This window comes from Ctenocephalides felis, unplaced genomic scaffold (genome assembly GCF_003426905.1).
Source record: "Ctenocephalides felis isolate EL2017-DRISC unplaced genomic scaffold, ASM342690v1 CF-g0.4_SCAFFOLD_03572, whole genome shotgun sequence".
NCBI lineage: Eukaryota > Metazoa > Arthropoda > Insecta > Siphonaptera > Pulicidae > Ctenocephalides > Ctenocephalides felis.
Genome location: NW_020539726.1, coordinates 5,749,020 through 5,821,108, shown reverse-complemented (window position 1 = coordinate 5,821,108; position 72,089 = coordinate 5,749,020). Strand labels below are relative to the sequence as shown.

Here is a 72,089-nt window from a genome sequence, read left to right as displayed (position 1 = left end):
ACACATTGCTCAAATCACTTGTCTGTATCAGAAAATAAATGTTTTGTGAATTTTCCTTATATAGACAAAGATTTACACCTTTTATCTAAAAGGCTTTTTAATAAACATAATATTAACATATCCATGTCACCCTTACTACAACTGCAAGACATATACACAAACATTAAAGACAATACACCTACTTAAAAAAGAAAAGATGTGGTGTACAAGATAAACTGTTTGAACTGTGAGTCATCTTATATTGGGCAAACATGTCAAAATTTAGAAAAAAGATTAAGACAGCACGAATTACAAAGCAAACAAAGTAAGAATAATAACATACAACAAAAAAGTACACTTGTAGACCACGCTATCTCTAACAGCCATAGTTTCGATTTCAATAATCCGCACATTTTATATTATGAACAAGATTTATTTAAAAAATGTATTGCAGAATCTATGTTAATAGCTACAAGTAACACAGTAAATTTACGGACAGATACCAATATATTACATGATACATATCTGAATCTCATTCATACTTTGTAGCTTATATATAGATGTACATACACTTTTAATTATAACAATGTATAACAAATCTTATAAACAAACCATCTCATCATAGAACATTTTTTCTCCTAACGACATCTATTTTTCAACTGGACCCTAATCCTTTCTTTCCTATCTGATTGAGTGACTTTACAATTTCAAGTGGTTTTCAAGTAGGAGAGAATACGAATACCGAAGACGTTTGGTATTAAAAGAGCAGCGTGCAGTGAACGACTTGTAATGAAAAACACAACATGCTAATTTAGATTTCCATATTTTAAAATTTTTTAATTATAACACACTGATGATGAGACAAACCTAGTCTCGAAACGTTTGTGAAAATTATTATTTAATAAATGAGTGCAAGAAGAGTGTTGTTTGTTCATATTTCCAAATTAATATATATATATATATATATATATATATATATATTCGAAACCATATATTTTCGATTTTATACGACTACTTATCCTTGAAGATAAAATTGTTTATTCCAAAATATGATTTGAATTTTCAAATACAAGTGTTAATCATTAACACATTTGAATGTAAAAAAACAAATTCATTTAAAAAATAGATACTATTAACAGAAAAATGAAAAAAATATTCACTTAATTGTTTTGTGAGTGCCAATAAAAAATAACATCGAATGATAAAAAAGTAAATAGGTTGAAAATATATACATGTCCAGATTGACAGAAGTAAACGTAAAAAATTTTAAATTAAAATTGAATTGTTAATAAAAAACAATGCTTGAAATATAAAATACTCCAAAATAAATAATTATTGTAAATATTTATGATTCAGACATTAAACAAATGGTAAAATAAATAATGCGTTAATGGTTTGAATAAAGTTTATGCAAGCACTCGAAGAAAACATTTTAGAGTTTTCTCCCATTTCTTAATCATTTTCATTATATATTTTTTTATTTTCAAAACAGTTAAATCTAAGTATCGGCGTTGCGTTTCAAATACTCCTAGTAAATTGTTCAATAAATTATAATTAATTAGGTAATTCTATAAAATGACGATATATTAAATGTTTTAGGGTTCAAGTTTCTTCTCAAGCAACAACTTCTTTTTGATAATATAAAATGTTAATTATGAAAATTAAAACTGTAATAAAAGTTGGTTTGGTATTTAGCTTGAGGCAAGTTACATGAACTTTCCGATATGTGTGAATAATCGACTTAATCAATAAAAAATAAATTAATTTATGAATGATTAAAAGTATTCCGAATGGATTTATTATTCATAATTGAACATGAACGAACACTTTGACTCGGAGTATTTTCTAAAAGCAAATTTTTAAAAGTCAACAATAATTATAATTGAACCAGTTTTCATAGGACTAATTGCTCAGTATGTTCATTAAAACCAAGAAATCTATCGTTATACCAAGTAAGTCTAATTTTTATTCGTCTAATCGTTATACCAAGTAATTAATTTTAACAAACGTCGAAAAAAATACTCATTTTCTTAAAATTTTGTGAATTTTTAAAATTAAACTACTTGTCGTAAGGGTATAATATTTCAATAAATTGTATAAGATATTGATATATCGCCAAAAAAAGTTCCATAAAAATCGGCTTTATTTTGGTTTCAACAGTTAATTACAAGAAAACGGCTCGGTAGATTTTCAACTTAAACTAATCAGTATTATTCCCAACTAATATCTTTCGAACAGTTTTTGATTTTTTTACGACTACTTATCCTTGAAGATAAAATTGTTTATTCCAAAATATGATTTGAATTTTCAAATACAAGTGTTAATCATTAACACATTTGAATGTAAAAAAACAAATTCATTTAAAAATAGATACTATTAACAGAAAAATGAAAAAAATATTCACTTAATTGTTTTGTGAGTGCCAATAAAAATAACATCGAATGATAAAAAAGTAAATAGGTTGAAAATATATACATGTCCAGATTGACAGCAGTAAACGTAAAAAATTTTAAATTAAAATTGAATTGTTAATAAAAAACAATGCTTGAAATATAAAATACTCCAAAATAAATAATTATTGTAAATATTTATGATTCAGACATTAAACAAATGGTAAAATAAATAATGCGTTAATGGTTTGAATAAAGTTTATGCAAGCACTCGAAGAAAACATTTTAGAGTTTTCTCCCTTTTCTTAATCATTTTCATTATATATTTTTTTTTTTCAAAACAGTTAAATCTAAGTATCGGCGTTTCAAATTTACTCCTAGTAAATTGTTCAATAAATTATAATTAATTAGGTAATTCTATAAAATGACGATATATTAAATTGTTTTAGGGTTCAAGTTTCTTCTCAAGCAACAACTTCTTTTTGATAATATAAAATGTTAATTATGAAAATTAAAACTGTAATTAACTAGTTGGTTTGGTATTTAGCCTTGAGGCAAGTTACATGAACTTTCCGATATGTGTGAATAATCGACTTAATCAATAAAAAATAAATTAATTTATGAAAGTCAACAATTATTATAATTGAACCAGTTTTCATAGGACTAATTGCTCAGTATGTTCATTAAAACCAAGAAATCTATCGTTATACCAAGTAAGTCTAATTTTTATTCGTCTAATCGTTATACCAAGTAATTAATTTTAACAAACGTCAAAAAAAATACTCATTTTCTTAAAATTTTGTGAATTTTTAAAATTAAACTACTTGTCGTAAGGGTATAATATTTCAATAAATTGTATAAGATATTGATATATATCGCCAAAAAAAGTTCCATAAAAATCGGCTTTAATTTTGGTTTCAACAGTTAATTACAAGAAAACGGCTCGGTAGATTTTCAACTTAAACTAATCAGTATTATTCCCAACTAATATCTTTCGAACAGTTTTTGATTTTTTAAAATCGATTCGGTAGAATAAGCTTAAATTGGACGAAAAGTTTAACACTTTCTTTCAAATTAATTTATTTTTTGAAATTGAAATTATTTGAAATTGAAGTTATTTGAATTAATGTGGTATAGTATCGTTTAAAACATTTAACAAAAATGACTCGGTAATAAATTTATAAAGAAACTGAAATCAAACGTCTGAAATGTAATCATATATAAATATACAAAAATTTACTATAATTTATTCAAGAAATAGACTTGAAATAACACAACATGAGACTTGTGTTTAAAGCTCAATAAGTTAGAATCTAATATAAAATCTTTGTGCAGCATCTACCAAACTTAAGTATCGCTTTAAATAATTTTCGAAAAAACAGTTATAAGATTTTACTTATTTAAATTTTACTTATTATGTTTAATAACAATTTAATAGTGTTTTCATCTTAAAAGTTATCATTCACATTTTTCAAGAACAAAAATAATTGTATGGGGAATTTTTTAGAAACCTCAAGGTGAGGCGGAACTCCTAAAAGGTTGGAAATTACTTATCTAGAAATATACCATATAAAGATCGCGCACGTTTAGAAGTTAGGCGTTTTGATCCGCGATCATGTATTCCAACCGGTACCTTATTTATGGCAAAAAAAGTCTCGAAATTGCCAGCTTAAATGGATTCAAAAACAAATATGTCAAAGAAAATTATTGCAGCAGGTGTTATCGATCCCAATTTCGTAAATGATCTAGTAAATTATAGATTTTTAAAAAATATCAGATTGTTGCAGCATTTTGGAAAGTTAAGAAAGAAAAACTATTGGCTACAATTCGGCAGTTGGGTCGGCCTACTTTGTTTCTAACTTTATCTGCTGCTGAGTCACAATGGCCTGAATTATTGAGAATATTAATGAAATATAGCGAATACAATAAAAAATACATTTTTTTGTTTTTTTTTTTTAATTTTGTTATTTACATGAATTTTAAGAAAACGTTGATCAATAGTGTTGATCTATCAGATTCAAATTTCAATCCTTTTTCAAATAATATGAATCACTGCAAAGTGGCAAAATAATTTTGATGAAAATATTTTTGATAGAAAAACTTTTCCCGGGTCAAGTAGTATATATATATATAAACCTCGTGTCACGATGTTGGTTCGCGATGGACGCCCAAACCACTGAACCGATTTTAAATTTTATTGGCTCATCGTGTATATATATCCAACTTAGGTTATAGAAAATATAAATATATAATTTTTATATCCAACATTTATATCAAAATTGGATTAAATGCTATATTCAAAATCACTGTTTATAGTTTTAAATCTAATTGTTAGAATGTTTATAAATTCAAATAAATGTTGACAATTTAATGTCATTTGTTAATATTTATGAAAATAATTAGATAAATAGATTACAATTTATATTTATTTGATTTGCTTACCGAATTAGTTCGGATACCAAAACTTTATCAAAAAATTGTAGATCACAATAAAAAAGCGACATATTGAATTTAAAATTAATCATAAAAAAAATTTACAGTTCAAAAAAATGAATTTTTAACGACTTCAAAAAGAAACATATAAATTAATTTTTCCAAGTTATGTTATAGGCAATATTGCCAATCAAATTATTGATACCAAACATTATTGTAAAATAAATTATATCATATTATATTATGATATATAGCAGCGTGTGTCTTTAAGCAAAACTTTAAATCGTTAATTGACTTCATTGTTAAATATTCTGTTTTTAGTATCACGCGTTGTTGGTTATATTCAATTGAGTGGCAAAAGCGTAGATTGCCTCATGCCCACGTCTTATTTGGCTTAAAGATAAAATACGCCCAGAGAATATTGATCAAATAATATCTGCATAAATCCCGGATCAAACAACTGATCAACAATTATTTGATATTGTCACAAAACACATGATTCACGAACCGTTTGAAAATTTCAACATGAGGTAGCCATGCATGGAAAATGTAAAATGCAAGAAAAAATTTCCAAAGGTATATAATAATGACACAATCACGGACATTGACGGTTATCCAATGTACAGACGCAGAAATAAAGACCATGGTGGACAAACATTCACAATAAGACTGCGTGGTGATTCAAATAATATACTCGTAACTAGAAGTTGATAATCGTTGGGTTGTGGCATACTCGCCGTTACATTCAAAAACTTATGAGGCTCATATTAATGTAGAGCTTTGTGGTTCGGTCAAATCGATGAAGTGCATATGTAAATATGTAAATAAAGAAAATGTTCTGGTTATATTTGAACTACAAAACATAAATGAAAATGACGAAATTATACAATATCAAATGATTAGATACATTAGTAGCAACGAGGCAATTTGGCATATTTTTAGTTTCTCAATTCACGAAAGGAACCTTCCTGTCCACCATCTGGCAGTTCATCTTGAGAACGGACAACGTGTGTCCTTCAATGAAAAAAATGTTATACAAAGAGCAATTAAGCCACCGAGAACAACGTTAATATAATTGTTTAAACTGTGCAACAAAAACTGTGTTATTTAAAAACTGTATTTTTTAAACTGTGCAAAAAACGACATATACGGTCAATTCGCAAAAACATTGTTATATACTGATATCACGCGTTATTTTACATGGAACAAAATAAGCAAAAAATGGGAGAGAAGAAAACAAGGAAAACCACATCAAGACATCATAGTCATATTCGAAGCAAAAACATTGGGAAGACTATATACTGTGCATCCAAAACAAAGTAAATGTTTTTATTTAAGATTGCTGCTGGTGAACGTTCGAGGGCCTACATTTTTCCAATATTTGCGAACAGTAAACGAACAATTATTAAATAAGTATAAAGAGGCATCAATGGAACTTGACTCTTGCTGATGCTTCCTTGACATTGACGCCAAATAACATTCGACAATTATTTGCCATCATATTAACAACCTGTTATCCATCGCACGCGTAAAATTCATGAAAAAATATGAAAATTATATGTCAGAAGTTGTTTTATATACGTTTAGGAGAACATATCAAAGCCATAACGTAGATTATACACCGAAAATTTATAATGAAGCATTAGTGTTAGTACAAGATTTGTGTCTTAAAATTCCGAACTTAAAACTTGATCATTATGGATTGCAATCACCTAATCGCCCACTATCAGATTTTCTCAATATACATTTTAAAAAGTGAACAAAATTATGATTGTGAAAATTTAGCAAGAATTATAGAAAATAGTGAGCAATTACTTACAGAAGAACAGAAAATTATTTATGATTGGGTTATGCTGACCGATGAAACAGAACAAGGGCGTGTCTTTGTCTTGGGCGCACCAGGAGAAAAAGGTAAGACGTTTGTTATATCATTGATTCTTGCGAAAGAAAGATCACAAAAGAAAATAGCGTTGGTAGTGGCATCGTCGGGTATTGTGGCTACTTTGCTAGATAGAGGACGAACAACACAATCCACTTTCGAGCTACCATTAGACATATATAATAAAATGCGATATGTAATATAAAAAAGAATAGTGGAATTGCAACAAAATTGCAATAAATCGCAAAAAAGTTCAATTTTAATTTGGGATGAATGCACAATGGCACATAAATACTCCTTGAAAGCATTACATAGATCTATGCAAGATCTGAACGGCAACGATAAAATTTTCGGGGTTGCTTTCTTACTTTTGTCAGGTGATTTCAGGCAGACTTTACCAGTCATGCCTCGATCAACTTACGCGGATGAGATAAATACATGCTTGAAATAATCATTTTTGTGGCAAAGTGTTGAAATCTTAAGATGACCACAAACATGTGTGTGCAATTGAGGAAGATTCATTAGCACAAATGTTTGCGGTAGAATTAATTGATATAGGAAATGGCTAAATAAAACAGGTAACAAATACTAATTTATTAAAACTTAAAAAAAATCGTTACATTAAAATATATGTTGTCCAGTGCTTGTATAAAGCTTTATATAAAATCGAAAACATTTTAATTATTTAAAATAAAAAAATAATTCAATATAGCTTTCAATTATAATAATTAAAACTTATCTATAATACAAAAAAATTAGGAAAAATCAGAGAAGTGTTCTTTCGTCAACAAATAAATTTTATTTTTTTGATAAAAAAAATTTTTTTTTTGAATCTATGCTCTTTTTTATGGTTATTTTGTTATTAGACATACTATTTTTATTTTCCATCATATAAACTGTTATTATATATTTTACATAAATTTATTAATTGATGATAACAAACAGACATTTGGGGCAAAATGAGTGCATGACAATGAAGAGAAATAGTGAGTGCAAATACGAGGAAACAAAAAGAGAATATAACAGGAATGGCATTGAGAAATTAAGATAGGATGCACGTCACAGGAGAAAACTCCACGAGGAAAAAACGAGGAGAAAATATGATACGCAAGCAACGAATAAGTCAGTTACGAATTAATTTAATTCGCAGCAGTAGTAATTATACAGGTAATGAGAGTGTAAAAAATATCATGAGAAATTTAAAATTAAGACGGAATTTTATACAGAGAAACGAGGCTGCAAAAAATATTTAAAGAAATTAAAATTGAAGACGGGTTTTCAAATACCGGACAAACGAGGCTGCAAACTGTATTTTAAGAAATCAGAATTCAAGACAAAATATCAAATACAGGACAGACGAGGCAAATAATATTTTAAGAAATCAAATTTCAAGACGAAATATCTAATAAAGGACAAACGAAGCTGCAAACAATATTTTAAGAAATCAAAACATGAGACGAAATATCAAATGATGATACATACAAATTTCAAGAACGCCATGAAAATATTCGCCAAACGCAAAACATTCAAAATCCTAATATCTATGCACAAAACGAAAGAATAGAAAATAAATGTAGAATGAAGCAAAATAGGAATGATACAACAAAATACGAGAAATAATTGAAAATAATGCAGAAAGCCAAAATAAGAGCAGAGATATAGACGTACTGATTTTTAGAAATAAATTTTTAGCACCTTACTTCAGGAGTCTAAGCGAAGTACATTGGCTAAAAATAACCATTCATAAGGTTTTTGGAAGAAACGCGTTCGCAGATATGTTGTTTTGCGAAAGGCTATTTTTTAATAATTCGTTATCAAAATTTTGCAAAGATATTGTTATGAAAAAATACATTTTCTAATTTAAAAAAAATCTATAACTAATGATGCTATAGAATTAAAATAATTTTTGCCGCGTATTGTTAATTTGAACTTTCAACTCTGATTAACAGAGTGATTAAAACGTCCTTGTACAAAAAGTATAACATAAAGATGATATTTTAATAATTATAAAAATTTAAGTAACAAAAAGTTGATTTCATAGTCGATAATAGCGATGGAGTTGAAGATACTGTTTCTCTCTCAAAAGAAGAATATATCAATGAAAATTACTAGATTGTGCCAAATATAAATGTCGATAATACACAGGCAGTCTTCGAGTTGAATCAAATCAATAATGATTTACTGAAATAATGACTATTTTGTTAGATAATAATGATATAACTGTAAAAGAACAATCTGAAAAGTTAGGTAGCCTTACGTTCCGGTTTGGCCGCGACAGTCCGGCATTTCCATCTTGTGTCCCGAATATTTTTAAAAGCAATATGTGTCCAGAATTTAGATTTTTTGTCCTGGATTGTCTTGTTTTTTTGAAAATGAATACGTAAATTAACAAAAATAATGAAAAAAAGCAAATGCTAATTTTGTCGTGAGGTTGTGGACAGCTATGAGCGAGTTGAATTTTAAGAACGTGGGAGTAAGCATATACGTCTGTGGCTACAATATGCACCGGAATATCAATCGGATTCTAATAAAAATTTATCAAAAATGTTTCTTTATCAAAATTATTGATGAATTCCTAAAATGTAAATATGATCCTGAAGACCATTACGTTAAATTGCAAATGCATAAAAATTGTCACGCATGCTATAAACGAAAGACGAAAACGAAAAATTGCAGATTTAATAAACAGCCTCCTATAATAAGGAGCACTATGCTATTGAAGCCGCTGCCAGATTGGACATCGAAAATAATTGAAAATTTTGAATTAATTACTGTATTACACGAGATGAATGCTGTTGGGAATGTAAACTAAGAACATGAAATAACTAAGAATATGACGATTGGGTACGAAGGACCGTATAAAATATTCCATGATATGTTCCATTGGCATTTTAAAATAATAACAACTAGTGTTGGAAATTGTTTCTACAATGCCATATCTAGAAACATCCACGGCTATTCAAAAACGATAAAGAAATGCGCCTTTTCTATTTGGTTAGAGCGCTTCAACGTGACATTGTCATAATTAGCAATGTTGGTGGGTGATGCAAACGATCTTGGCCAAAACAGCAAAAAGTTTCACGTCGGCACATTTAGACATTCCGCCGAGGAGTACTATAATGCACATGCTCAATGCGAACCACTACTTTTGTTCAATTTGAATAATTTGCATTATTCAGCTATATTGTCATTGCATGGAATCAAGTTCAGTAATAATTCAGTAAAAAAAAAACAAATAATATTAAGGATATGACACATCAAAGCATTTGATATGAACAATCGATTATAAAACGATTTAATTAATTCCATATTTGGAAAATAATAAATAACAGTTTTTCGTTTTGTATTGACGTCTCTATTTAAGAGAAGAGGTTGACATTGAAATCTCTTCATATATCCTTGTAAGAAAAGTTATAATATTGCGTTATATTTATTCTATTTGAAAATGTTACAATTCATTTTAGATTAAAATTCTTACTAATCAATGTTGTGTTTAACAATATAGTGATGAAAATAGTTATTTTAGGTATAAAGTCATATTTAGGTATACATTTCTGCAAAAAATCAAATGTTGAAGCCGCTGCCTCAAAAATTTATTTCGTTTCATAAATCGTTGTAAATTGAGACTGAAAATCTATGATAAGTCGTCGTAAAATAAAAAAGAATATTTATAATAAATCGTCGTGAATGAAAAAAAGAAGTTATATTATATCTTATATCTAATACAGTTATATTTATCATCGGACGCATTTGTTGTCATCGAATCAGGAAATGTTTTTGCAAAAAATCGAATGTTGAAGCCATTGCCTCCAAAATCTATTTCGTTTCGTAAATCGTTGTGAATTGAATAATAAGAATATTATATAATAATTATAATAAATCGTCAAAAATTAAAAAAGAAAATCTATAATAAATTGTCGTAGATTAACAAAGGAAATCTCTAATTAAGTTATATTTATCATCAAAAGCATTTGTTACTGAATGAGGAAATATTTATGCAAATAACTAAATGTTTTAACCACTGTCTTAAAAGCGTATTTCATTATTAGCTTCCCTTAGAATAAGTTATTGTAATCGTCCAAAAATCGAAGTTGAAAATTTTTACATTTCGCGACGTTTTGAAGGTTTCTAAAAGTTTTGGCATACCTCAGAAAAAATGGATGTGTGTGTGTATTTTCGGGTGCACGGATCAACCGATTGGAATGGTTCAAAAAACATTCGATTTCTATTGATAGGGAGATGTGCTGATTAGCTTTTGACAAGGGCAGGTCCAGCCGTTTAGAAGATAGGGAGCAAAGAGTGCAGAAAATATAAATCGAGTTTTTGAGAGAACGCAGTGTCTGATTTCAATAATCAAAAAAACATTCATTTTGTAATGATTGGGAGAAGAGGTAATTAGTTTTTAGCAAATGCTTTTTTTGTATTAGAAAATAATTCTGATTTTAATTGTAATTTTGACCTAAGTTCTAATATACTTTGAACAAATATTTTCAATCAACTTTGCAATTCAGTTTATATATTTCTTATAAATATTAGATGAGATGATCGGCCGAGCCGTTTCTTTGTAATTCGGAAAAAAAGTTTTAAACTTTTCGTCCACATTTAAGCTCATACTGCCGAATCAATTTTAAAAAATTAAAAACTGTTGGAATGATACTGATTAGTTTTAGGTTAAAATCTACCGAGCCGTTTTCTTGTGATTCGTTGTTGAAAAAAAAAATTGAGCAGATTTTTATGAAACTTTTGTTGATGATATATATCATGGTCTTATACAAGTTATTGAAATATTACGGCCTTACGACAAGTAGTTTAATTTTAAAAATTCATCAAAATGAGTAGTTTTTTTTGACGTTTCTTAAAATTAAAATAAGGCGATTTACTTGGTATATCGATGTAGTACTTGGCCTTAATAAACATACTAAACCATTAAAGTCTTACGGGAACTGGTTCAATTATAAAAATTATTGTTTTATAACAATTTGCTTTTAAAAAATGCTCAGAGTTAACGTGTTCTTCCGCTTTTAATTATGTGTAATAAATGCACTCGGAATACTTTAAATCTTTCATAAATTAATTTAATTTTTATTGATTATGTCGATTAATCACTCATATCGTGAAATTCATGTAACGTGCCTCAAGGCAAAATACCAATACCTACTAGTTTATAAAGTGAGATCGAGATTAAAATTTATAATTAGTAAAATATTTATTCAAGGTACCACTTCATATTCCAGATTTTTAGAAAACCACTATTAATAAAAAAAAAGTTTATCCATATTTAAATTTTCATTGATAATATTTTATTCAGAAGGAGAATTTACACTTATTGATAGAATATTTTAAAAAATATTAATTCTGTTGAATAAGTTTTTAAAGAACTTTTTTTATCTGCCAATTTTAGAAGATTGTGTAATATTTTTCAATAAAAAATAAAAATTAGAAAAATTAAAATCAATAATATATCCAACAATGTATCATAATTTTAATTAGTATAGTACAAATATGAGCTGAAAAAAATATAACGAAATCTCTATAAAACAGAAATATAGTTGAATATAAAAAAAATTCTGAACAGCAATCAGAACCTATAAGCTATAGTCCTATAAGCTGTTGTGCTAATTTGACTTAATAGTAGTCTGTTTGACAGATGGCAATCCAGCCAGTTGTCACATCTCTGTGTGATACATTATTATTACAATTTCTGTAATAGGGCGAGTATTTTTATTGGTGCAGCAATGCCGGGTGAAAGCTATTCTCACTTGGAAACATAATACTATCTATATTTCCAATAAAGAAAAACTGGATGACAGAATGTGTGTGACGTAATAAATTTTGCAAATTTATTATTTGAATTGAAAGTTCCCATTTTTCACAATAACAATTTATTTTATTTTTGATTTACAATAATGTCCACATGTAGTGGTACAGAATGTTATCTTCTTCTGAAACTCTTAAAAACAAATTTGTTTATACATTCATACAAATTCTCAAATATTTAAAAGTGCAAGAAATCAATTTTACTATCGAAATTCTATATTTTAATAATTAGAAAACTGATTAAATAGTATATAAACATATTAAAAATGTTTGAAAAGTACGAGTAGAACTTTATTAAAAAAAAGTTCTTAAAAGATATCAATGTTTTCCAAAGGTAGATATAAATATAATTAAAAACTTAAACAGTTTAGTGAAAAATGGATATAGAAAAAAAGGATTTTATTAATTAAAAATGAAATCATATATAATATTAGCTATTCAGAAAAATTTAAATTATAGGAGAGCTATGGGCTATCTGTAGCAGGCGTTTTTCAATACCGATATTAATTTTGTCTCGTTCCACACACCTGCTTAGTTAACAGAATTGTGCAGGCGCGTCAAAATTTGCATTACTGTATAAATGTGTATTTTTTAATTGTAGTTTAATAATAATATTGTTTTGTGCGATATCTACCATTTTACTTATCTGTCTTTATTTCAGCTGCTTGCGTTATGATTGTGATTCAAGTTTTAATTTTGTTAGTTGAATATACCGAACATGTTTAAATATCCTAAAAGAGCGTCTAATTAGTAAGTATATACTGCTAACAATAAGTATGCCGTATTATGATTATTTAAATATAGTTGCATAGTTCGCAAAATATCTTAGAGAATAGAAGAACTTTATCTATTTTGGTATGAAACTATTCATAACGCAAGAAGTTTTGTAATTAAAACAGGTGCGTAGCGCTTAAGAAAATCCATAAGAATTATAATCTGTGCAATTATAAATTTAATTTTTGACGTTGTAAATTTTCCTTAGCAGTTAGTAGTACTTTTTTATCTTAAAAGAATTAGAATCCTTACAAAATTATGACAGTAATAGTGATTACCCTATGTTATTATTTCAGGCCAATTTTGAGAAAAATGGCTGAAAGTTTTAAAATTACTTCGAGAACTGATGATAGAATACATTTTCTATAATGATTCTATTGTATCTTGACATATTAAATGATTGTGGATTTTTTTATCAATTATAAGAAATTGAGACAGTTTTCTATGGGGTAGCCTGGTTACGTTTGTGTCACTTTCTTTTCTGCCAGTAAGCTGCGATAAAAGTAAAGAAAATGTTAATTTTAACATTTGTCTACATAGAAATACTGAACTACTGTCCTTAAATACAATGGATTAGACATAAAATCAAATTGTACAAAAAAAAAAACGAGTGTCACAACATAAAAATTGGTTGAAGAACAATAGATATAAACAGCCAGAATGGTTTATAACGACCCTTATTGTCAAAAATATTTTGTATTTTTTTTCTTGTTTTGTATTTACTTTTTTCTCTCTGTCTCTTTCGAATTTTGTATTAGTTAGGTTCAATCTTAATACTAAGACCTACAACGACATGTCACTGCCATACCCGATGCACACTTTTCATAACAAAACAGCAATAATCTGAATATGTTTTACCAAATATACTACATTTTTCTCTATATATACCTAGTAGACAACGCCGCTGGGTGTTGCTACTATCTTCTTGTTTATAACATATGATAATTATTGTTAGCAATCTCTGCTTAATCTTAATGAACATGTAAACCAGATTGCAGAATTAAATTAATAAAAAAATCTCTATGGGACCATAAGCCAAAATCAGTATAGTTCAGCTCTCATGGCAACTGTCTCTACCGTTGTTCTCCGGCGCAACCGTATCTAGTTTTCCCTTAAATATATTCAATAACATGCTATTTATGTATTTTAATGATTTAGTAAATAGATTGGACAACAACAAACCAATAATACAGCCGAAAATAAAAGAATATTTATATTCATTCAATAAGGACAAATTGATGAACAAAGCATTCATAAAATTCAGTATTTTCCCTGAGTATTTTTAGTCACGATGTAGCCAGGAACCATTCTCATTGTCAGTAAGTTTTATAAATTATGTAAAAAAAATAATATAATGTAGGGCAACAATTACTAAAATAGATAAAAGCACTTGAACTATTCAAAACGTCGATCGATAATCGATAATCGTTTTATTCAGCTACTTAGATAAAGCTTAAGTAATAAGGGTTCATGCCTTTAAATATAATTAGAGAAAAATAAATACGCCTGATTTTTTGTTAGAAAAATTTCGAGTTTATTTATATATTATTAATAAGCTCGTGAATAATCAGAATGTCGAAGCGAAAAGGACCCATATATATAAAAAAATTACATATTCCAGTCATTATTTAGAACTGTGGTTTGCTATAATAGAAAACGCATTATTCCAAGATTTAATGTATGTATATAATTCAACCACTTCCCGTAAGCCTATAATGTTTTAGTAATGTTTGTTTGGACTAGTGATGTACATCAAGTTACGTTTAATTAAAATCGGCAAGTAAATAGTTTTAACATTTTATTGCAAAATAAACATAATTGGCCGATCGTTGCACAAAGTTAGATGATCGAAGTATTAAGTCTTTATCGAATTACATCAAATGGTCTCTAAATATGTAAAATCGTCGCACCTGTTTCTGAGAAAACGCGGATAAAAGGTAAAAAAGGCCTCATGACCATACTCACACATCCATACTTTTAGCAATTTTAATATCAGACGATTCAGAATGACATAAATCGGATTTACCGGCGAAAACAATCTTCTCTTTCGAGAAGTTAAACAACAAAAATTATTTAAGTGATAAAACATATCATACCAAGGATAATAAAAATATTATAACAACAATTATAGTTGCAAAAATTGACTTGTAAAAGGCTTGGATTTGTATAATCCTCACCCACTCAAGCGGCTTAAAAAGCAATCTTGCCACGGTAGGACAAGGTAATATATTTTATTTATATTAAATTGTAAGGAACTGCCAATGGTCAGTTGTTATCCTTTTTATGTCAATAGATATTTGTCAAAAGTATTAACTTTTAATTATAGAATGCTAAAATAAATACAAAAAAGCTTTCGAAACTTTTTTGCAAAACAAAACAACAGAATATATATATTGTCCTTAATGGTTCTTGAATTGATCCTCAAAGGGTTTCTTCATAACCGTCAAGATCTCTGATAACACAACAAAGTATTTCTGATAACAAGACAAAAACTAGTGGGGCGCATGGCATTGTGCCAAAAATTATTATTTTTTTAAAAACGATTAACATTTTTGATTTTTGATGAAAAAATATTACATGTTTTCAAATACATTATTATAAATAATGTTACGTTGTCCAATATTCATTTATAAGAATTATATAGAATTATATAAACTGATTTGAAAAGTTGAAATTATTTATTTAAAGTATATTAGAACTTTAGTCAGAATTAAATTAAATTCTGAATTATTTTCAAAGATTTTTTTACACATTACACAGATAGTTTCTAAATTAAAACAAATTAATAGTGTCGACGAATTTACTTTATTGATAGTGATATATTAGCAAAATAGGAGTATGAAATGATAATTGTGCCTGGTCAAAATAAAGTTCCTTTACCATGATACAAAATTCAGTGAATTATTATATCCCTAGAATTTTAACTGTACACATTATTTCTTTATTATTGTACAAAGATCGTATAAAAACTAATATAAAACCGACAGGATATATGGAATAATATTCATAGCTAAAACGTTTATGAAAATTTCGGTTGGTCAATCTTAACATGTTTCTAAGGTGTAATTTTTTTTTTAAATTTTTAACTAGCAGGTATGTTGCAAAATATATAAAATTACAAATGTATAAACATAACTTCCATATATGACAAAGAGCAAAAAGCAAAAGATGCAGATTCAATATACCGTGTTACACGATATTATGAGGAGCACTCATAATATTACACTCAACATCTAATGTACCTTACGAGGAAATCGAACATTTGATGAATGCTTTTTATAATGATCTTTGTAACGATTGTGTAAAAAGATATATTGCATAAAATTAACAATTTTTTTAAATTCACAACTTGAAGCGAAGAAAGCATTCTATGCTGTTCCCTTATCAGTTTCAAAGTCAAGTAAAAAACTATATTTATAAATACAAGACTTTTAATAGAACGAGTTCATACGCAGAAATGAAATAATAATTTAAAGAAATTAAATAAAGAATTTTCTGAAATATTCATGTAATATATTTGACAGATTTGGAAAATTGAGAAATAAGGTATATATATGTTTTAAAGAATTTGCACCAAGTTCTGAAATACAAAACCGATATAAGATAATCTGGATATAGTTATTGATTGTAATTATAATATTGACAATGAAAAATAAAGCAAAAGAGATAATTAGACATGGCTCAAAAATAACTGTCAATTATTATAGAGAAAAGATTCCGTGAAGCCCGGTGCACACGACGCCAGTATTTCTAGAAACATAATTTCTGTCAATTTTTCTGTTAAGATGAGCAAGTATTTTGCGCTTGATTTTCATGCTTTTACATGTATGTCTAAATTATTGCATTCGCTATAACCTCGAATGTCAAAATGTCTAACAACGATTGTGTCGAAAGGTCTGTAGTTCTTGTCAGTTCTTTAGTAATTAAAAAAAATTGAGAATGGAAGACGCAAACGTCTGCGGCATGACGAGCAAACTACTTCTTTAAATATGGTTTTTAATGAACTTTTAATATTCCACAAAATGTTCATTAGATCGCTTAGTTTGATTAGTTGATAATAAACTCCATGATAATCGTGATAATTTTACTGTAGATCCGTACTGTACTGTAGAATATTACAGAAATGCGGTGTCAAATAAGATAATAAAAGTAAACCAAAAACGAAATATTTAATATAAGTGAAAAAATCTGATAAAAACCTGACAATCATTATGGAGAGAAGATTTTGTTACTCAAACCTTGGATAAACGTATATTTGAAAGTCGATTTTTTGTTCCATTATATTTGCTACATCCGGAATAATAAAAATTATCACTGTCAAACGGATTTTTTTGACCAATCAATAATAAAATATTTATCTTAGAAGCTATTTTGAATAACTCCCATTCTGTATTCTATGTATATTTTCCGGTAGGTATGGAAGAATTATGAATAAAAGAATTATGAATAAAAATTTAGTAATCATTATGAAACATTAGTAACCATATGATTCTTTAAAAATAAATAAAAAAGATTAATTGGTTGGAAAACATACAAGTCAAGAGAAAATAAAATCAGAAAAAACCTGATATAGAAGTTTTAAAAATGAAGATTTTTAACTACGTTAAATAGAATTAAAATAAAACATTTTCCAATTTCAATTTTCCAAGTCTTTGACATAAAATTAGTAATAAAATTGAAAGACAAAATTATAGAATATTTTATACTGAAATGCAGCAGATTTATAAAACAAAGAGAAGAAACGCTATACGCAAAATGAAAGTGCTATAACAAGAGTATATATAATAAAAACAATTTGATGGAATAGCATAATTAAAAATGAATTTAAGTATAAAATATTATATGAAAAAAATCAAAAAGAATTATATAATTTATTTCAAGTGAAAAAATCAAATGTATTTATTTTTATTGTTCATATGTATATTTATAATGTTTACATATAACCAAGCGTTGGTATAACGAAGTCAAATAACAATAAAAATACTCATAAATAACAATACATTTTATAAAATATTTAATTAAAGTAGACTTAAAAATTATATTAAGGTCTAGTAAACTAAACACTAGTGTGTCACAACCTAAAAAACTAACACTATTGAAAAATTCTTAACTTTATTTGTTTGATATATCGGTATTGTACCTTTTTATTCGTGGACTTTATATCTCGCTCTATCTTGCCCATTATAGTTTTGTGATATATGAATATTTTTTAGAGATTAACACATAATTTTTATTTTTAAGTGAAAACAGTCATTATTTGATAAAATTATATTTCTGCTGCCGGTTCCTAAAAAGATATCAATATAATCATACAACTACCTGTAGGGCACCGTAGGGTAAGTTATAGTAATCGTTCATTTCGTAATGATAAATAGAAGTAAGTGGTGTTTAGTTTTTTACAAAACCAGGTCGAGCTGTTTCGTGCAAAAATGAGAAAATAATTCGCAGAGAAAAAAACATCCGATCTGAATGATTCAAAAAATCTTTTACTTGTATAAACAAAACGAATGTTTTTGGGGAAAGCAAAAACAGAATTTATTTAACTTATTTTTAATTTGCAAAAAAAATTTTTTTTTCGATGACTCGGATTTTAATTTAAAAAATCTTACTAAAATTCTAAACCTCAACTAAATACTTGAAATAAATAATTTTAACTTTGCAATTCAGTTTATATAATTCTTAGAACTATATGATACAAAATTCTTCATTTTACCAACCATTCATTAAGTTCTGTTAGAAGAATTTTGTGCTGCTGGCATTGTTCACCAAAGAACAAATCCGTATACACCTGAACAAAATGGGACGCTTATGGCTAAATCAGTCGGTTCAAAAAGCAAAGTGTCTAATTTGATGAACAAGGAGACGAGAAGTTATGAGCAGTTAATAATGCAGTGTATTTAAGAAACAGAAATGTTACAAAAACTTTAAAATCAATCTAATCATTATAATCTATCCAAAACACCTTACAAGTTATGATAGAAGAAAAAACCTGATGTTGGTCATATTAAGTTCTTTGGAAGTGCTGTGATGGATTATGTTCCGAATCAAAATAGGCCAAAATGGAACTGTTGAAAAGATTTTGGTCGGATATGCAAACAACGTCAAGGGTTACAGATTATTTAATCCAATAACAAATAAAATTTAAATTAGTAGTAATGTAGTGATTATGGAAAATATTGAAAATAATGTGTCTACCAAGAACTTGTTAAAACGTATAGAAAACAGTATTTTAGATAATAAAATAATTGTGAGAAAAAATGCTTTGCAAATACAAAAATCTGAAAGAACGGATATCACGGATGGAGATGTACAACCGAACTCTATGATAAGCCCCAGAAAAACCAATTGAATATTCCATCAGATGAATCGATCAAAAATAGTTCTAAAAAATACTTCCATTTGTATTTAATGCTGATGATGCTTTTGCTCTGAGAACCATTGAGAATGATGAAACCATTCCGTCAGTCAGATCTATTTTCAAGAGATAAAAAGATTTATAACTATCATGTTTGTAAGAGCAAGACGCATCATGGAAAAGCTTGTGGTATACTGTCTTCTAAATTTAGAATATTTAAAACCCAAATGAATGTCCGGCCAAATAATATTTATCGTATAGTACCGCAAACACAATTATTTAATATCTAATTCTACAAACTCATATACTTATGCAGAAAGTTTTGACCGAGAAAATATGGAACATGGATATATTACACCGGCGTTAAATTCTAATGATTCAAACATGAAACATTTAAATCCGTAAGGGAACAATATGTGCATTATTTCAACAATGAGGGAAGCGTTTCTTGGCAAGATAGTCAGTCTATCTTCAAAAGATAAAAAGATTTATAACTATCATGTTTGTAGAGCAAGACGCATTATGAAAAAAGCTTTTGGTATATTGGCTTCTAGATTTAGAATATTTAAAACACAAATAAATGCCCGGCCAAATAATATTGATCGAATTGTACCGAAAGTTGTGCTTAACACAATTATTTAATGTCTCATTCTACAAACTCATATACTTATGCAGAAAGTTTTGACCGAGAAAATATGAAACATGGATATATTATATGGATTCAAACATGAAACATTTAAATTTGTAAGGAAACAATATGTACATTATTTCAACAATGAGGGAAGCGTGCCTTGGCAAAATAATTTTAATCATTGAGAAATTCTAATATAAAATCAAATGTAAACTTATTTTTAGTTTATGCAAGTTATAATAATGAGAAAAAAATATTTTGATTAGAACTACCCTTGTTCAAAAGTAATAAGTAATAATGTTGAATAATAACATAAGATAAATGAAAAATATAAATATGATGAATACAATGTGGAATATATTAGTTAAAATAATAATAGCATTCAAATGAAAATAATTCAGAGAACTTTGGCGCTTCTTCTAACTTACATTTAGTCTGAAACAGGCCGAATATTTTATTAAAAATAATAAATTGTTAATACACAAAAAAATATAAAAATATGATCGACCAGAGCAAACAGACAGTACCATCAAACGCGCAAATTTTAATTTCAGGACGCTTAAAAAGATTTACATTCACACAAAATTTATACAGCTGTTACGCTCCATCTCGTCTAGCTATACATATATGACTTTGCTATTTTCTTAGATCGACTAGTAAGGGTTATACAGCAAATACATTTTTATAGTTTGTTACTACCAACTCATGCAAAATACAATTTTCTTTAGTTCCATGGATAGATAATTAATTCTACTTATTAAAGACCATAATCATCAAATGTCTTCACAAACAATAACTTCATCTATTAAATCAAATCCAAATATTATTATCGGGCTAACCAAACAATCCTACTCCGATAGAATCAGACCACATACATATAGCTCTCTCACCTGGAAAAGCGTGGAAAACAAACAAACTAACGAAATCCTATCTAAGCATATCCTACCCACTTTTTATTATTGTTTAGGTATGATAATTTAACAAGAGCCCCTACACAGAGAGAAAGACATACATAACAATAAAGAATCCTGCAAGGGCGTGTGCGATAGTGAGGCAGCTGGTTTACATTACACGTAATATATCGCAATGAATTATATGGTGTGCTTTCTATTTAAAATCATTTTTTATTCAGTAGAAAAATTCGCCAATAAATTATATTTTAAATTCAATACAGCATTTTATATTAGTGAGTGATTTATATAAATGCAATGCCATCATACACACATTTGATTATTGCTCGCATATTCAGTGTTGAAATTAATAAATGTGTTTTTGCTGCAATTATTTGTAATTTATTTTACTTCATTTACAACTATCAAAATATCGGAATGTTCAAATCCATCAGTTACGCATCACTTCACTTCTAACAAAATAATCTATGTTTAAAACCTTGCCGTTGCCTTAAGGCAAGTTACGCAAACATTTCGATACGTTTACATTGTGGGAATCAAAAGAAGCCACGAGTTTTTGATAAAAACATTTATTGATGTCCTGACATTTTTTACATAATTCTATACTGGTGACCTACGACTTCTACAATGAAGATTGAACATGGATAAAAGAATTGAAAATAGGAAATATTGATTTTGGTGCAACGCCCTAATCACTGATCTTCCGTTGACTGCTTAAAAGGTACGCTCAGTCCTCGGTTCATCTCGGTTTAAGTCATTTACTCTAGTCATGACACTGTACTTCCGTTGGTATACTCATTCTGTATGTCCAGACCTCGGGGTATCGCTGACACCAAAAAGTTCACTGGAATCGCAATTCAATCTTTCCTTTAACTCATCAGAACGTCTTTTGATGCTTAAGACTTTGGAACTGGATCCGGATTGTACGTTGTTTTTAAAACTCGATTTAGATTCTTTATCTAAGTTGTCCTCATCGACTCCAGTCAATCAAACAGTATGCTCTTATGAAGATTCAGGCAATTCAATCCGGCACCATTGAATCAACTGCCCTCATCGACCCAACTGTTCAAGCTACTCCATCGACAAGTTTGTAATATGTTTTACTAACTTCGATGATTATGCCAGAGGACTCTCACCCAGTTGTGGTGGACTACGATTGGTTCATACCTTCATGAATGTGAGAGAAAGATTTTATGTCCGGAAAGATGTTAAATTCAAACCTCTGCTACAATCTGCCTTCCCTCCAAATAAATATAACGTATTGACGTGCATATTTAAACTGGTTTGAGGTCAACACTGGGCAGGGAGTATATGTGGGAATTAAAACAGGCCATGAGTTTTTGATAGAAACAAAAATTTCATGTCATGACAATTTTATATAGTTTTGAAATCATAATTTTTAATAAAACTTAGAAATACATTTTTACTTATTTACATATTTCTATAAAATAATTAATTTTATCAACAAAAATTAGAATTAACTATTTAGATAAAATGTTCAACTGTTTTTTCCAGAATTAATGATTTCGCTTTAAGTAAAAACGATTTTCAATTGATATCTTCGAAATATAGTATCTCTCTGATTGTATAAATCATATCAATTTAACACATTACATTGCATTATTTTCGGGTTCTGAAAATAAATTTAATTTGATCGTGGACGTATAATCAATAGAAACTACCATCGAAAGAGCACAGAACATGCTGATGCCTGGGCATATTATGTCCGAAGCCTAATATTCATGTAGATATAGATATCAAATTTCAACTTCTCAATTACAAATAGCATATATTAAAAATATTATTTGATGCATTATATATATTATTAACAATTTAAATTATATGAATTAATTAGTTAGATGTAAAATTACTATTGAGAAGTTTAGTAGTTATTTAAATCATGGTAAGTTAAGTAATAAAATAATCGAGAAAAAAAATGCTTTATAAGAATGCTTATCGCTAATAAAATAACAGAATGAAACCTTTTTGATAAATTTTATTAACATGTTAATGACATGTTAGACGTATAAAAGCAGAAATCTATGTGTTCATGTTTTGATCATCAACAGATCGTTTCAGAGATTCCGATATCGACGCTGTTTGAGTCAAAGTCTTATCCTCTATTTTTAAAACCTGTTGTTAATTTTTTTTTTAACTTGACTTGATTTTATGATATCCTTGATGTACCTTCTTACCAGCAAACAGTAGAACTCCAATTATCCGAATTAATGGAGACCGGGACCGATTCGGATAATCAAATATTCGGAGTTTTTTTTTTAAATTGCCATTGGAGAGAAAAAAAGTTACGTTTTGATATTGCACTATTTTTTTATTGAATTAAATGAAAGAAACATGATATTTTCACATGTTTTAAATATAAATAAAATGTACTTATGTACAAGTTTAGAAATAAAAATCATTGTTTTTTAAACATCTCCGTCAAATCAAAACAAACAATGTGTCTACACTGGCTTCGCTGGTGGAAGAATAATAGCGCACTAAGACTTTTTCTGGACAATTTTTTTTTCTGAAAGTGATTCGGATAATCGGCGATTCGGATATTCGGAGTTCGGATAATTGGAGTTCGGATGATTGGAGTTCGGATAATTGGAGTTCTACTGTAGCTGAACTTTTATAGCTAATGATAGGGCTATAGTTTTTCTAAAGTTTCTGCCTTTATGAACAATAGTGACGCCTGACTGAAGTCCTATTTGCATAAAAATAAATCAAACATATAATCTCAAAATATATTCAGACAAAAAGATTGTATATTTGTTTTGCGCATTACATACGTTAAAGAATATCACAATATGGAAATGTAAAACGACAACACAGCTAGCCATTACAAGTCGCCCTCAAGTGGCATTTTTTATTTCAAGTTTTTAGATCAGAAGGGAGTGTCCGTTTCCAACGTCCATCGGGGCGAACACAACGCTGCTGGCAGCGTGTATGTAGTGCTCGCCGAGATATATAAGATTCTTTTGTTGTCGGACAATACTTATATCAGATTATCCCCGGAGTCGATCAATCCCACGCGCGTTCGCGTTTCTCAAAATGCCGCGCCGCGGGTCGCGTGATTTATGGCACGCGCTAGATTAATGGTACGGAAGGAAATTATGATGGCTCCAGAAGTTAATAAAAAAATTGTATGTACGCCTCTTGTTCGTATTACCGCCGACCATTTCGTTCGCTTTTTTTTAATAATGCTCGAGTGGCATCCCTCCCGTTAACGCGAGATCTGAGGTGCGAACTGCCGTACTACGTGATTGTGTCAAAACGTAACGCATCGATGTGCTCGATTGAAATATCGTTTGAAAAATCAGAAAAATAAGTTAATTTTTGTAATTTATTTAACATCTAGCTGATTAACTGATTAGTTGCTTCAAATAATACGTCTTACACACAAAAGGTTTTCTTTTTAATTTTTTAATAGGCCTCCGAGAACGCCAGACCTGCCATTTTTCAATACAAATAAAATGTTTTTTGAACCACTTCAAATTGGACGCTTCGTTCTCTCAAAAATTGAATTACCATTTTTGCACCTTTTGTCCCGCATCTTTGAAACGGCCGGACTTGCCTTTGTCAAAAACTAATCAACAGGTCTCCTTATCAATAGAAATCGAATGTTTTTTGAATCATTCAAATTGGTCGATTCGCGTTCTTGAAATTGTCGACGAAAAATTGTATTCATACACATAGACATATGTATATCAATTTTTTCTAAGGTATGCCAAAATGTTCAGAAACCTTTGAAAAGTAAAGATATATCAATTGCCCCAAGCCTCAATGCAAGTTTCTGTAACTTCCCGTATTGTAATTGAAACTTTTAAGAGCATCAAACTTGTTTAATAATTAAAGGAAACAGATTGTGAAAGTTTAGATTTCTTTGAAAATTCCTATTAGTTTTAACATTATTGAAAATTTTGAATTTTTTGAATAAATCGATTTTTTTGTATTTTTGTAAATTGTGAATACATAGAGTGTAAAAATTTGTAAAGATTATTATTATTATTGACAGATTGGAGATTATATATTATTTATAATTTATAAACGTTAACAACATTATTAATTAGATTAGTTAATTAAGTATAATAGTAAATTACAACGTCAATAAAAGAATAAAATAAAGATTCGGCCAATCTATACTGTGATATTTGAACGTCATAAAAATTGGTACGAAACCCACGAAAATGTACTTATGTATTATAAACAGTTGTACTTATTATTGAAATCTCTATAAAATATCTGATAACTTTTCAATGGCGTCTTTGCCTAAGTAAAAAATTATGTCTTTTAAAAAAAAATATTTTAGATATTTTTGCGAAAACTATCAACCCAAATGAAAGTTTTTCAATACAAATGTTTATTATTAAACATCTTTTGTATATAAGTAATAAAACAAATTGATTATAAAATTTGTAATAAAACAAATTTATTATAAAAATGGAGGCTTTATTTATTTGAGAGAGGAAATTCATACTATTAGCGAAATGTATTACTGTGTGCATATTTATCAAGTACAATATTGTATTCTAGTAGTTAGCTATTATAATATTAACTAATTTTGTAATAGCTAGAGTATGTCATGAGTTTATGACTTAATCATTTATATGAAACATTAGAATGTTTTATCGAAGATAAAATGTGTGATTTTGTTGTTTGAGATCAAAATACAATTATATTTTGTTCTCAATATTTAGCTAATAGTTAGGTAATAATATCGAATCTTAAAAAAATGAGTTAAAAATATCTACTATTTTCACTTCAAAACCATATATTTTAGATTTTATACGACTACTTATCCTTCGAGAAGTTAAAATTGTTTATTCCAAAATATGATTTGAATTTTCAAATACAAATGTTAATCATTAACACATTTGAATGTAAAAAAACTAATTTATTTAAATAATAGATAATATTAACAGAAAAATAAAAAATTATTCACTTCAGTTTTTGCGAGTGACAATAAAAAATAACATCGAATGATAAACTAGTGGGGCGCATGGCATCGTGCCTTAAGGCAAATTGCTGGAACTTCCCGCACCAGAAATTATTTCTCTTAAAAAAGATTAACATTTTTGAAAAAAAAATACTCTGAAAAAATTATATTTTTGAGAAACTATAATTTTGACAAAAATTTACTTCTTTTTGAAATAAAAAGACTTTTTGAAGAAAAAATTATTTTGAACTATTTTGGATATTCTGAACTTTTTTCAAAGCAATCGTACTGCTTTAACTGCATAGAGACGAAATATCGAAGGGCGTAAGCTCCGCGTTGCCGTTTAACGGATAAACATTGGTACGGAACCCATAGGAATGTAAACAAAATTTATACTCATACTTAAAATCTCTATAAAATATCTGATAATTTGATGTGCATATGTCTAATGGTCATTTTTGACCGCCAAATGGCATTTTTTTACTTTTTTTACTAGATCTCCGAAACCGCTAGACCTGCCTTTCTTCATATCTTGTTAATGTTACAAGTAAAATGGTTTTTGAATTATTCAAATCGGACGCTCCGTTCTCTTAAAAACTGAGTTACCGTTTTTGGCACTTTTTGCTTCTCTTCGGAAGGGCTAGATCTGCCTTCGCCAAAAACTAATCAGCACGTCTCCTTATCAATACAAATCGAATGTTTTTTGAGTTATTCAAATTGCTTCATCCGTGTTCCCGAAATCGTCGACGAAAATTTGTATCCGCACAAACACACATACACGCACACACACAAACACATACATGCATTTTTTCTAAGATATGCCAAAAAGTTCAGAAGGTTTCGAAACGTAAAGATATATAAAAAATTTCATTTTCGATATTTTGCGATTACTTTGCTTGCCCCATGGGAAGTTAATTAAAATATTGTACTGAATTATAAAAATTATAGGCAATATTATTGAAGCAATTATTTTGGGCAGAAAATTCCCAGGTGATATTGTACCTTCACCGCGAATGCTAATATAAAGCATTCTTTCTGAATTGGTTATACCTTTTAAAAGAGTTTTTATGCCATTACCATAAATACATCACAAAGGCAGACGGTGATTTTTTTGTTAAGAAATTTGGAAAATCAATGTTTTAGTCATAAATAATCAAAAAATCATTAATTTATACATCCACATCTACATGTATGACTAAAAATATTGTACAACACTAGGCTTCAAAATAAATTGAGCTATTGGAAATAAATTTGTTCTATGAATTGCAGTGTATAACTAGCTGTAAGTGGAATTCTGTCTTAAGGCAATTAAGGCATCGTGCCTTAAGGCAAATTGCTGGAACTTCCCGTACCAAAAATTATTGTTTTTTTAAAAACGATTCACATTTTTGAAAAAAATTTACTTAGAAAAAATAAGATTTTTGAGAAACTATAAATTGGACAAAAAATTACTTTTTTTGAAAAAAAAATTAAAAAAAAAAAAAATTCTTTTTTAATTTTTTTTTTCTTTATTTTGACATATTGTGGAAGATCTGAACTTTCTTTTCAAAGCAATCGTACTGCTTTAACTGCATAAGGACAAAATATTAGGTTGTCAAATATCTCCCTTCTGCTTTTTTGCTATTGGTTTATAATACAAAAAGGCGGAAGGGAGATATTTGACAACCTTATATAAAGCGCGTAAGCCACGCGTCAATGTCTAACGCATAAGCATTGCTACGGAACCCATAGAAATGTTAACAAAATGTATATTTATTGTTAAAATCTCTATAAAATATCTGATAATTTGATGTGCATATGTCTAATGATCATTTTTGACCCCCAAATGGCTCATTTTTTTACTTTTTCCTCCATATCTCCGAAACCGCTAGACCTAACTTCATGAAAATTTTGTCAATACAAGTGAAATGTTTTTTGAATTATTTAAATCGGACGCTCCGTTCTCTTAAAAACTGAGTTACTGTTTTCGGTACTTTTTGCCCCGTATCTCCGGAACGACTAGACCTGCCTTCGCCAAAAACTAATCAGCACGTCTCCTTATCAATACGAATTGAATGTTTTTTGAATTATTCAAATCGGTTGATCCGTGTTCCCGAAATCGTCGACGAAAATTTGTATCCGCACATACATACACACACATACATACATACATACATACATACATACATACATACATACATACATACACACACACACACACATACATCCATTTTTTCTAAGGTATGCCAAAATGTTCAAAAACCTCTGAAACGTAAAGATATATAAAAATTTTCATTTTTGATTTTTTTGCGATTACTATAACTTGCCCTACGGGAAGTTAATTATATTGAACATATTTTAATATTTGTTAAAAGGATACAGGACAACGTCTATCGGGTAATCTAGTTTGTGATAAAAATATCTTATTACTTGCAATTGTATCCATTGAATAAGATAAAAAAAAGAAAGCATGAATCAAGTTTTGTTTGTATATAGAACTGTTGATAAATGTATCTTATCATAACTATATTCATAATAGAATCTCATCTCACGATCTTAAATAAATTGTATTTTTCTATTTTTTAAAAATAAGGTTAGCATGTCTGATAAGAAATTAAAAGATTGCTTTATGAAATAGCAAAAAAATGATACATTAGCATTAGATTTGTGAGTGGATTTAATAATTCAAAATTATTGTTGTTCAAAATAATTATTGAAAAATACCTATGAAAATCTATTTCATTAATATAATCATTATGCAAGTCTTTACTTTAATGAAATCTCTTTGATTTATACTTTCAGATGATTTTTTTCAGAGATAGAGTGGTCATCGCAAAACTAGTTTTTCGAAAGGTGCTTTCGGAAATCTGCTATAATTTTTTTTAAATGAATATGATTGATTACAATTATTTGCAAAATATAACTGAAATGTCTTTATATGTGAATATATTTTTGTATCGATAGGTTGATTAGTGTTCTCAGAAAAAAATATCAAAAGTTTATTTTTTTTGGTCTTCTAACTGTAGATAACTCTTTAAACTAACCAAATGCTACTAATGAAATTAATGAAAATAAGTTATATTAGTCTTCAATAATAAAATCATGACTATCTGAGATAATATTGAATGACTTAATCAAAATAAACAATTCACTATGTCAGTGGTCGGGGAACCGGGGTAAATTACCCCAAATGGGGTAAAAGTGAAAATTTTGGGGGTAAAAAGTATATATTTGCAAAGCACTAAATCAGCTTCGGTAAAACCTACTACCGAAATGAATCTCTGCATTAGCAAAAAATGTGAAGTTTTTGCAATAAAACAAACTAAATATTTTGCTATTCAGCTTGAGACAACGGATTTCAGTAGTAATTCACAACTGGTATATGTTTGCAGATAATTTTGAAAAGAAATTGCTGTTTTGTTTTCTTCTCGAGTTCAGATGTCGTGAAATTGATATTTATAACTAGCTGTAAGTGGAATTCTGTCTTGAGGCAATTATGGCATCGTGCCTTAAGACAAATTGCTGGAACTTCCCGTACCGTAACGAAATGTTCGAGGAATACTGAATGTTTTCAAATAGATTATTATAAATATTGTAACATTGTCTAATATTTATAAGAATTATATAAACTGAATTGCAGAGTTAAAATTATTTGTAAAGAATATTAGAACTATAGTCAAAATTAAAAATAAAATCTGAAATATTTTCGATATACACAAAACTAAAAAAAAAAAAAAAAAAAAAAAAAAACAAAATCAATTATTTTGTTAAGACAAGCAGAAAGTTCTTTGAATCATTTAAATCGGACGCTTAGTTCTCTCAACAACTGCCATTTTTTACATATTTAGCTCCGTATCTTCAAAATGGCTGGGCCTGCCTTTGCCAAAAACTAATAAACACTTCTCCCAATCATTACTAATTGAATGTTTTTTAGATCATTCAAATCGGCTACTCCGTTCTCTCAAAAATTCGATTTCTATTTTTTGCACTCTTTGCTCCGTATCTCCGAAACGGCTGGACCGGCCTTTGCCAAAAACTAATCAGCTCTTTTCCCTATCAATAGGAATCGAATGTTTTTTGAACCATTCAAATCGGTTGATCCGTGCGCCCGAAAACGTGGGCGAAAATTTGTATCCATACATACATACACACACACACACACACATCCATTTTTTCTGAAGTATGCCAAAATGTTCAGAAACCTTCAAAACGTCGAGAAATGTAAAAATTTTTAATTCCGATTTTCGGCCCATTATAATAACTTACCCTACGGGAAGTTAATAAAGTAAACGAATACTTCAAAGCGCAAAGATTAAAATGGGGAAATTGCAGTTTGGTGTCTTTGGATTCCATCTATGATGGGTCATATTTATGGTTTTTCAGCTTTTGTAAGGGAAAATAACCCACACTCATCATGTTATCAAGATTATAAATTTTATCAAGGGACATGCACTAAATACGCGGCTATTTTGTGAATTATGTCAGGATGGTGAAGCTGAGACTTACCTTCTTTATTATACAGAAGTAAGGTGGCTCTATCGCGGAAATATTTTAAATTGAGTATGGACTCTTAAAAATGAAGCTGAAATCTCTATGGTTTCTCAAAAAAATATTCTTGCAGAAAATTTTAAAAACTCTTCCTGAGTTGCATATCTCGCATATTTAGCAGACATGAAATTTTGAAGAAATTGTGCAACGCCAATTTGCAATGCCATACCTAAGAAAAAATGGATGTGTTTGTGTGTGTTTTGTGTGTCCGCATTTTTTCGTTCACGTTTTCGAGCGCACGGATGAACCGATTTGAATGGTTCATTCAACATTCGGTTCCTGTGGATAAGGAGATATGCTGACTAGTATTTGGCAAAGGCAGGTCCAGCCGTTACGGAGATACGGAGTAAAGAGTGCAGAAAACAGAAATCGAATTTTTAAGAGAACGGAGTATCCCATATGAATTATCCAAAAAACATTCAATTTGTAATGATTGGGAGAAGTAGTGATTAGGTTTTGACAAAGGCATGTCCAGCCATTTCGAAGATACAGAGCTAAATGTACAAAAATGGCAGTTTTTGAGAGATTTAAGCATCCGATTTGAATGATTAAAAAAACTTGCTGTTTGTGTTGACAAAAGAATTACTTTTGGGAAAGAAAAATATTTCAATTTTTTTTTCAAAAAATTTTTCTTTGTATATCGAAAATAATTCAGATTTTAATTTTAATTCTGGCTAAAGTTCTAAAGCTCACTTATATTTTTCGAATAAATATTTTTTTTTAAATTTTGTAATTCAGCTTATATATATCTTATGAATATTATGCAGTGTTACAGTATTTAGAATAATCTAATTGGAAACATTTAAAATTCTTCGAAAATTTCGTCACGGTGCGGATTAGTAGGATTTTCATGAAAAATATATTTATTCATAATGAATATAGTTTTTACTTATTGTTTCCTTCAAACCATTTATTTCAGCCTTTTTCGTAGTTTAGAAGTAGCAAACAATGTTATGGCAGGTTATACAGAAATATGTTGCAAACAGATTCCAATTATAGGCTCTTTTAGTTAATTTTTTTGTGGGGTAATGAGAAGTTGCACAAAAACATTTTGGGGTAACGGTTCCAAAAGTTCCCCGACCACTGCACTATGTCATTAAAATCAATTTGTATTGACAATAATGCGTAGAGGAAATATATCAATTCAAATGTTTCCAGAAGTCTTTGTAATTGTCCATGTGCAAAGTTATATTAAACTATGTCAAAGCAATAAAATAATCCCGATCAATAATAATTTCCCATATTAATTTACTTGTTTCTAAAGCCAATAAAAAAGCTACGAAAAATTTAAAGTTGGGATAAAACTATCACCTTAATTGGAGCCATTGCAAGAAGGATTTTTATGAGTCTTTTCAATAAGGTGCAATAACAAAAAATCGTAAAAACCGTGCTCTTATTTGCTTTTTTATATTATCAAATTTTATATTAACAAAATTTGAAGAATGGTTGCTGCTAATACAGTAAATGAAAAAATGACTCATGCAAAAAAACAATTTTAGTATGAGCTATAGCTAAAATATTATATTAGTTTATAAAGTTTTACTCAAGATGACGCAATATTTATCAATAAATTACAGAACATTTTATTAATATAACTGTATCAACAGCTATTACACTTTGTTTTATTAATAGTTTACACTTCAATCCCATCGAAAGCTCTATTCTTTGTTGGTGTACTATAGAGCAGCAACACACATTTTCATGTCTCCACTTGGTACATTTAATTGTAATTTGATATACATAAATTTGATGACACACCGATTCATGGAATTCAAATTCTATTAAAATAGTTTCAAATTATTTTTTTTTATTACCTAATACGTTTAAACAAAGATTTGATATTTAATTAAAGTCAAATTTAAATGCTAATGTCTCATATGTCTCAATTAATTGATTAAACGGCTACCAGGCCCATTGTCATACGATATGATACGTTTAACATTTCAAACAAACTCACATGAGTGCATTGTTAGCGAACAATAGAAATATGATATGCAAATACTGAAATATATGTAATTATTCAAATCAATTTCTAAAGCTCATTCAATCTGTTTCACGATAAATTACGGATTATTTATTTATAATTTGGCATTAACGTATTGCACTAGATACATTATCTGAACAAAACTTTAACCCCTATAGTAAAACACAATAATAATTCGACTACTTAAATAGTTCAAAATACTAATTTATGATATTGATGGTGCCAGAAAAATAAGTGTCCATAATAAAGGTCACTATTAAAACTTTTTAGTTTGTTCTCCCATGCAAAAATAACAACATAATATGTACCTAGAATTATTTTATTCGATAAGTTCTTAGATTGTATACTGTGTGACATAAACCAACTATATATATTATTGAACCAACAAAATGATGAACTATTGATATAAGCAAAATATTGTTGTATATTTTAAAAGAGGGCTCGCCCGTAGGTAAGCGGTTAAGAGCGACGGGACTTGTTTCAGAGGTCCCGGGTTTTTTTTTTTATTATTATTTTATTGGCTTTATAAACTGGTACATTAGCCATATACTAACTTACATAATATCTACACTATCTCTTACATATATATCATTGTTTTATGTATATTGCATTTATAATTTTATATTATTTGATTTGATGTAAATATAAAGAGCTCCATATAATCTTGTATCTGTCAGCACTGTTATAAAATTAATTGTCAGTGAGATTTTTTGTTTGATTATTTCCTCCCATAGTTTAGGTCCCGGGTTCGATGCCCACTTTGAGCAGCCTGTTGTCAGGCAACATTGACAACGATTTTTACTTGGAAATATAGATAGCAGTATGTTTCCAAGTGAAAATAGCCCTCACCCGGCATTGTTGCACCATACTTGCCCTATTACAGAGATTGTAATAAAAATTTATCATACAGAGATGTAGTATGCGTATTATGCGTAAAAATTATGCACAGACAACAAAATAGTTAACTGTTTATAAAGATTTTTAATCCTAGTCAACCATTAATTTTTTGATCTATAAAATTGCATTGAAAACCCTATTATCAATAAAATTAAATAGTAAATAATTTCAGTCAAAAATTACTTTTAATCACTCAAAATATTCTGTTAGAACTCGTTGGTCGAGCGAATAGTTTTTATATAAAAACGCGAAACTCGTGACAATTATGGATAAAAAATGCCGTCTGTCAAGGAATCATTAACACTTAAAAAAATTAAGAAAGACAAATGCTGCCCAATGTACTAGATGAAATGTACAAAACACTGCTGCAAATCGATAGCCGCTATTCGCTTCCCCATTAAAATAAATTTTACATCGTTATTTGCAGAAGTTACGCACAAACAACAAATAATTAACATTTCATATTGTTTTTTATTCTCGGTCAACTGATATTTCTTGATCTACTAAATGAGCAAATGGTTCACATATAAAAGCTTGAAGGCAAAAATATTATCTAAAAACCGGCTATCCAGAATGTCAGTTTTTGTATAAACCTAGCTAAAAAGGCGGTGAAATAAAAAACAACCCAATTTTAAAGGGCATGTTATGATCACAAATTATCTTTTCAACGCGAGTAAATAAGTGCTTCTAGTAATTCTCAGCTATATTCCGAGACTAATTTGTTACGCGATTAGATGTATTTTTGCCGTTTGACTTAATTTTCATATGAATTATAAGATAATCCACCCAAACATGTCACGCAACCAAATGTCAGAGACGTAAGTCACCTGGCATGCTATTAAAACGGCGAAGTTATTAAAACAAATTTTCGATTTTCAGAACATGTTCGTATGTATATGACATGTTTGTAGAATTTCAGAAATAGAGCAATTATAATGCAGTTATTATAGAGTTGCTAATAATTAGCAAATCCTATCTTTGCGTGGGTTATGCATTCGAGGCAGAGATTAGCTGCTATCAGGATTAACATTACAAGGTGAACTTGGAGATCGGGACCGGTAACGTCATAATGGGGTTACGTAATTAGCGCCACACTAAAGACTGTTATTACCTATGAGGGATTACAAGACGTAAATCTTTATTACTGATTACTAAATTGTTTAATCCGTATTGAAGCAAGGTAATAGTTTTGTTTGTGCGAAAAGTTACACGGCGAAAACTTGACTTAATTACTAGCATCAACGACATGTCACAACTTGATATGCCAACACTATTGACATTTCCGAATAAACATATACCAAAATGAGATTTTGAATATTTCCTACTTATATACATACAACCTACGTTGAATATTTATATATATATATATATATATATATATAATATATATATATATATATTATATATATATATATATATATATATATACATGGTAAGCTAATAAAATCTAAAATCGGTTTAGTAGTTCAGGCGTTACGTATTGAAAATTTTACAATTTTATGGGAAGTGCTCCTAAAAAAGTAAACGATACTTCGTCACAAGTTACATTAAACAGCTGATATCATTCAAAACAATTTCTTCTTCACATATAAATTTATCCTGGAAGAATTTGATGCAGCTGTACATTTGGTGCGTTTGATTTTAAAGCTCATTTTCATTCCTACGATTTCTATTGTAGTTTTTTTGGGATGGATTTAATAATGACTGTATAATGAAAAATAGAATTCATGACACTAGAATGCGGTTTATAAAATTATACGTTCATTTTGAAAAATATTATACATTTAACTATCTCTCGTTATTAAATATGTTTTCCTATATTTTCCGCAATTACCTCAAGATAAATTTCGTGAAATCTAAACAACATCCAAAAATATGTATAAAATTTTAAATATGCATAAGAAATATATAAGAAAAAATGAATATTTTTTAAACCAAAAATATTCAATAATAAAAAAAGCTGCAAAAATTTAACTGTTTACATCAAATAAAATATGTGACAATTGGTTGAATTATATAAAATAATTAGGATTTGGAATAATAGGCTGCAGTTCTATTACATACAATTACGTGTCTGTGCACTTTAATTAATATAGTTACAGACTTAAATATGTTAGAGAGATATGAATTGAAAATTGCAATGTTCAGATTGAATTTAAAGGAAAAACTTTACTTAGGAAATAAACAGTTGAAAATTTTATTTAAATATCTGAATCTCAATTTCGGTTGAAGTCAATTATTCGGAAAGTTCTTGCAACTTGCCTTAGGGCAAAAAGCCACTTTCAACTAGTTTAAAATGTATTGAAAATTTAAGACTTAATATCTTGAAAATATGTGATCGTTTTATATTCATAATAATCATATATTTCTTGAATAATTGAAAAGATTCCGATAACAAATTTTCGTAACGCAAAATCAAGTATATACTTTATAATGTCCCAAAGTCAGAAAACTGCTTTATATACCAAAAAATCTACATTTTTCATTTTGCACCACGTATTATAATATGCATTTCATATTGTTTTTAAAAGTTTAAATTGCCGTTTAATTAATATATTTAACACCATGGACTAGAAATCTTTATACCAAAAAATTTATAGAAAGTAAAATATTTAAGAAAGATTGATGGATATGACATATATTCACATAAATTTAGTATAGGATTAACTGCTTTATTAAATTTATTGAAAATAATATTCAAACGTACTAAACTACGTTTTAATTACTAAACGTAATTACAATGAAGATATTGTATGCAATTTGGATAAAAATAAACTTAATTTTTACATTCATAAAAAATTATTAACGTTTGAAAAGTCTAAAGAATCTTATATTACATATTTATTGTATCCAAATTGAGCTTGACAGAATTCTGATATCAATAATAGTGAATAAAATTATGCTCATATATACTAGTTTATTCATAAGAATACAATATATAGCTACAATATACTATATATTCGTATTTAGAATAAATTTCCAAACATTACTCTGATTTGAACAGCAACTTAGAGAAAAGTCATTAGAATAAAAATTGTTTTCAAGATTATCTGTACGCTTGCAAATCATTTTTGGTATATTACTGCTTCTTTTGAGGTTCAGTTAATTATTCAAGAATTAAAAAATACTCAAAGTTCATTGTTGGCCAAAGTGCAAGTTGGTCTACTAGCATTGCATCTCGAAAAATGAATCAAGCATCAGAGTTCGTAATATAGTAATTATTAGCAAATAAAAATCATAATGCACACATGTAATTATATTAAGAGTAGCTTTTAAAATCAATAAGGCATTAGCACCCATTAAACTCTTCTCCATGTTGCTATCTGTTTTCCGCATAATTAACAAAATCAACAAAAAAAAATCATATGTTAATTTTTTGTTTTTCAAGTGTCTTTATCAGTCGAATAAAAAGCAATTAAAGGTTTATTTTATACGTATAATACAAATAATCGAATTGCTGCTATTCATTTTATCTTAAACACAGTCAATCAATTTAATCTATGCATTAACATGATTGCTATGAAATTGCATTGCTGGAAAATAAATTCACACAGGAAAACAATTATTATTCGAAATGGAACATGATCTCCTCCATCTCAATATAAACAAAGCATAGTAATTGAATATTTGCCGCATGAATAGAATATACCTCATCCTATCCGTCGCGCGGAGCTCGGCAGCAAAAACCATGAACATATTTTACTAGATTTTTTATTCGTCGACGAGTGAATTAATTCTATAAAAGACTATATTGCACTATCACGATTTAAAAAGATTTTTTTTTAAATACAACATATTTGAGCAAACATTTTATCGAAACGTAAATACTGACATCTATATTCACCAAATGTTTTTGTTTTCTTTTTTATATTACATACTAAATTTAGTTGTCATCACAATTTCAACCCTATGAAAAATATAGACAAAATACAAACAATAGTTAAATAAATACAAAATGAAAAATTTACCGTAATCATATTTTTACGATTACAATAAAAATAGAAATGTAATTAATGTTTAAAAAAAAACTGTGACAATACTATAATAAAATTACAAATCCTCTTATATATCAAGCATTTTATTAATAATTATCATATTTTATTCATCTATCATTTTTATATTTTTGTTTTAAAATTTTAGAAAATTATTTTATTTTATATAAAGCAAGTAAAATATTTTAATATCGTATTATACAAAAACCATAACCAGTTTAAAGGAAAAAATGAAACAAAATTCGATAAATTTTAGATTAGAGCGGAACCTAAAGGTTCGCGGGTAAAAGGTCCACGACCGATATTTCAAAAAACAAGCAAAGAAAATAATTTTTTTTAACTATAATATGAAAGTGAAGTGTAAAATATGTATAACCGGCCTTGATTCTTACGACATTGCTAGCGGGAGATAAACGGCAACGTTCGAAAATTTATAACAAAAGTATTTTTTTTTCGTTGGTAGTTTTTTTGGTTGTGAGCACAGTTCTTCAGTTTACCAGATCTTAATATAAGTTTTAAGTGCGGTATTTAATTGTGTTATAAGATGAAAAAGACATTTGATGATTCAACAGGAAGTTTTACTGAGCAAGATTCAGCAGGAAGTTCTACTAACATTAAAGCTCGATGCACACGACCACAGTATTTCTTGTAACAGAATTTTTATCAAGTTTTCTGGTTAGCAAGACAAAAATTTTGCGCCAGAATTTCACTTATTATATGATTAATAAAATTTTTGTGAATTTTGAAATAAATTATTATGTATATATACTGTGAATTTCACAATTAATATTTTATAGGTCTAAAATGCACTAATGCTTAGTGCATACAAACAGTGCATTGTATATAATGTAAACAATAATAAACATATACGTATCGTATCCGATTTTGATAAATCCATAAGATGATTTAATCTCATATTTCTGAAAATTAAATGAAATAATAACTAGTGGGGCGCATGGCAACGTGCCTTAAGGCAAATTGCTGGAACTTACCGTACCGTAATTAAACATTCGAAGAATAAAAATAATCTGTCAACGAAAATGACTATGAATAAATATTATAGTACAAATTACAAAAAAATGTAAAAACTTATCAGATTAGTCGACGTGTTTGAATCAAATATATAAACAAAATTTAAATAATATTATAAAAATAATAAACCCCATTAGTTTGTCTATATTTTGTCAATACAATCAAACTGAAAGTATAATCCAACCCAAGTTTTTTTGGTCTTTCGACTTATTGATTATTTATCTTACGTTTCAAGTTTTTCAGATTCATTTTGGATTCTGGATGTTGTGTATAATTATAAATAATACTACTGAGCTTATAAAAAAATTCAAATTTCTGCGAGAAAAGATAGAAAATGAATTAAGTACTTCATCTGTGACCTGCTTTTTGAAAAGTTTCAAGTAACATTCAATGAATTAAAGTAAATTTAATAAAAAGTATATGTAGAGCAGGGCGAGGCACAAAGGTCCAATTTGACTTTGAGCAAATATAAATTATATTATAAAATCAAACCGATCATATCACAACAAATTACACATTTCAAACGAACAATTATCTGACTACGTTCAATATAACTGCCAGCTACTTCATCGTTGTAAAAATGTGCTTTTTTGCTATCTTTCAAAAATTTGTTATCTTGACCTTTATTGCAACGGCTAGGTGGCAAACAGGTTTAATGTCTTATATTAATTTTAAAGGTATTTCACAAAATAATTACATTTTTAACTAATGCTAAAAAACTACCAACGGAAGAAAATATGGATTTTCAAAAATTACTGTTTATCTCTCGACAGCAAAGTCATAAGAATCAAGGTTATAGCTGGTTACACATATTTTTCCCTCTACTTTCAAATATTGCTGTTAAACAATGCTTAACTTCACTGGTTTTAGACATATCGATGATGGACCTTTTTAACCCCGGACCATGATGTATTACTATCTATTTTTCGATAAATTCTGGAAAATTATAACAGAAAATGTTTCATAAAGACTAATGAGTATATAATTATACAAATGACATCTTCCAGAGCACCGTGTTTGAGAAAAATATGATTTGCAAAAAAGAGTGCTACAATGCCAAAAAATGCATTTTCATATTGAGTAATAATATTTTCATAATTAAATAATATTCACGTAAAACATCCTATTAAAAGGAATTGAACATCATCTGTCAAAAACGTTGGACATTTCACGTATTAGCCACCGACCATTGTTTTATTTAAATTACGCTTCTGCAAAAAGTTTTAAATAAAAAATGTAAAGTTTCTACGCGATTTTGAAATAATATCTCACCTTTCGGACAACCTACTAATTAGCACAATTTTTTCATGACTAAGACCGGCCAAATCGGTTTAGCCGTTTTCGAGCTTTAGCGGATAATTTAATCGAGAGCTCCATTTTTATATATAAGAAGATATATATATATATATATATATATATATATACTAGTGATGTGCCAAGTCGAATCAAGTGATTCGAATCATTCGAATCAAGCCTTTAACGACTTGATTCGAATCAGATTTTACTTGATTCGAATCAACTCGTATCAAGCCGCAAAATATTTACTGTGATAAAATATGTATGAACACAAATTTTCATAAATATGAAAAAAATATTTTAATTTAATTTAATATTATAATGATATAAAAAATAATAATAAATAACATAAATGACATAAATATAAAAAATAATCATGAATTAAACATGCGAGCCAACCGACTGTAATACGCTTAAATGTACGCCGACTCCAATCGTTTTTGTATGACTTCAACTGCATTCATTAACATCCGAGTTCCTATGACTCAAACCGACTTATTTCGACTTCAAGTCGCTATGAATTCATACGAGTTTATATGACTCAAACCGAATCATCCCGAGTTCATGCGGCTTGAACGATATGAGTTCGAAACATGTGTCTGTGTCTTAGCGTATCGACTTATCGACTTGCGTGTTTGTTTATTTTTGACTAAGCGCTGAGAGCCAATTTGTTCATGAAATACAAAAAACTCATTTAGATAATAAGTACGCGTTTTAGATTTTAAATATTATAACATTTTATCAACTACACAACGACATTATCAACTACAAAATTATCATATTTTAATTTTGTAAGTAATGGCAAATTCACACAAATGAAATATTATCAATCTTTACAGTAGTGGATTGATTTTTAAGTCATTCATAAGACGTTAGATTCAGCCCTCTGTTTAGATTAGATCTAAACAATCAATAATATAAACATGCATTCGTTCAACGTAAGATTAAGAATATTGTTTTATATGCTTTAGTGAAAGAGAAGTGTTTGGTTATATTTTACTGTAAATTCATTTAAAAATTTATTTGACCGTCTATTAAATATTATTTAATAATTTTTGTAATATATTTTAATCGATAGTAATTTGTGTTTACAATCGTTACTTTGAGTCAGTGTGTGTTTGCTTTTCCCGATTTTCACATAGATTTTGTTTTTACTGGCTAATTATAATTATTAAAAATGCCTCCCACTAAATCAAGCGTCGCTTGGCAGTTTTTCACAATTAATGCTGATAATAATAAACTGGTGTGTAAATTGTGCTCATTAAGCTATTGTAAATCTGGAAGTACAACCACTCTCGTTAATCATTTAAAAAACAAACATATTATTGAATATAGTGAAGCTGTAGCAGCTAATCAGCTAATAATAATAAGTGACATTTCAAAATGTGAGATCTGCTGTGAATGTGGTTAATCTTATAACGCAACCTGTAGTGCCAAATGTCTCACAACCAATTTTGAGTACTGAGGCTCCTGCAAAACGTTTGAAACAAATGCGGCTTACTATTCCTGGTAAAATTAATCAAAAAGCTGGCGATGATGCTTTAATGAACATGATTATTTTAGATATGCAACCGATATAGATAGTGGAAAATGATGGATTTAAAAAGTATTCGCAAATTCTAAATTCAGATTATGTATTACCTTCCAGAAAAGTACTCACGCGTATGTTAGAGGAAAAATATGAAATGCATAGTGCGGAAGCAAAGGCAAAACTTACATTTGTCGAAAACATTGCAATTACGACTGATATATGGAGTAGCGATAGCCAGAAAAGTTTTCTTAGCGCAACTGCTCATTTTATTAAAGATAGCAAATTAAATTCATTAGTCATAGCAACAATAGAACTCAGAGAAAATCACACGTCACAAAATATTTCTAATGGTTTGAAATCTGTGTTAATTGAATGGCAAATCTTTGATAAAGTTGATACTGTTGTGACTGATAATGCGCCGAATATGAAGAAAGCTATTACTTTATTTTTTTAAATTTAGTTGTTAAAAATTGTTTAGATAAAGACAAAGAAAATTGTGAACTTCTTATCGCAAGCGATTGTAGCACATTTTAAACATAGTGTGAAATCGTCAGGTATTCTGCAAGGATTACAAAAGCAAATGAACTTAGATGTTATTACTTTATCACAAGATATACCAACTAGATGGAATTCTACTTTTTATATGTTCGAAAAGTTATTGAGGGTTAAAGTTGCACTATGTGCAGCTTTGCCTTTAATAGATTCTCCTCCACCAAACCTGAGTTTTGCTGAGTGGGCTATTTTAGAAGATTGTGTGAAAATTCTACAGCCACTGGAAATTGTAACCAAAACATTGTCAGGTGAATTTTATCCCACCTTATCCAGTGTAATACCTATAATTCAAGGGGTAAAAAATTCTATAAATAAAAGAACGCCAACAACTAATGCTGGGAAGAATTTGCAACAAATCTTGTTGAGAAATATAAGTCAAAGATTTGGTTATTTAGAAAATGATGAAATTACAGCAAAAGCAACAATTCTTGACCCCAGATATAAGAAAAAAGCCTTTGGATTAGAGAGTTGTGCGGATAAAGCAATGGCTTTGGTTTTAGATGAAGTAAAAGAAATGACTACGGCAGAACATATTGAAGAGGCCGAAAATAATGAACCATTATCAGTACCGTCAAACCATAATATAGATGATGAAATCTGGGAAAATTTTGATATGCGTGTGGTTCAGACAATAGAACAAACTTCAATCTCTCTTCCAGAAAGATTATTGCAAGAATATATAAATTTGCCATATTTGAATAGAAAGCAAGATCCTGTTCAGTTTTGGGAGGAAAGAAAAAACATATATCCTGCTTTATATAAAATGGCAAAAAAATATTTATGTATACCGGCAACATCCGTTCCGTCAGAGCGCTTATTTTCCAAGGCTGGAATGTTGACTAATCAACGACGGAATAGGTTACAACCAAATAAATTAAATCAACTATTATTCCTTAATTCTTATTATTCAGAAAAATATTTGTAGTCATTAGTTATATTTGTAGCAAGTTTATTATTATATATATTGATATAAATGTATTAATCTCTGCACTTTTTGGAATTAATTGCTTACTAAATTAATAAATTCACTTATAAAATTATTAAAGTGATATTATTTCTTGTCTTAAATTATAATTGTTCATATATAAACTTGTTTCGAATTGATTCGAATCATGATTCGAATCAGGTTTTTTTCTGATTCGAATCACTCGAATCAGGAAATTTTCGAGTCGGCACATCACTAATATATACTGTTTTTATATCATTTATTCATATTAATTAGGTTTATCATTTTCATATTCATACCTAGAATTTTCATAGTTCTTACCTAGAATTAAACCTGGGATACGGCTGATGGCGCCGCTATAAAGTGCGGGTACAATTAAAAATTATATAATGGCAAAGCGGCCGTGTTTGCGAACTAGTTACATATTTTTAATTCATGGTTGTATGTATGCATATAATTTTGCCTATTCTAGTATCGTTAATAACTTTGGAAATAGGATTTATCAACTAAAATTACATCGAGTTTATTCAATACATTGGTGCTTAGAAATATGTGTGAAAAATATTAAATTAAGTCGGCACCGTCAACAATTAGTTTATTGCAAATCGGTGTTATTCCATTCTCGAAGAGCCTGAGTTGGGTTATGCGCTCCAATGCTCCAGGTTACAGATTAGAGTGCGGGGGGACAGCTACGTGGCGCCCAGCGTTGGAGGGTGGGAACGTGTTTGTAAACGCAAGTGGGAACCAGTTTGTTGGCGGGGATTGTAATTACTGGATGATAAGATTGCTCCTTGGGGGAACGTGTCTTCTTGTCTGTATATGAATTTAGTATTTCGTTCGCGCGTCACTTAATTATTGAGCATTATATTAAATATAAAATCCTCCAGAAGTTGCAACCGCACCCCGTAGCCAAGGCCCTCATCACTCCGATGAAAAATACCGACCGACCAAAATAAATTATTAGACCGACCGTCAAAATATAAAGCGCCAGGTGCGTAATTTCTGTTACAAGGAACTGTTTTGACTGGTTTCATTTCGTTTGATATTTGTCGGACAGAAAATGCCTGGAATCTGTAAGGCCTTTGTCGTTTTAATTATATGAGATTCGACTATCTATAGTCATTTTGGGTTTTGCAAAACGACTTTTTGTCATATTACGTTCGTATTTCATCATTAGATGAAAGCAAGAACGCATCATTTCGCTTTCTCAATGATAATGTCCCTTTCCGTAATTTGTTTTCCTAACACCCTATGTGAGCGCCCGGCGCAATGTTTATTAAAAGTCAATTAAAAATCACTACGCACAGATACTTAATTACCTCGAAGGACCAGATATAATTTATCATTAGAATGGCTATATCAGACCTTTAAAAATATGTAAGTTAAATAAGTTGGTTAGTTATTAATAGTATTTATTTGTTTGATGTTCACGGTTCAAGTTATGCGTACAGAATGGATAATTTCTTATAACTATCTTAGTACCTAGAGTAGGATAGGAAATTATTTTATTACAGATTAGAGAGAGTTCAGTATATAGGTAGAGGGAGATGGATAAATAAAATTTGTGAGGCTCGAACATGCCGGCCCGATTTGAAAAAACAATGGGAAATTAATTTACATGATTTTTCAACATTGCTTCGTATAGTTATGGTGTTATAGTAAAGTTACAATATAAATGTATAAAGATTAATTAGTCATAATAATATGTAAAAATGATTGATTTTATTATCAATAAAATTCTAGTAATGATTAAAGTCTTGTGATAGCACAGTTTATGAATTCACGATTGATTATAATGTCTATTGGTAACACACACAGGTTTGGTGTTTAAAGTCTCAAGATAAAATAGTTTATGCATTGATTTGTATGATATGGTATATATCCCTGTTAGTTATTAGTACACAAAGTTTTGTTGTTGCACAATTCACCACACTATTGTTTGTTTTATTGGTCACAACACACACAGTACCTTCCTTCCCCTGGATAGTTTGCTGGAACGCGTCTCAAGTGCCAGTTCAAGGGTTGAAAGAATCTAATTAGATATAATAATTGCATATGCAATCATGATCTCGTTGCATGTTTCCAAAAGGTTGATTCCTGCAGTTGTGGATCCGGAGGTGTCTCTTGACAGGTATTTTAAGCAATAGTGGGTTAGGTATAAAGGTTAAAGAATTTCCAATTGGAAAGTGAATTGTTAAGGATTAGTAATTAGGATTGGAATCAAAGGAGATTCAGGTTTAGAATTTTGTCAATCTGCGTTAAAATGTGTTCAAGTAAAATTGTTCATAAGAATGTTTGTGAGTTAAATAAATGTTCCCGATATCTCATTTTAACGCGCTTTATAAGATTCAACAGATGAATAGATAGTAAATCGATAGTTTCGAAATGAAGGGTCTTTGATATGATATAATTTATTAAAAGTTTAATTACTAAATTATTTGTTGCCCTTGTGTTAATTGATTTATGTTGTAGCATCATATGAAATCGTTTTAAGTTTGGTGCTGCGTTAACAAAATTTGAACAGTTTTTTGAATATATTTTGTAAATTTTGCAACTTTGCGTAATGAACCATTTCCGTGTGGCCACAAAGCATTTCGCAGTCAAATTAAAAGTCTGTACAATATGAAGAGCTTTAGTGATACAACAATCAATCAAGATAGTAAAAGTATTGTTTGAAGCACGTTTAATAGGTTCACATTCCATTTTTGTTATTGGAATTTTAAAAGTTAAAAAGTTGTTTGTATCGAAAGTTTTTCGTAACCACAATAGAAATCGTAAGTTTAGATTAATTGCAGTATTAGAAGTCAAAATGTTTATATTACAATTTGTTTCTATTTCGTCTACTCTATCAGTTACCAAAGCTTTCCGCTTGTATGACAGAGGTTTTATAAGAAATAAAGTAACCGTATAGTTATTCAAATAAAATTTCTTATCAAATGTAAAGTTTAATGCGCGTTTTTCTTTCTGTATAAGATTTGCTAAAAGTTCAAGTCGTTTAAGTGGTATATTTTTTAAAGCCATTGCTTTAGGTTTCGATGTAGTTAAATATATTTTAGTATTAGAATTTTTCCAGGTAGAGCATAAATAGGTAAAAGTTCTGTATGCCCATTTTGTTGCGTCGGAAAATTCGTGTGGTAATTGTTGAGTTATTAATAATTTATAACATATTGGAGCTGCAGCTCCCGAAATAAGTATTTTCATAATAGTTTTATTTATAGCGTTATTAGCTAAAACTATCTTATTGAATCTAAAACTATCTAGTATGTTACAAACTATATCTAGAGTTTTAGCAGTTTGTTTGTTAAAATAAATATAGGGTTTATCTAAAAGTTTAAAATGATTAGTTTTGAAATCATAGAGATTTAATTTGGCATTTGTTAAAAGTTTTGTTAAATTTTGTTTGGTTGTTAGTAATAAAAGTATTTTACTTGCATCGGTAATGAGGTAATATTCTTTAGATAATTTATCGTTCGATCGTAAGTGGTATTCAAAACATTTAAATTTCTTTAACATAATATGTTTATTACGTGCCAGATTTTTATTGTTGGCAAAAGGAATTTTTATACCGAATCGCCAGGTAATTCTCGTAGTATTTGGGGTGAGATTTTGTTTTCCGGCTAGTACCTGGTTTTCCAGGTTTGAGGTAGAATTATAAAGTGTAAAAGATTCGGGATGCGTGTTCCCGTTTAAGCCGAATTGAGTAATATACAAATCAGGTTTATTGTTACTTAATTTTATGTTTTTATTATAAAATGTTTCGTTGTCGATAACAAAGTTTGCTTTATTACATGTTGAGTCTGGTAATTTTTCAAATTTTGGAATGTTTAAAATGTTTGCGTTAAAAGTATTTGTCGGAATGTTATACGTAGTTTTATTATTTTCGTTTCGTGTTTCTGATAATTCCGTCGCGAAGGAACAGTTTTTGTCGAGTACAGGTAAAGATTCAGTTATGCTCCCTGCCTCGGGTTTAGGGTAATTAAAATTTTGGAAATGATTGATATTTTGATCAAACTCAGGTAATTTGATCGAAATTGGAGGTTGTTTTATATTGTTTGACGATATGATTGTTTGATCACTAAAGCTGCTAGTAGAACCAGATTTAGTAGATGCTTTATTAAGTAGTTTACGTAATTTTGATAGACATCTAGTATGATCGTCATCAAAATCAAGTAGTTCTGTTTCTAATAATTGATCAATTTCTTCTTCGTCGTCTAAAAAGGTAGTTATTTTGACAAGTGTATTTTGGAACGTGTCTATCATAGGTTTCACTTTTTCCAAAATACCGTTTATCTGTAATACATTTAGTTCGCTACACGGAATTTTTGACATTTTGTTACAAGTTTGTTCAAATTCTGCTAGACGAGCTTTTATTAATGTTAGTTCGTTTTGTAAAGATTGTAATGATTTTAATGAATCCATTTTAAAGTAGACTCACACAAAATTCTACAGATGGTTAAGTATAGATATAGGTAAAAGATTAGGATGAGTTTAGGATAAGTTAGAAAGGATTGCTTTGACTAACCTTGTTTGATGTGATTCTGTAGCTTCTTGACCGCTTCGTAAATTTTCTTGATGAATGCAGTTATTATGCTGTTGATAATAACGTACACTGATGAATAGTTTTTGTGGCTCCAGTAGATTACACTGTCAATAATTACTGCGCACTTTGTTAGTTAGATTAAGTATCTCCAGTGGATTACACTTTATTGGAAATCACTGTACACTTTGTAGGTTAAATTTAATGGCTCCGGTGGATTACGCTGTTAATAATCACTGTGCTCTTTATAGGTTAGATTAGTGGCTCCAGAGGATTACGCTGTTAATAATCACTGTGCACTTTGTAGGTTAGATTAGTGGTTCCAGTGGATTACGCTGTTAATAATCACTGTGCACTTTGTAGTTTATATTAGTTAATATAAGTTTAAGTTTAACACTGGAGGTCGAATCCGGCTCGAATTGGACCAAAAAATGTGAGCGCCCGGCGCAATGTTTATTAAAAGTCAATTAAAAATCACTACGCACAGACATTTAATTACCTCGAAGGACCAGATATAATTTGTCATTAGAATGGCTATATCAGACCTTTAAAATAACTGAGTGAAAAATAGTAACTAGTTAGGGATTTGTTTGTAGAAATGTAATGTATTTAATTTTAGTAAATTGTATTAGATGTTATCGGGTCAAGAGATACGTACAGAATGGATAATTTCTTATACCTATCTTAGTACCTAGAGTAGGGTAGGAAATTATTTTATTACAGATTAGAGGGAGTTCAGTATATAGGTAGAGGGAGATGGATAAATAAAATTTGTGAGGCTCGAACACCCTATGTCTTGAACATTGCGTATAAGTGCGAACATTGAGTATAAAATTAGTCCTGGATATTTTTGACATTTTAAACAGTGATGATCATTATTATTTAATACATTTAAGGCAGATCGGGGCACAAAGTTCTGATTTGACTTTGAGCAATTATGTTTTGAAAACCAAACCAATTACAAATAACACATATCAAACAACTTTATTGTTGAAATATTGAATAACGTACACTTAAAAATTATAAGTTTCGTAAACTAAGCAAGAATGCAAACAAATATAAAAAAGGAAAGATAATACTTTTGTTATAAATTTTCAAATATGGCTGTTCATCGCCTGCGAAGAGGAACGTTGCTTGATTCAAGGCGATTGCTGATCACATATCCTCCTCTCTCTGCTTTTAAATATTGGTTTTGAAAACATTCTAGCATTAATTGATTCTGAGATATTGTTGGTAAACCTTTCAGCCCCACTGTACTTGGTATATGAAATATCTTCAGTATAGTTTTAGATTATTGTTTTGTGACCTCATCGTAGGTCAATTATGTAATGTGAAGCAGAGCAACTGAGTTTATTGAGAAACCAATATATCAAATTATTATATATCGTACCTCAAATCGCAATTGATGCCAATTACCAGGTAGTACACTTTCAAACGCCAATGATGTCAATTATTTAAAATATATATTTACTCTTTTTAATATATTTGCTTCAAAGAAAATCTTGATCGTGTTTTCTTCAAGAATCTGTATTATATTTCCCAACCATACCTTTGAACCAACAAAATTTTGTTTGTAATTATTTTCAGAGTAGTTTTCGACTTCATTTTTGAGCAATTATATAATTTGAACAGTTCACTATGAAGCAATGGAATTTATAGAGAAATCAATATTAATAATTATTGTTTAACGTAACTCCAGATCGCCACTGATGTCAATTATCTACAATATGCATTCCATCCTTTTAATATCTTTGATCAAAAGAAAACTTGATCTTCTTATATAAATATATATATATATATATATATATATATATATATATATAGGCAATTTTATTTGTATTTAATTATCATTCGAGTAGTTTTGGATCTAATCCTAGGGCAATTATATAATTTGAACTGTTCACTGAAGAGCAACGAAATTTATAGAGAAACCAATATCACTAATTATTGTTTAACGTCATCTCAAATCGCTACTCATGCCAATTACCTAAAATATACATTTATTCTATTTAATATCTTTGCTAAGAAAAAACTTGGTCGCAGTATATATCGGCAAATTGGTTTGAATTTAATTATTGTTAGAGTAGTTTTGGATCTCATTATACAATTAAAACAGTTAATTAAGGAGCAACGGAATTTGTAGAGAAACCAATATTAGTAATTATTTTTCAACGTAACCTCAAATCGCCACTGATACCAATTACCTAGAAGTGCACTTTGAAACAATATCGCAACTATAAGTGAACAATTGGCATCTACGAAAAGGTAATTCGAATCGTATGAACGATTCGCATCAGTGCAATCGTTGAAATTGAATAGAGCGCAACGTCGGTTTATATTTATTTATTTTGGAATTCGCGTTGTTAAGTCTTGATAACTCGCCATCAACTTTTGAAACATCTTCCGCAGCATGCACGTTTCGCCTTTATCGAAAACACACACACCAGCTATACCGACGTGTAACATGTACTGCACTTGATATTCCAATAACACAATTTCTTTACAAACGGAACAAGATATTGCCGATTTATAATGCCATCTAGTTTCTAGTACATGTTTGGCAATGTAAAGTATTATTATTGTAGACGTACAGATACACGCTGGAAATAGAGGAATTGTATTACGGGTGGATTATGTTGTTTAATGTACATTGCTACCAAACGACAACGGAGTACCGGATGCCCGTTTGCATAAGACTGACAATTACATAATGTTCTTTGAAACACTTACATGAATACTGTTGCGTACACATGTATTTCACTTCGAGTAAGCAAATCAAAATGCTCTAATTAATTATATTAAGTCAATACCAGAAATTGTATTGACGAATCACCCATTACCTTTAATTTTACAGTTATATAAAATAGCATAATTTTATATACAGTAGCAGTTGAAACACAAAATTAAATGTTTACTAATAGTACGAAATCAAGCAACTTTTGCAAAACAAGAACTTAAACAAAGACCTATGTGTTTGGAGTACTGCAAAAAGAGCAATTTAAACATCATTCAACGCGCTCAAAACAAAATCCTGAGATAAATATTAAACGCTTTTTGCTACATGCCATCATGGGCAATTCACAAATATACAGACATACCTACAAATCTAGAGCAAATAGCAGTGGTTGCCGCCAAATATAAAAACAGAATAAATGCCCACCCTTAGCCAGTCAAGTCAATCTGAAAGGCCAGCCGACCAGACTTAGAAGGAAAATATCTTAAGACCTAATGTAGTATAATTAACAATAATACTTTCATTTGCTATATTTAGTTTTTTTACTGTTGTTTTCATTATTTTTATTATCATATTTTCAGTAGCTCTAGAAGATACGCAACTTTATCATCTATTTGTCAGCATTATTTGTTTAATGTTTTAATATATACAGATTGCAAAATTAAATTGAATAATAAAAAGAATATCAGGACAGCTGAATTTTTGATATTTTGTCCTTCTTGTTTTACCGGTTAGAGTCTGAGGTACAAGTTTTCGTTTGTAGTAAAAATTAGTTAGTTTGTAGAACATTTTTTGACTTTTAATAAGTTCACCATGCTATTTTTTGTTGCCAGTCATTTTTATCAATGATGATTATGTACCATATGCTATTTTTTTTCAAAACCAGTAGAATAGTGAAAATGCTTTTCTGTAAAAAATGGGTAATAAAATATAACTTTTTGTGAACGAAAAACTAAAAATAAATTCCAGGATGTTTTGCGTGGACGTACTAAATTTAAGTTAAAATAAGGAGACACTGTGTTGCCCTCAGAAATAAATGAAACTGATAGATATCACAGACAAAGTTGCAGTAGCTTTTTACAGATTTAATGAATAAATATCGTAATTTATTATCAGAAATAGATAGCAACCCAACTCCAATAGATGTTGGTAATCTTATTTCAGAAAATGTAACTAAGTACAAATAGTAAAATCATACCTATTGGTGCATCTTCAAGTACTAATAATCATGTTATCTCTAGTATTACAGAACCAGGTTTGAACAGGGGAAATAATTTCTGATGTTGCTATAAATTCAAATGATTAGAAAATATCAAAGTAATTGAAATTCAAGTTTGGATAACGAGATATTATCAAAACATATTTACTTTATTTCTGCTTGTGAATTAATAGTAATCGTAAGCAGATAAATGCAATGCAAAAATTTATGAAAAAATCATTGAATATGTAGACAAACTAAATAATGAATAATTGTTCCAAAAAATTAATCGTTTTAAATGCAAAAATTGTTTTTTCATCATAATTCTTGTAAATTAAGTTGTTTGAACGAGTATAATAAAGTTGTTTCAAATACACAATGGTCTTCTTGGCTTTAAAATCGTACTCTATCATACTATCGTATCATACTATCGTACGATATTTTCAATAATAAGGTAGTATTAATAATACAAGAGCAAGTTTAAACAAAAACGCGGTACGCATAATAATATGTTGGAATATGAAAATAAAATTCAGCCTCAGTTAGATATTACTTTCTTAACTAATCATTATTAGGAAGAAATTACACAAAAACATTTTCAAACACAAAGTATTGTGTTTATATCAGGTCAGAAAAAAAATCTTTCAAAAACATTGCAGTGTACTAAAGATAATATTGTAAAACTTGAAATCAACTTCAACGTTCAAAAAAAATAACATCAAGTTGAAAGCTTAAAATAAATTATTGAAAAGTTGTGCAAAAAATTAAATTAAATTAGAATTAACAGTGCAAAATACTGTTTTGATTCAGAATTAAAACAAATATTTTTATTTCATTTGAATGCGTTATTACTGATATATTAGATCGATTTTTCAAAGTAATAATTAGATATAAAAAAAATTGGCACAGTGTAATAGATTAAGTTTATCAATGACAATGTTAATACGTTGTTTTTTAAATGAATAGAAGTAGTATTAAAATATTTCCAGTAAAATACTTTTGATATGGCATTAAGCAGTCTAACGGGCTGAGAAAATATTAGAAATATTGTATATGGGTCTGTTTAAATAACTAATGTTGTAATAATTTAATACCTCAATAATTTTTTTTAGCACCCAATAACTTTTTCACATTCCAGATGAATGTGATAATTTAGCCGGCTAATTATAATAACTATCCCTTGTCTTTTGATTCACTCATAAATAGTGGTGAGCTAAGATTATCAGAACTTTTATTCATACTATTTTTTTCTCTTAATTGAATAATTAACTTCGAATTTTTTGTGTAAAGTGCAACGCTATGGTAATATTGTCATGCATTCCTTTAGAGTCAAAATTCTAATAACCCAGTTGGCAAAATTTAAATATTATATATACCGTATTATATATTATATTGAACAATAATAATTAGTTTTCACAAAATTCATAACAGCATGATAAAAGTAAATCATGGAACATTTTATATAGAACTCACTTTGTAACGGAGTTATTATTCATTTTGAGCACTTGCTAATAGAACTATATCCGCCATCCAGCAAACTACATCTCTATCCGAACAGCATACGAATATTTATCTGTAAATTGGTATGAAAAAGAATATTTCAATTGATAGAATAAAGACTTAGTCTTTAATAGTAAAAACTTAATTTACTATGTTTACTAAATATTTACTAGAAATATTTAGTCAAGTAAATCTTAAGTAAAATGACATCGAGTTTTCCAAATATAAAAACCAATTTCGAAATGTGTTGAACAGGAACATAAAAAATGGACAAAAAATAATTATGAAACTGTTTCTTAACTTATTATATTAACAATAATTATGGCGTTGATGTACTTGACCAAAACATTTTATTTAATTTGGTTTAAACATAATTTTTACAAAAACTTCAATCTTTTTGCGTAGGTCAAATTAGCTCAATTCAGTAAAAATGCGTATATAACGAACATCCGTAAATCTAGTGATAAAAACGACCCGAATAAAGTTATTCAAAAGTTAAATGTTTGTATATGTAAAAAAATGAATATGTCTGTTCTGCCTATTTGTAATTGATGAATTCAATAACCGTATATCCAAATCACTGTGCACCTAAGGTTTTGCAGGATTTTATTAAAATCAGATTTGTTTTTTAGAATGGTTATGTCACTTAACTATATTATGCGTAAAAAAAGAACGAGCTGAAGAAACAAGCTGGGCCAGTATTTTCTGATATTTTCGGCCCGCTTTCCCCTGTTATTATAAAAAATGTTGCTTCCTTACTTAAGTTTTCTAAAATTTCAATTTAATATATATTCAACTGATATTATAATTTAATTATCAGGAATCAAATTAATATACAATTTTATGTTAACTAACATAATAACTTCTTAATGTTATTATGACATTCTTGGTTTATTTTAGAAAAAAATATTTTGAAAATAGCTGTGGCAGCGCGTCCCACAGATTGGAAAACATGGAGTTACGCAAAAAGAGAATAAATTCTCACTGCTTTACTCGATCATTAGGAACCAGTCAATAGGAGCAAAATAAGCATCAAAAGAATCGAAGTCGCTTTTCACACATAATACAAAGGTGCTGATTTGAATTAATATGTTTTTTTCAACAAAATTCAAATAATTTAATAACCTAAAAAATGATTATGAAGTGTAAAAGTGTATTGTGGTGATGAAAACTGCAACACCAAATATATGCTGTGCATGTGGAAAAGTGAAGTTACCAAACTTACAGTCACCAACTGAACCAATACTTTAGTATCATGTAATCAAGTATTCTATAAAATTTTTAAATATACGAAAATACAATACATGTTTTTCAAATATTCGGAGCAAAGAATATCATGAATTCATCACCATGCTGATCACAATTATTTTCAGATGTCAAGGAAAATATCGGCATTTGTATTTTTACTCTGTATCTTAGAAATGGCTGAACCTGTCTCTGTCAAAAACTAATCACCACTTTTTTCAATCATTACAAATTAAATGTTTTTTAGTTCATTTAAATCCGATGCTCCGAGTTTCGTTATTTATCCAGAACTCAATAGTTTTATCTTTTTAACTAAACCAGGACTTTCTTAAAAACGTTTATCATAATTTTATATTCATTTTAGAAAAGACTAATTTAAAAAAAAATCGACTTGAGCTTTTGTCAAAATAAAACGAAATTTTATGTACAAATTGTGGGCCAATACTGCCAATATTGATAAAACTATAACTAGTTAGTGCTTCAAAAATTCAAATGGCACTCAACAAGCTTTGGAACAGGTGCGATATCCGCTATCTAAATCTGAAATAATGCTAGAATATGGCTTTAAAAATTAATTAGATTTTAAATTTGAATATTATTTGAACTCGTAGCTCAAAAATCTTATCAATCAAAACTCTTTTCTACTTTTTTATTCATTGCAGGAATGTAAAAATGATCGATCACAATTTTCTACTGAAACATATTTGTTAAAATAAAATATATTTTGTTATTTATTATTTTAAAGTTTAATTTTTGTATAAAATTTATAATTACAACAAAACTATCAGAAAAATGGAATAAACCTGATCACTATGTAAATGCAAGAACAATAAACGAAAAATAGTAGATAGGAATTTCCTGTACAAAACTGTGCGAAGATTTTTTAAAACTATGATTTTATATATTTTCATGATTGTTGGAAGTCAAATTAATATAAAATGTAATCAATAAAGATTATTGTAATGAAACCAACAACTTAAACTTCACGAGCTTTAAAGCCAAGTTCAAAGCTTCATTTCACATACTTGTTGCACATGCTACTCGTTTGCAAGTGATATCAAATCACCTGTCTAATTATGAAGTGGATTACGACTAGTCCATAAATTTGCATGATATTGAATGCAGGTACATTAATCAACGTAATGCAATTAAATACAATACAGTTAATTGATCAAACACCGAAAATAACCACCAACTATCAATACTGGCGGAAGATAAAAGTCGGTATACGGAATTGACAATTTTATTTAATTAGAAGCATTAGTACTCTGCATGCATTTTTAAATTAAAAAAACTGCTTTTCATTTTTTTAACTGCATCTTGTCTTAAAATTAATGAATGTATTAGTAATCAATATATATGAATATATATAAATCTTTTAATACAACTCATTATCAAAGTCCAACATAGTATAGAATAATTATATCATTCTATTTCATGCAAAAATTTCATCAGCAGCTATCATCAATATACTTTAAATTTTCATGATATCTAATCAGTTACTTCATGAAAATGATACTTCACAATATATATTAAAAAGACAGAACAGTCTGCTGAAAATAACATCTATAGTTCATAAACAAATGAATATTTTTTCTACTTTTCTCTACGCATATATTTTTATTTGAGAACAGTTTCATCGCTTAGAAGAGCTAAAAATTAATTACATGAATAAATGAATAAATGAATAATTTGCGATAATGAAACAAAGTATTTTGTATATCATCTTTCGAGTCGAAATGATTAGTATATTTTTAAAATACCAAAAAAAAACAAAATTAATACAGAAAGCCAAAATAAGAACAGGGATATAGATATACTGAATTTAAAAAAAAATTAACACCTTACTTCAGGAATCTAAGCAAAATACATTGGCTAAATTAACACTTGGCGGCATCCGAGTCAAAAGGGTTAACATTACAGGGAAAGAAAGGCCTTTGCATATATGTTGGCTGTAAGGCTCAATGTCGAGAAGATATTGTTATTAAAAAAATACATGCAATAAATAAACAAAATTTTATAACTGAAAAATGATATAGAATTAAATAAAAATTGTCGCATATTGTTAATTTCAACTCTGGATAGATATATGCCATGAGCGGTCTCCATGCCTATCGTGGAGAAATTTATAAGCTAGCAACAAAGTATTGGACTGAAATTTGTAAATTTTTCCAATTATTTAGGACAATTGACTAATTTTGAGGAACACATGGTGCTCATAATCCATAACTTGGATTAAAGGACTGTGTGGTCAATTACATTGAGGTAATTACATTTTTAAAAATTTTGCACAGGAAGTTTAGCGATATGAATACCATACAAGTCAAACTGAAGCGCCACCTACACGATAAAAGCGATTGAATGTTTGAGTCGGTTCGATCAAAATTTATTTGCAATTCGATCACATATTAGATTAACACGTCATTCAACAAAAAATATCATATGAAACTTGAAACATATTTAAACTAGTGGGGTGTATGGCATCGTGCCTTAAGGAAAATTACTGAAACTTCTCGTACCGTAAAGAAATGTTCGAGGAATATTGAATGTTTTCAAATAGATTATTATAAACATTGTAACATATTTAATATTTGTAAGAACTATATAAACTCCATTGCAAAGTTGAGATTATTTGTTTAAAGTATATTAGAACTTTAGTCAGAATTAAAAATAAGATCTGAATTATTTTCCATATAGAAAAAAAATGTAATAAGAATCACTATGATATTGGAGCCACTGCAAGAAGATGAAACATCCAAAAGATTATAAAAAAAAATTGATAAGTTGATGTATATCTTCTATGCGGAATGGACATTTGTAAGATTTGACAAAGTTTTGCAAAAATTGGTTATGTCTAAGGCTGAATACATATTAGCTATTTGCAGTACGCTGTAACAAAGCCGTTAATATTTTTGCAATGCTTCAGTCTGGAAGTCGGTATTAACTCGTACAACATGGATATTTTGCAATTATTCGAATCGAATATCGATTTACAGTTCATAATCGATGAGTACTAAGCACATCAGTGAAATTGAACTAAATTAAAACCATAGATTGAAACTACTATGCAAAGCAGCTGCAGACTGTGATAGCAACAATGTTAGCGTGAAAGAAAGATAAATTCCGTAAAATTACAAAATTTTTCTTAAATCACAACTTGATGTCAGCACAGAAAGCGGCCGTCATGTACTTTTTTGTCACTGTCAAAGCCGAAAAACAATATTTATCAATATCAGAAAAACAATAATTTTTAATACTTGCGCTTGCGAATAAAGATTCAACATAGATTTTCATGAATATTTGATAGATACACGAAAAGGTCAAAACATCTCGAATATATATGTTTAGCAGACTTTGCAGGAAACTACAAAGTACGCAAACTGCATAAAGCCTTTGATGAAATGAGAAATAAAATTAAGATGCAAGATGGAGCAAAACTGCTCTAATCAGTCACATGGTCGATCAAGATGCTGCAAACTATTACAGAGAAAAACTTCAAATCATGGAATAATTAACAAACAGAAACCGAAAATGTTTATATCCCATCACAATACAACTGTTTCAAGAATACTATTGAGGACAATCAAGCCAAACTCATAATAATCAGCGATAATTGCATCGATCAAATAATTCAACTAGCGTATGTATTTATGTATTTTTCTTGCAATATCAGTTAAAATTGTATGTCTTTATGCGCTTAAATTATTATTTTTTTATATTTTTTGGAATAAGCGTATGCATCAATACAATTTTGTCACAATGAATCACTTATGTATTCCGATTGTTATATATAAAATTAAATAAATATAAAAGAATATGTTTTCTGTTTAAAATCAATGGTAGTGATATGTTGCCCTGATTAGTTATAAAAGTCATTTAGTATAACGACCCATTAGATTTGATAATTCAAAAAATATTTGAAGTGTTTAGAATGGTTATCAATATAATAACCTATAAATAAAATATTATTTATTATATAAAATTGTAAATGGAAGGAATTTTATTAAGCAAAGTTATATATTTGTAAATGGCAAACATACAGTCAATTAATAATTATAAACTACTACAATTAAAAAAAGGTAAAACCCATATCCGTATACTGCATATCAAACTATCCTATTTCTGAGATAGATCTATATATAAAAAATGATCACATAAATTTGTAATATACGGAAATAATTAGAGCCTAATTTATGTCTGTTTATCAGAATATTAATCTTTTCATGAATTTTTTATGTACAATATAAGATAGTTTGACGCAAAAAATTGATGTAAAAGATAAGTCTTATCAACTTATGGATTAGTATTTGCAATCAATATTTTTCTAATTTTAGTTGAGCTTATTCAAATATTTTATTTTAAGATAATTACATTCAAAATATCATTTTAAATTTAATTTTTTATTTGTAGAAATAGTAATCGCAAAAAATTAAATATAAATATTTTTCATATCTTTACATTTTAAAGGTTTCTAAATACTTTGGTATATCATGAAAAAAATGTATGTAAGTGTGTGTAGTATGTATGTAATAATTTAAAAAAAAAAAACATTCTATTTGTATAGGTGGGGAGACGTGTCAATAAGCTTTTGGTGAGGGCAGGGGGCAGGTCCAGTCGTTCCGGAGACACGGAGCAAAAACGTCTCTAAAACAGCTACGCTAGGCGATTGCTTTGAAAAAAGTTCAAAATTTTCAAAATATAAAAAAGTTGTTCAGAAAAGTCATTTTTTTCAAAAATATCAGAATTTTTTAAAAACCTATTTTTTAAACATAGCAAAAAATTTTGGCAATAAAAAAGAAAATAAAAAAATGTTTTTAATGACAACTTTAATTAAACCAAAAATTGCATGTTTATTCACACGTTTGCTATTGGGAATCTAAATTACACGTGCGATTTTCATATGCCAATTACAAATTTAAGTAGAATGTTCTTCTAGTTGGTTCATGTCGTAAGTAATTGCATAAGTTTTTTTTTACATCAGCTATTACAAATACAAAATTATACAATTCAATCAAATAAATATTTATATTTAATATAAATTGATGTATGACTTCATCAGTACCTGAAAATAAACCATTGAGTAGTCCAAAAAATAGCAAGACAATGTCAAAGGTTAAAGAGTTTGTGCATGTTGGTATAATATCATAATTTTTCATCGCATCATATAAGAAAGGACTCGCCCGTAGGTAAGCGGTTAAGAGCGACAGGACTTGTTTCAGAGGTCCCGGGTTTGATACCCACTTCGAGCAGCCTGTTTTCAGGCAGCAGTGACAACGATTTTTGCTTGAAAATGTGGATAGCAATATGTTTCCAAGTAAAAATAAACCTTGCCCGGCATTGCTGCACCAATAAAATGTCAGCCCTATTAGATTAATTCTAATAACAAAAAATCATCAAATATGGATGGATTAACCATTGGGTTACCATCTAAAAAATACGAAAGAGAAGTTTCAGCGCAACAGCTCACAGGACGTAAGAGTCTGATTGTTGTTCAAAATTAGTATTAAACAAAAATCATACAAGAAAGCATGATAAGTGTAAATTTATTTCATTACTGGATTCTTTTTGCATATGTTATAAAATCATCATTCCTTACCGTTCATTACTGGATTGCTTTGAAAGCTATATTTACTATATCATTTCAAAAAATTTTATCAAGCACTTTGTGTTATAAAATTCATACTGTTCATATTCATATTCTGCGATACAATAAAATGAATTAATCAATTAGCAAAAGCGGTAATATCATTTTAAAACCTAAATATTAAATATTGATACCAAAGAAGAAAATATTTTCATGGATATTCGGATATTTAAATATTGCTGTCTAGTATATGCGCCAAAACAAAATTAGCGTTTAATTTTCACTCAAAATTTACATTTTCTGAAATTTCTCATCTGACGAATACATATTTTTATAATAGTAAATTCAAGATGTGGTTTTTTCTGTCACCAAAACCGGCGGTGCCTGAAGCAAAATAAGTGGACTACGTGAACACTGCGAATGATATTGGTTCCAACTTTTGTTGCATGGTACTTGATGCATCGGGCCAGGAAAAATCTTAAAAGCTCAAAAATGTTCTTCAAATTCACTAGTATGATATGAAATAGCAAGAAATTCTTATTATTAAAAAATATATAGACTAAAGTGAGGATGACGTTGATTGGCGAAAGAAAAAAATTGTTATCTGTTTATCCTAAAGTAAATCATGTGACAGTATCGTATAATGACATTGTGAATATAATTTTTTTTTTCTAAAAAGCACAATCGCAAATTATAATATCAAGCCAATAAGTTTGATGCCAATATTATAAAATCACACAAAATTTATAGTTACCTTGAATAAAAGCTGTAATTTACATTCCAATTAAAATCATATATAAACAATCATTCTGGTTTCTTCAGCTAAATATAATGCATTTATACAAAGAAACTATTCATGATTCCATTTGAAGTTCAATAGAAAAATAAGAAAAGTTTCAACAAATAATAAAATGGTTATTTAGGCTATTCTTATTATAATTCACAAAAATTGCCCATGTTCAAAAAATTATAACTAGTTGGTATTGGTATTTTGCTTTGAGACAAGTTATATGAACTTCCCGGTATGTGTAAATAATCGACTTAATCAATGAAATATAAACAATTTCTGAGTGATTAAATGTATTTTGAGTAGATTTATCACACTTCATTGAAATCGAACAAAAACTCTATAGTTATACCAAGTAAATCGTCTAATTTTAATTTTAACGAACGTCAAAAAACTACGCATTTTCAAACTTTGATGAATTCTCAAAATTAAACTACTTGTCGCAAGGCCGTAATATTTTAGTAAGGTCTATGATACCATGATATATGTCGCCAAAAAAAGTTCCATAAAAATCGACTTATATTTTTTTTTTTTCAACAGATATTACAAGAAAACGGCTGGTAGATTTTCACTTGAAACTAATCAGTATCATTCCCAACTAATGTCTTTCAAACAATTACAGATTTTTTAAAATCGATTCGATAGTATGAGTTTAAATGTGGACGAAAAGTTTAACACCTTTTTCCAAATTACAAAATATTGGCTTGGCAGATCATCGCACAAAACTGACAAACGATAGTCCTCATTGAGATACATCAAATGGATTTTAAATTCCTGAAATCGATTTAGGCGTTTTTGAGAAAACGTCGATGAAAGGTCTAATTTTGACAAATGCCAAAAAAACGATACCAATTTTTGCAAACTTTGACGAATTTTTAAAGTTAAACGAGTTGTCGTAAGGCCGTAATATTTTAGTATGATCTAGAAGACAATGGTATCTACCGTTAAAAAGGAATAATAAAAATCGCCGAAATTGTTTTATAACATTTTATTACAAGAAAACGGCCCGGCCGATCTCTACAAAAAGTAATTAGCACGATTTCTAACTAATATCTTTTGAACGGTTTTTGAATTTTCAAAATCGATTCAGAATTGCAGGCTAAAACGTGGACAATTTTTTTTCCACTTTTTTGCGATTTACAGAGGAACGGCTCGGTCGATGGTAGCGCAAAACTGACAAACGACGGTCCTTATCGAGATACATCAAATGGGTTTTAAATTTTTGAAATCGGTCCAGTCGTTTTTGAACAAACGTCGATTTTTGGCAAAAAAACCTGTTCACACACACACACACACACGCACACACTTTTTCCAAATTTGGTCTCATTCGATTCAGAATGGTTTGAAACGCCGAGAAAACATAAAATTAGAAAATCGGATTTTTTTATAAAAACAAACTTCTCCTGCGGGAAGTTAATAGCAAAGCGGCCATATTTGCGATCTACTTATACCATATATGTCTGTACATTAGTCTGCCTATAGAGCGTAGAATTTTTTTTTTTAAATAAATAATTTAGTGAAAATATAGATATAACGTATCTAATATTAGATGTCAGTTTTGTCATACAAATAAAGATTTGGAGTTATATGTGAAATATTGCGATGAACTGATTCATTTATATGTCGAGTATAAAGCCAAGGACTTATAAGGTTGTACGAATAAAACATTAAAGGCAGTAAACAATTAAGTTATAAATTCAGCAATTAGTTTTACATGTTTATTACAGTAATCACACAGCTCGGCGTAGAAAACGGAATGAGAATCTGTTAAGTGAATTAGCGCAACATCGATTTTGTAATTACCGAGTTCGCTAAACAGAATGACCGAGAGGAAGCTTGTAGGAACTCTACATTCTTGATGAAGTGAATCTTTAAATAATAGCTTACTACATCAAGTACACATATAACTTCATATATTATTTGCAGCATTTCGTTGGTTGTAGAATGTATCGATTATTTACATTAAACCTATTACTGAAGTCATTTGAGAGTTTTGTCCGGAAAGAACTTGGGGAGTTTTGAAAATTGGTAGTCTTGTGGACAGAGCTATTTTACCATTAACATATTCAACATCAGCTAAAACAAATTTGAACTAACATGTTTAGACTTTTTTCGAATAGTTTAACATTAAAAACATTTATTTATTAGAGGGAATATTATTTATTAGAAGGAAATATAAAATTATTTAGCTTCCCTGTTTGAGAAATGATAAAAGGAGATGATCGTTATTATCGTTAATCATCTTATAAATACTGCTTAGGTTAAGTTAATATAATTGTAGTGTACGCAATACACCAATATATATATATATATATATATATATATATATATATATATATATATATACCATTGGAATAAATTATGAAGGAAGAACATCTACTTCAATAAAACGATTGTTTGTACTATAAAAGTTCGTAAAATCTATATGAATTTTATATAAAGAATGTTAAGTGCAATAGAATATATAATATATATAATATAATATATATATATATATATATATATATATATATACCATTGGAATAAATTATGAAGGAAGAACATCTACTTCAATAAAACGATTGTTTGTACTATAAAAGTTCGTAAAATCTATATGAACTTTATATAAAGAATGTTAAGTGCAATAGAATATATAACACAAGATATAAAATATATATGTAAAAAGTGTAATGTATATTTCGAATAGAATAGGAAACAAAATAAAAATAATACATGTGGCTAAAAGTTTTAGCGAAGCCAAAAACATGAAATACATATTAAATTAATTATATTTATTAAAAATATATCAACATATTTATCAACACATTATGTGGTAGATAATTTTATTGAAAACAATAAAAACAAATATCATGAATACATAGAACCGCTTAACAATCCCTGTTCTATGCCAGTAACACTGAATACGTATTCTCAGATATTAAGAAATTGCATTTTAAAAATTTACACTATTTTGTCGATTTATATTCTGCGAATCGTTATTTGGTTTTTTATAGCAAGCACTATATAAAAGAAAGTAAAAAAAATCAGTGGTGCAAAGCAAAGCAAACTAGTTGAAATATTTGCTTTAAATAAGTCTGGACAAATAAAAGGAATTTGAAAAGTTTCGGATTTTGCATATCATACGGCCAAACATAGCATATGTATTTAGTAAGGATTTCCATTTTTGTGTACGTAGCACTAGCTTCAATACATTTGTGGAAAAAATATTTTTGTTTTTTTTTTGCAGTTACTATAATTTACCCTACGAAAGTTGATAACAAATAACAATAAATGGGCATTTTTTTAATATGAATGATTGTATGTTGTACTTATGACATGCATTCCTAATAGTTCTATGCAACAAGATACCATGTGCGTTCTCTTCTGAAGTTGTTTGTTACAAGTATTTTTTATTATTATATATAATATTGATTTTATACTCGTTAGTAAGTTACAAAATCATATTGCAAAAACATACCCAACAGTATGCAAGTACTAACAGCCGTACTCAAGATAATGCTTGATCATTGACATCAAAGCGTTGAGATTCCTCTAATTATTTCAATAATAATTATATCCAAAAAGAGTACACGTGTCTGAAACCATTCCAATTAATAATTAGTACATGCCCGGTCAGTCGAAATTAAATACAATCCCGAAGAAAACATAAAATATAATTACTTGTAAAGCTGAAATAACTTCAAAAGCTGAAATACTCGTAATATATATGCAGCCTGGGAGTCGAATTATATGACTGGTGGTAGCGGCAAGCCTAATCTACGAGCCAAGGAGTTTACTTTATAAGTGCGATCGTACACCGTAAGCGTGCGTGCGGCTGTGTGCGTAGTCTTTACCAATGCTGATATCTTTATACATAATAGGACGTGTAAATTTTTTTTCTTGTGTGAAGGGTCACGCACCTGATTGTTTTTGGAGAGATTAAAAGAAATAATTAATTACATTTTAATGCAAAGCGTGTTATGACTGTTTAAAATTTGTAAACTTATTTAATTTCATCATATTGAACAAATGTGCCAGTTTCTGGTGGCAACATGTGAGATGGAACACTTATGTTTCATAAATGATGCACACAAGCTAAAAGACGACATAAACCTTGAAGACAATTCTGATATTCCTCAATTACACCCAATAAACTAAAACAAGTCTCACCTTGATCACGTCGACATATAAGTTCGAATCAATGAAATTTTCATTATCATGACAAATGTACGTGTCAATGAAGTTGATATTGTATGTGCATGTGTCAAGTTGGTTCTTAAAGGTCAATTGAAAAGAAACATTCTTTGTTAAGTTTTCGTCGATGAGTTGTGATACTATGGAGCAATTGGAGATGGTGTTCTGATTTTGTTGGAGAGTCGAGAAGTTAGGGCTGTAAAGGATTGGGTAGAGGTGTGGATGTTTGGGTGAAAGTATAAAAAATATTTTAATATTAGTCTTATTTTTGATTGGTAATATTCTAAAAGTTGTGGTTATTAATATTAAAAAAAATAGTTCATTAATATTAAAAAATAATGTATATATAATTTTAATAATTTTCACAACATTATTCTTCAACCAATGTCAAAAATAAATTACCTGGGTACGTTTTTACAGAGATAATACTGTATATAACCGCAATCTGGTATTTCGCCAGAAATATTCATCAGAAAAGTTAAAACAACTATTTATTTAATTTATCTCTCGTAAAATTGCTTTTCAACTTAATTTACTATTTTAATTAATATTTTTAATGGCTCACACCTCTGCCTGGTAACGGTTCTGTTGGTCCTTTTTAACACACATATGTAAGTTTTTATAGAGGTTTTATAAAAAAAACTGTTGAAACTAACTTAAAAATAACAAGACATCTTATAAATTAATTAAATAACGTATACTAAAAGTTATATTAAAGTCTCGAAAACTAAACACTGCTTACAATCAAGAAAACAATTAATGAAAAAAAACTCTATATGGTTTTATCATCATATTATCTTTCGATGGCAACGTCGTAAAAATGGCTGGTTATACATCTTTTACCTTCTACTTTCAAATAGTGTTGTTTAAAAAATCTTAACTAGTATTTCAGATATATGTATGATAAATTGATATTTAGATTGTTATATTATGGAACTCGATAACTGATTAAATGTCCCCTTTGCTGTAAACATCTACCATTGAATTTTGATCAAAAGGTTTTGAACTTATAGACAAGTCTAAATTTACCCACTCACTCTATCCCTTGAAAAGTTTTCAAACAATTCTTAGATATTGGGGACGGAGTGATTACAACATAATTTGTGTATGACAAGCATAAGAATCGATCACTCATTTCATCAAATGAGTGATCGATTTTTGCCTATCACTTGCAGAATTCCCATTGTACAAATTTCTTTCGATCTGCACAAAAAGTAGTGTTTTTGAATGGCTTGCAAAAAGAGCAATAAAAATGTAGAAACTGAATATTAAATATGAAGATAAAACCTGTTTTTGAGATAGAACTGGTAACTTGAAAATATAAATCATAAATAAATGTTATTATTTTGCTCGATAATTCAATAATTAGAAATCAGAAATCTATAACGGGTGCGTTGTGGTAATTCGCTGATGGGTAATGCGTTTTGTTTGTGAATTATCTGGTGTGTAGTGTTTTTCTCTCGGATATGAGGAGATAACGCACGCCTTGTCATAGAATACATTCAGAAGCGTCACGGTGCCGTCTGCACACGTCACCGTATGTGGTAATTAATGTATTTCCATCGACTACTATTACGCCTATGTTCATAATGAGATACAGTGTTATTCTAGTACGATGGTTGAAAAAAGAAATCCATCTTTGGCTTCAGGATTACAATGATATGAAGAGATCTGCCCAAATCATCATGAGTGCAAAAAGACACTTTTTTTTATACATTTTACTTGTTGAACTTTTTTATCAAAAACTTCCGCATAAATTTCCTAGAGCAGAGCTTTCTCAAATTCTTAAGAGCTGTTTTTAATTTTTTCCCCAATTTTAATGACTGTTTCTGTATTTAATTTTTCTTTACTAGTTTTTCTTGTTTTCCAATTCTTTTCTATTGTCTGTAGCATGCAAGCATATCAAAAAGTGTATGCTACTTTAATCGAAGTTCAAGTTAGATGTAAGATTTTTGCAATTCTTTTACATTTTGATCGCTTTACATATATTCAAATTTTGTTAATGAATATGAATAACCCTCGTTAATAATTTTGGAAAACTTGAATATAAGAATGTAGAATTCTACAGAAATAACAAAAATCTAAAAAAATATTAATTTGAAATTATGTCACTTTTTCAGACCCTTGCAGGAAGTGGTGGAAGCAATTGATAACTCCAGTCAATCTAAGATGAGACCCTTGCAACAAGTGGTGGAAGCAATTGGTAACCCCAGTCAATCCAAGATGAGACCAATGCCCTTGCAAGAAGTGGTGGAAGCAATAGGTAACCCCAGTCAATCCAAGATTAGACCAATGCCCTTGCATGAAGTGGTGGAAGCAACTGTTAACAACAGTGGACCTTTCCTTAAATCAGACAAATCTAAGATGAGACCGATGCCCTTGCAGGAAGTGGTAGATGCAATTGGTAACCTTAAATCAAGCCAACCTAAGATAAGATCGTATACTCCAATCTGATCATTCGTAGGTAAGATTCATTATTTACTACTGAAAACCAATGAGATTGGTTCAAAAAAGCAAAATTATACAGGGTGTTATATTTGAATCAAGACAATCTACTGTCCAATTGCTTGATTATTAAAAAAAATGTAAAATTTAAAACAATTTGTCACCGAACTGTAGCATATCCAAAGGCAATATGTAATCCTTGTTTGTTACATTTTTTAATGTTCAAAAATTTGAATACAATTTCTAAACTATATACTTGAGAATATAGTTTAAGGTTTTATGTCTTCCCAGAAGAATTGATGCATTCATCGATAATGCTATAGTTAACTCACATGAATAGAATGAATCAAGTCATACTTAACATAATTAATTCTATGAACATATTTTTCACCCAATTCAAGTTTTAATAATCAATGAATTGTCAGCAGCGTCATATTAATTCTGGCGAAAATAATAAAGGGGAAAGAATTTACACTATAAAAAGGATTATATACAAAAAGAAAGCTACTGAGGTTGAGTTGATTAAATATGTTTAAATAATGTAGCTAAGCGATTTGTTTTGGAACAGGATATTTAATGTTAACCATGCTTTTAATATACTAAAAGAATTTAGCATAAAAAATAATTTAATAAAATAAAGAAAAGCAAAAATGTCAAAACTCTGAATACTTAAATGTGCCAATGCAATTTATAAAATTGAGTTTCAAATTAGACTGACAATTGCAATGGCTATTAATATGCCACAGGAAAATTTACTTGTTACAATCTAAATTTATATGAATTTGTTGCAACCATCATTAATATTAATTTAGAAAGATTGGCTAGACAATGTTGACAGGAAAACAACTCAATGTATATATGACTTGATTTAAATTGTGTGCATTCAATGTGTAAGCTTAGATTGTAAAAGTAATTTTTTGATAAAAATTACAACATATAACTACATAAAACTTTACACATAATACTTTACAAAAAATATAATTATTGCTAGATATATAAAAAGAGATAGGTGGAAATAGAAGCAGGAGAATCAAGAAGTAAAGTTCAGACCAGAGAGCAAAAACGTCTAATGGCAGTTTAAAATCAAGTGTGTAAAAATTATTATATAAATACGATATCATAAAAATATATCAATTGATAGATAAAAATAACATTTATATAAGAAATACATTTTTACAAACGTGAAATTGATTATTTGCGCAAATAAAAAGATTACCTACTAAAATTACTTTTAAATGTTACTGATTTAAATGTTTTTGTTATATTGAAATTTAACTCTTTATTCAAAGCTCATTGGTTCTATTGATAGTAGTATCAAAAATGGTTTGGTTTTTGATATGCTGGAAATATACTGGGACTATACACTCTAGTGTTCATTTTTAAACTAGTTGGTTTGGCATTTAGCCTTGAGGCAAGTTACATGAACTTCCCGATATGTTTAAATAATCGACTTAATAAATAAAAAATAAATTAATTTATGAGTGATTGAAAGTATTCCGAGTGGATTTATTACACATAATTGAAAACGAACGAACACTTAGACTCGGAGTATTTTCTAAAAGCAAATTTTCAAAAATCAATAATTTTGATAATTGAACCAGTTTCCAGGACTTTAATGGTTGATTATGTTCAAGACCAAGTACTCTATCATTATACCAAGTAAATAGTCTAATTTTAATTTTAACAAATGTCAAAAGAACTACTCACTTTCTGAAATTTTGATGAATTTTTAAAATCAAACTATTTGTCGTAAGGCCGTAATATTTCAGTAAGTTCTATAAGCCCATGGTATATATCGCTAAAAAAATCCATAAAAATCGGCTTATTTTTTTTTCAACAGTTAATTACAAGAAAACGGCTCGGTAGATTTTCACCTAAAACTAATCAGTACCATTCCCAACTAATATCTTTCGAACAGTTTTTGATTTTTTTAAAGCAATTCGGTAGAATGAGCTTAAATGTGGACGAAAAGTTTAACACTTTTTTTCAAATTGAAAAGAAACGGCTTAGCAGACCGCCACACAAAACTGATAAACGATAGTCCTCACCCAAATACATCAAATGGCTTTTAAATTTCTAAAATCGGCTCAGGCGTTTTTGAGAAAACGTCGATCAAAGGTCTAATTTTGACAAATTCCAAAAAAAACGATACCGATTTATGCAAAATTTGTCGAATTTTTAAAGCTGAACCAGTTGTCGTAGGGCCGTAATATATTATATGATCTAGAAGACTATGGTATCTACCGTCAAAAAAATAATCATAAAAATCGTCGAATTTTTTTTAAAAAAAACTATTACAAGAAAACGGCCCGGCCGATCTTTACCAAAAACTAATCAGGTCGATTCCCAACCAATATCTTTCGAACGATTTTTGAATTTTCAAAATCGATTCAGAACTGCGGGCTAAAACGTGGACGAAAAACTTTTCACTTTCTCTTTATTTACGAAGAAACGGCTTGGCCGATGGTCGCACAAAACTGACAAACAATCGTCCTCATATACATCGAATGGCTTTTAAATTTTTTAAATCGGTCCAGCCGTTTTTGAGAAAACGGCGATTTACGGCAAAAAATCTGTTGGTACACACACACACACACACACATGTTGTTGAAGTGATGCTGCTTGGAACGCAATAGACAGATTTGCGAAAGACGTTTTAATGGACCTGCGTTCTATAGAAAGAGAAAGGGCGAATGGGACTGTGCGCATTTAAAAGATAAGTATAATGTTTATGAATTATAACATTGATTATAACAAGTTAAGAATTTATATCATTCTAGATCCTCCTTCCATGAAGTAATGCCTAACGGCGGTTTCCGTGGGAACCAGAGGCAAGGGCAAAGCGGAGGTTTTAGTCGGTATTATACCAGGGCGGTATCGAGTCCGACATACCCACACAGAAGCGCGGTCTGGGATGCATAAAGGCATTTCCTTCGCTATACAAAAAAACACACACACATACTTTTTCCAAATTTGGTCTCATTCGATTCAGAATGGTTTGAAACGTCGAGAAAACATAAAATTAGCGAATCGGATTTTTTGATGAGAACATAAACTTCTCCTTCGGGAAGTTAATAATTAGACTTCTTTAAATCTTAGTGCTTAAATCTTAAAATTATACAAAGAGTTCGATGCAAATAGTGTAATTTTATCGATTCAGAAAAAATTGTCAATTGCTGGAAAACATTTTTATCATATATGGATATGTAGACATTCATTATAGTCACCTAATTTTATTAGACAAAATTTAAAATAATCTTATTTACAAAAAATATTATTAAACAATTATATTATAGACTAAATTCACAAGTTTTGACTAAAAAAGAGATTATTTGATACAAATTACTACATATAACTTTAGGCAAAAATAAAAACTGGAGGTATTTGAAAAAAAAAATCGTTTTTTAATTTGAGAAAACTGGAAGGAAGATGCAGAGTTTTGAAACATAAAAATAAATTTCACACCTTACAAAGAAAGTAAAAACTAAAGTAGTTTAAAACGAATTTTGTAAAAACGATTATAGACATTTGGTAAAATTAAAATATTTAAATATTGAATAAAAAGATAATTAATAAATTAAAATAACATATAAATAAGAAAGAAAACTTCTTGGCGTAAATTTGCCCATAAATCCTTACAAATTAATGTATCTGTTTATAGCTATATATTTGAAAACACTGGTCGTCCTATGCTTAAAACCCTCAAAATTAGACAAAGATTTCAATGAAAACATTTTATTTTCATCAATTAAGAACAGGTAAGGTAAGTTAACAGACTTATTATAGAAATTTTATATGAAACCATTTATATATTTATATTGAATCAATAGCACAATTTGTAATAAAAACAAATGCAAAAATTAATTTACGGTTAAAATAAACTAAGAATATATATTGCAAAATTAGATAATAATTCAAGAACTAATATTTTTGTTTTACTGATAGTGCAATCAAAAATAGTTTATTTTTGATGTCCTGGAAGTATACTGATTATTTCGTGTTTTTACTTTTAAACGAGAAGAATATTTTATAATTATACAGAGATGAAATAATAAAAAATTATAAGAACAAAATGTGATATGACTGAAGAAAAACTAGAGATTAATGAGTAGGGTAAGGCTGAGCACAGAGGTCCAATTTTAAGTAATTATACTGTCTAGTCCAAATATACTGCATCACATCACATATCGCTATTCCAACAAACAACTATTGATCAGTACACAGATATTAAAATAATTTATAACATTAAAAAATTACGGGAAAATGAGACACAAGACAAGAAATCTAACAAAAAAGGGATCAAACCCTACTTGTTATATTCACCATGATTGTTATATATATATATATATATATATATATATATATATATATATATACTAGCAAACCCAACGAACTCCGTTTCGCCACCAGATGGTTTCGTGAGAAAGATGAAGAAATTTTTATTTGTTTTATATTTGAAAAGGAAAAATTTGATTTTATTACACAACAGTAATGAATTAATTTCGATTATAAAAATGAAGTGTTTTTTAGTTGAACTTCTCTAAGTAAATGATAGTGAATCCGCAAATTATCCGTTTCATTGAAGTGCTCTTTGGTAAACCACATTTTTTCTTTTTTGGTCTGACGTTAACATAAACAAAGCGGATGGTTTACCAACTCGTGAGCAGGCAACGTATAACTGCCTATGTGAAAAACAATGATTTTCTAAATAATCTATTTGTAATTTATCCCGCAAACTCTAAGCGATTGGCCTTGCGACTTGTTATTGCGAACGCAAGGCAAACTGGAAATTGCAATCGTTTGAAGTCAAACGGTAGACCAGTCGGAATCATTGGTATGTCATCAAATAGCCAGAAATATTTTATTGAATGGTGAAATTCAATGCGTGTACATCATTATTCTTTGCGGCAAGAATTGACAAATGCAAAATTGTCGAAATCGGTTCGTGCGTTCTGGAGTTATTTCATCAGGAAGGAAAACCTGACTTATTTTTATATATTTGTAGGTAATCTATTTGAAAT

At 28.8% G+C, this 72,089-nt stretch overlaps 1 protein-coding gene across 1 annotated transcript; it reads left to right on the top strand.

Annotated features, from left to right (window-relative positions):
• Positions 1 to 41,013: 41,013 nt before the first annotated feature.
• On the top strand, positions 41,014 to 67,077 carry LOC113387923 (zinc finger BED domain-containing protein 1-like). The gene is made up of 5 exons (XM_026625307.1): positions 41,014 to 41,221; positions 41,268 to 41,403; positions 41,485 to 41,770; positions 41,846 to 42,777; positions 66,744 to 67,077. Exons 1-5 carry the CDS (start codon positions 41,014 to 41,016, stop codon positions 67,075 to 67,077), a joined length of 1,896 nt encoding a protein of 631 aa, XP_026481092.1.
• Positions 67,078 to 72,089: the final 5,012 nt, after the last annotated feature.

Coding starts and splice junctions, on each gene's coding strand:
- LOC113387923 (XM_026625307.1), top strand. CDS start 41,014: ATGCCTCCCACTAAATCAAGCGTCGCTTGGCAGTTTTTCACAATTAAT. Junction 41,771..41,845: donor TTGATAAAGTTGATACTGTT/GTGACTGATAAT, acceptor AAAATTGTTTAG/ATAAAGACAAAGAAAATTGT. Junction 42,778..66,743: donor ACTAATCAACGACGGAATAG/GTTACAACCAAA, acceptor TCACTTTTTCAG/ACCCTTGCAGGAAGTGGTGG.